The sequence below is a fragment of the Vulpes vulpes genome, chromosome 12 (genome assembly GCF_048418805.1).
Source record: "Vulpes vulpes isolate BD-2025 chromosome 12, VulVul3, whole genome shotgun sequence".
Classification (NCBI taxonomy): Eukaryota; Metazoa; Chordata; class Mammalia; order Carnivora; family Canidae; genus Vulpes; species Vulpes vulpes.
The window spans coordinates 28,830,068-28,891,859 of record NC_132791.1 but is presented as its reverse complement, the minus strand read 5'-3'; the positions used below and the strand labels follow the sequence as shown (position 1 = coordinate 28,891,859).

Below are 61,792 nucleotides of genomic sequence, written 5' to 3'. Positions count from 1 at the left end.
CCTTCTCAACTCTCCTTGAATATTTGTGGAAAGAAATGAAAGAAGTAAAGTGTTTTATTGTTTGACCAAAGGTGGCTTTTCATGAGCAAGGAGCCTAACCCTCCTGGCATAAAAATAAACAAGGTTCTTCTTTTCACATCGTAATTAAGGCAAAACACAAGAGTGAGGGGATCACTTGTCCTGACCTACTTTAACTTCCAGCTGTTTTACCTACTCAGGACCCCATTTCCTCAAGATTCCAATTAGATTTGATACACTGCTCAATATTAATTTCCTCCTAAGATGCTCCTTCACCACTTGGAAAGCCCCTTGGGTTGAATAATTATTGAATTTCTAAATGGCCTCTGGCCAGTTTCAAATATGATAGTATTTCGTGTCTAGTAATATGAAAGATTTGCCTTGGATATTGCACAGCCCTGATGATGCCTTTCTGAGGAAAAAGACTTCTCTGAAAGGTTTTTAGAAAAGTTTCAGTTATAATTTTTCCCCAGTCATATTGCCTAAGGCTCAGCAGAGTCCCTGGAGAGATGAATGGACAATTTCCTTCCTTCTTTTTATTTATTCTTTCTTTTTTTCCCTCTTTCTATCCCTTCTCTTCCTTCCCTCCTTTCTTTCTCGTCCCTTTTGTTACTTCGTATCAAAGAGAATTTCTGACAGCTTGGTAACTCATCAAGATTTCTACCCAATGTCCTAGAAAAACAATTCTCCTTTTCTATAAAATTCCATTATACTTTCATTCCTTTTTCTTGCCGTTTTGCTTTCCTGTGTTCTTTTCTGTTTATCTCAGCAGATGCTAAACCAGTTTCCCATTTGAAGTTGCTGCTCATTGCTGCTAAAATTGTAGGCAGCATCAAAGACCAAGAGGAAAGCACAAGTGAAGAGTTGAAAGGACCGTCAAGATCTTTTCCTCAGTAGCTTGTACAGCTCAACAGCATTTACTGGAGATGGAGGGCATGGAACTCATATTTATCAAGCACCTGTAATGTCCTGGGAAATATGTTGGGCATTTTCACGTGTTGGTTCAACAAATACTTGCAATGACCTTGGACAATAGGTATGACTGCCCCCATTTTAGACATTAGGAAACTTGCCCAGGACTCACACAGGCTGCCTGTAGTATTGTCAGTCCCAACTTGGTATCATCTTGCATCTATCAGCTCTGCAAGAACCGAGATTAATGTTTAGCGATGGAGTTTGGTATGGAAAATATCCCTGGTGCCCCTGGTTCCGTTGTCTTTATGGTGGCTGGTTTCCCAGAGCTAAAGCATACATCAGGAATAATTTTACTGTCTGTTTCAAGCTGCAGGAGCTTGCCCACCCCCAGAGTGAGCACAGTGGCTGTGCTTCAGGGAGGTTAGTTAAAGCCCCTGGGGTCAATCAACAGGGAATGAGAGCCAGTGAGTAAATGCTCCAGCCTCTTATCCTTGAGACTGACAATTACGGGAGGCATTCTTTACGGGACTTCGAGATCCACACCTGACGTCGTCGTAGGTTGACGAGTCATCCTTACATTGGCTTTTCCTCCTTCTTGTCCCAGTCATTATGCTCTCATTTTTGCTTCCTGGACTCACCTCCCAAATAAACTAACTGCACTCAAGTTCTTGTCTCAGGCTCTGATTTGGGGGGCCTCCGAAACAATATTTGGGTTCCTGGTAGGCTGGAAATGAAGAGCACCTTGTGTGCTAACCAATAAAGGAGAAGGTTATTGTCATGAGTCTTCTAGGAAAATAAGCCAGACTAAACCAGAGAGAGACCCTGGAGCAGAGAACACAATTCCAAGCCAGGAGCTCTAAAAAATTTTCCCTTAAGTAGGACTCTTTGAGAAAATATATGCAAAGTGTTCATTAAGCATGCCTGGAAGGAAATGTATCAAAAACATTAACTAAAAAAAAAAAAAAAAAAACATTAACTATTTTCCTCTTGTGCGTAAATCTTCAAGGGAAGTTCCCCTAATCTTCCTCAGTTCTCTTATTTATGTCTTGACTGCTCCCTGGGGAATCTCGATTTATGTCACTGGAGGTAATGACCATTTTTTCCCTGCTCCTCAAACTAGGTAGAATAATAATACACTTAGCCATCACTGGAAGGCAGCACAGCATATTCACTCAGAGTAAGCTGCAGGTAATAGAGGCAAGTTCCAGTCCGCGGCTGACTTAGTCCATCAGTCAGGTTTGGCTACAGAAACAATCCTGCAAGTTCAGTGGCTTAAAGCTGCAACGGTTAATGTCCTGCTCCTGCAACATGCTCATCTTGAGTTGACGGTGGTGGGAGAGGGGGCTCCTGTATCCCCCAGTGAAGGACCAAGGCTATGGAGCAGACATTTTCCAGAATGTTAATAGTCACTGTAGCAGAGTGAAAGAAGGCACAGATTGTACTGGCTCACCAAGCTTCTGTCTGGAAACAGCCCATGTTGCTTGCTCAAATTTCTTTGGCTAAAGAAAGTTGTGTGGTCATGCCGGGGTTCCACTGAAAAAGAAAGTAAACTTAATTTCCAAGTGAGAAAAGAGAGAGAAAAGCAGAATATTTGTGAAAAATGTCTATCACATTTGGATGATCACTTAACCGATGCTTCAGGGTTCTCCTGCGGGCAGGGACTTTCACCTCACAAGGTCGGTTTGAGGGTTAAATGCGAAACTGCTCACCTGGCACATAGCCATGACTCAATAAATGTTGCTGATTTGACCATGATCCTTTGTACACCTGAAATACGATGTTCAAGCTTATTCCAATATTTCCAACATCTCTGTGATTAGATAATAGCAAGTTCTTTTTAATGCTTTTCCGTAAGTTGTATTTTCTAGTCTTTAAAAAATGATCCCTGTGCCTTTTCTCTGAATTCCTCCAAGGTCTGTCCATTCTAAGATATAGATTCTAGCACAGTACTCCTCACATAGAAAGGACCAGACTACTACCATGCAATGAGAAAAAATTTTGTGTCAAAGGAGAGCTATACAAATATAAAATGAGAATCACTGTGTTTATTATTTATAACAAGTGTTATTCTTGTGCACATAAACTCAGCATATAAGTTCATTGGAACAGTATGGGTTTGCCTCATTAGAAATAACATATTATTATTATAATGCTCAAAAACCTATGGCTGGGCAGGCAATTATTATAGTAGTCTGGGCTCCTTTGGCCAAGCATGGTATTACAGTTTCAGTGGGTCCATTATCTTGTCAACAGAACCCATGGTAAAACTCGCAAGGGCTGCCTCTGATTTCATGAGAGTGAGTAGACTCTGGTTTTCCTTGGGGAATGCAGGAGCCTGGTCGGGTCCAAGCCAGGGCCTGAGGCATAAGCTGTAGCCCCCTGTCCCTCATCACTTTAGCTTTGGGCTTGGAAAGTCAGCATTTTGAGGATCTGGTCATAAGACTTTCTCTTTTCCTTGGCCTGGGTCACCTTACAGTCTCCTCTTCTTATTCTCACATGATGGTCATGGACTCCTAGTTTTATAAGGTGTTCTTTATTTTGACAGATTTGGGGCCAGAAACTTGCTGTTCAGTGAGTGGCCCAACTCATGTGGGACACTGTGGTTGTTTACGTTTTCAGGACCTGCTATTGAGAAACTCTAAAGAAGTTTATTTTACAGAGCTGGTTTCCTTTTGCCAGAATGAATTCATTTGCTCAAGTTATTTTTAAAATGTGATTTTTTTTCTTAGCTTCTTAGGGAAGCTTTAGTCTCTTGATTGTGCAGGCCTGGGTCAGAAAAAAACTGGCCACCTATTGATAGAAGCCTGAGAAAATGTCTAATCAAAGTGGATCAAAGAAGCTTTGAACAGGGCAGCCTCTCAACCCTGAATGCCAGGTTAAAATACTGTGTGGGGCTGGTCCCAGGTGCTGAAATGCTTGATGATTCTAGGACCAAGAAGGCCATGCAAATGAGTCTCAAACTGCTCCTACAGGTGTGTGTGGGAGGCAATACCACAAATGGATATTCATCAAGGAGAACACCCACTGCAGTCAACTGGAAACACCAACATAGTCCGGCAGCAGGAAGACTGCTGGAGGCAGTTTGTAGAGGCATAAACCCTCTACCTCATCGGAGTCAAATGGACTGACTCATCAAACTACCTTGCAAACTTTTTATTTCGCAGTTGGTTATTAAAAACAACTCTTTTTTTTTTAAATAAAGATTTTATTTACTTATTTAAGAGAGAGAGAGAGAGTGAGCGAGCATAAGCAGGGAGAGGGGCAGAGGGAGAGGGGGAATCTCAAGCCAACTCCACGATGACTGTGGAGCTCGAAGTGAGGCTCCATATCATGACCCTGAGATCATGACCGGAGCTGAAACCAAGAGTCCAACACTTAACCGGCTGAGTCACCGAGACGCCCCTAAAAACAATGCTTAGGGACATATATTCTTACCTTTCAGGGGAATTAAAAACCTCTTTGAAAATCTGATGCAGGCTATGGACTCACTACCCAGAAAAATGCACATACATGAACCTTTTGCTTAAAATGTCAACAGTATCATTGGGATAACATCCAAGAACGCCAAGGGGTTCCATACATCCCCTTGCTTCAGAATTTGAGTGAACTCTAAACCTGAGATTAGTGGTATGTGGATAGTGTTCATTCTTTTAGAACTTACTAAGTTCCTATTTCATGGTAGGTGTGTGGAAGCTGGGGATGCAAGGATGTATAAGACAAGGACCAGCCTTGTTAAAGCTCAGTCTAAAGGGAGACAAACAAATCCATGATAATGATGCATCATAATGAGTTAAGTGCTGTGTTAGAACTCCAAGTAGAGAAATCTACAAGAGTCTTGAATAGAAGATAATTAATTCAATGTAATATTTAATAAACATAATATGTGCCAGGCAATTGGGAATGAGCTAGTGCACAAACATGGTCTCAACCATAGGTGAATCCAGACTGGCAAGTCAAAGTTCATCCAGGGGAAGGGGTGTGTATGCCAGGCAGTGGGAGCAGTTGGGGAACTACACCTAGCTCATCTGGGGATGAAGAGAGGATGAATAGTGAGAGCAAAGGGTGAAGAGGTTCACTGGGTCAGATCCCAAAGGCTCTTGAGCTTCACCATGGAGTGTGGGCCTCATATTGTGTCCAAGGTTATCACTGAGGGTTTTTTTTTTTTTTTTTTAAAAGCAAGTGAGATCAAGGAAGAGATTCTATTTGAAAGATCACTCTGTCTTCTGTGGAGAAATGGATTGATTGGGGTGGGGATGTGGGAGGCGAAGGGTGGGGTCTGCGTGAAAAGACCACAAGGGAGGAACCTGGGGAGTTAATGTGAATGAGAAAGGAGAGGTCCTGGTAGTGGCAGTGGTGAAGAATGGACAGAGTGCAAAAAATGGGGTGAGGCTTCTGGATAGTACTTCACATGTACTCTTTCATGCCCTAGAATGACTTTCTCCTTAGGCAATGCTCTCTGTTCTGTGCAATGAGGTGGTGCTGGGTTTGTGCTAATAAAACAAACTTGCTACTGAAGTGGTATCTCCTGGAATCACGGCTGTGAGGTGTAGTTTAATAATCAGATATGGGAACTCTGCATTCAGTTGCTTAATGATGAGAATAATGATGATTACAATGACAACAGCCGCAACTCAATTTTATTGATCACTTACTCTGTGCCCGTTGTCCTTTCAAGCATTCTGCATATATTAACCCACTCCTTCAAACAACTGGGAGTGAATATCTGTTCCAGTTTGCATTTTAGGACCTCCCTAGTCCCAGCCTGGAAGTACTTCCTATATAATTCCATTCATGTGAAACTCTACAACAGACAAAACTAATCTATTGTGGCAGCATACAGTGATTACCCTGCACCTATTCTATTCTCATGCCTATTGAATGGATGACGATATTGAAGCAGGACAGAGGGGTTAAATACCTTGTCCAGAATCACATGGCCAAGAAGTGGGAAAATAGGGATTTGAGCCTTGGTAGTCTCAGCTCCAGAACCCACACTCTTCAACTCTACTCTCTGCCTACAATGACAGAAATCTGGTCTTTCTCCATAAAATACAGTATGAGCATTAAAACAGATTTTTTAAATTTGTCTTGAACCATTCTAAACAATCACAGTAGAAAGTTTTTCAAATCACTCTTGTCTCCTAGAAACATATTAGGAGACGTACATGAAGCAAAACCCTGGGTGTGAATGTTTTTGCAGATTCAGGCTCCAAAGAACAGAAAAGAAGAAAAAACAAACAATGGTGTTTTTAAACAATGAATGTTGTTTTCCTCTAACCATAAGGGAGTTTTAAAACTTGACAAATCCATTCAGCTTTCAAAGCATTCCACATTCCCCACCCACAAGCGAATGCCAGAAGGTGCCAATTTGAGCCAACTCTGAGCTCAGGAATGATTTTCTAAATAAGGGATCAGATTTCTAGAATGTCCACACTCCACAAATGGATACTTAGTATTGTCCTAATTGGTCTGATGAAAACTGCTTACCCATTTATCAAGCTATTAATTTAAAAAGAACATTTCAGCAAGAGATGAGATAGTGAGGCACAAATGCAGAAATAGCAAATGATAGGGTATTACTACTCTGAAAAGATTGAAAATCACTGCCTTAAGGTCTTTGAAATTTTAGAGCTACATTGTGCATAGGCTCCATTTTAATGAAGGATTTTCTGGGAAAAATGTTTCTGATTATATAAAGAAAGCAATTTCCTTAATTTGCAGGGACTGATTCTTTTTGGAGAGGACAAAGAAAATCATATTTCATATACTCATTATATTTAACTACATTTTTTTGGAAGCATGCCCTGTGCCTAATACCATGCTATGCATTGAGATACAAAAATGAAAAAGGTATTGATCTTGTAGCCTAACCATATAGCCTAGCCATAGAGACAGAGAAGCAAAGGAATAATGTAATAGATCCAACAGAAGACTGCACTAGCAAGTGATAAATGAGGTTAAAGTTTAACAGAAATTGCAAAGATTTTGAGTTTAATTTTGTAAATGATGTGGGGTTGTTAAACAGAAGTGATCATGAGATTGAACAAGGATCATATTGTTATCAGTGTGAAGAATGCTTTGTAGTGGCGAGACATCCAAGGCAGGTTGAATTCCACTTTTTTTTTAGCTTATTGGATTTTGATTGCACCTATTTAACCATAATCCCAATCAAGATACTGAACATTTTTATCACTCTCAAGAGTTCCCTTGAACCCTTTCCAGTAAAATATCATCCACTCTTGGTCCAAGGTAGCCACTGATAAGCTGTCACAATAGATTAGTTTTGCCTGTTATAGTTTCACATGAATGAAATGACACAGTAAGTACTTTCAGCCTGGGACTAGGAAGGTCCTAAGCTGCAAAATGCAAAATGGGAACAGACATTCACTCTCAGTTTCATGCTAGTGTTGATCCTATAATGCACCCTTTCCTATGTTCTTTCGCATGTTTCTTCTGCTCAGTGTACTGTTTTTGAGATTTTGTTATGTATTTCTGTAGTTCATTCCTTTTATTCCTGTGTATTTATTGTTATATATTATAATTTGCTTACTCATTCTTTCATGGATGGGACATTTGGGCTGTTTCCATTTTGGTACTTTTATGAATGAATATAGCTTCTATCAACAGTTGTGTGCACGTAGTTTTGTGGACATGTTTTCCTTTCTCCTGGGGAAATATTTAGGAGTAGAATTGCTGGATCATATGACAAATATGTACTGAATTTGACAAGACTGCCAAACTATTTTCAAAAGTGGTTGTAATACTTTATACTCTAACTAGCAGTATATGAGAATTCCAATTGCTCCACATCCTCACCAATACTTATTATCCACCTTTACCTATTCTAGTACCTGTGCAGTGATATCCATTGCAGTTCTAATTTTTATCTCCTGATGATTAATGTTGGGTATGATCTTACATGATGATCGGTCATTTAAATATTTGTGTGACATTTGTTAAAATCTTTTTCCCATTAAAAATATTGGGTTGTCTTTGAGTTCTTTTTATACTCTGGATACAAGACCTATGTCAGATACACGCATTGTATTTATCTTCTCCAACAGAGCTTGTCTGAGTTCCACTATTGATAAAAATCATTCCACAACATTCTGATACCTCCCTTTCTGCTTTCCAATCCACTTTCCCTTGTCCCCTAAACGCATACAATTTAGAAATCATCTAATCTTTTATAAGTGTTAGTTTCCAAGTAATAATTCCATTGTGATCAGAGAACATACTTGTATGACTTGAATCCTTTTGAGACTTGTTCAATGGCCCAGAATATGGTCTATCCTTGTACGTGTTCCCCTTGCTCGTGCAAATAATATGTAATCTACTGTTGAGTACTGCTGTATTCCATAAATGTCATACCAAATTGGTGAACAGTCTTGTTCAAGTCTTTTATATCCTGATTTGGATATAGATTTTTTCCTCTGAAGTCCTTCATTAAAATTGAGCCTATGTACAATGTAGCTCTAGTATTTGTCTTCTTGTTCCAACAAGCATGGAGAGAGGGATCTTCAAATCTCCAACTATAATTGTAGATTTGTCTACTTCTCCTTACAATTCTTGCTTTGCTTATTTTGAAATTGTTACTAGGTAAACAAACACTTAGGGTTTTTATGTCCTCTTGCTGAACTGACCCCTTTAGCATTACGAAATGATCTTTATTCCTGGTAATATTCTTTGCTCTGAAATCTGTTTTTTTTTTTTTTTGATATTAACATAGTCATTCCTGCTTTCATTTGATTAGTGTTGGTATTTTGTATCTTACTCCATCCTTTTAGTTATAATTGGTTTGTTCTTTTATTTTTAAGATGTGTCTTGTTGGTAGTATATAGTTTTTTTTATTTAATAGGATACTTTCTACCATTTAATTTAGAATATTTACATTTAAATCCATTTAAAAGATAATCAAGTAAAAATAATAACAGCAAAGTATGGAACTTATAGCATATATATTAGTAAAATGTGAGGCCACAACAGCACAAAGATGAGAAGGGAGAAATAGAAGTATACTATTGTAAAGTTTTTCAACTATATGCCAAGTAGTATATCACTTGAATGCAGATTGAGAAGCTAAAGATATATATATAGTATAGATCTTTATATACATCTCTGTATATGTGTATAGTTTAGTATACTACACTACAATCACTGAAAAGCAGAGTTACAATATGCCAACAATAGATAAAACGGAATCATAAAAAATACTCAACACAAAACAGAAGGAAAAAAAATCCAAAGAAAAATACAATAGAAAATAACTAGCAAGAGGATAGATTTAACCTAAACCATTTCAATAATCACATTAAATGTAAATGTTCTAAAATACTCAGGTTAAAATGTGGTGATTTTTAGATTGGATAAAAAAGCAGGTATAAAGCTCTGGTCTGATAGTGATGTAAATACCTTAGACAATCTCATTAAATCCTCTTTTAACAGACATGAAGTATCATCATGCCTTCACTTCAAATATTTAATACATAAGCCTCAGAGAGGTTAAGTAACTTCTCCAAGCAACCTAGCAGGGAATCACACTTGGGGACTGCAGAGGACTAGTAGTCCGATAGTACTTGCTTCCTTCCCTTCAACCCACCACCACCAAATACCTACTGCATGGAGAAACTGTATGAGGTGCTGTGCTGAATGGCAACTATTATACTTTCTGGGATAAAATCCAACTTAACTAGCTGAGTGATCATTGGCTGCATGTTATATTTTTGTAAGCTTTAGTTTTCTCATTTGTAAAGTGGAAATAATAATACTGGCCTTTTATGGTTGTGATGACAGACTGAGAAAGTCCATGGAGCAGGATGTATTAATTGGGAGTGATTTTAGTACTTTAAGCTATATCCTGCAGGTCACAGGAGAAAAATCAATTGCGCAGTTCCACTTCAAAATCAAAACAGTGTTACATAAAAGTAACAATCACTATACTCCTGTTTAACCTGCAGCATTACAGAAATAGACCACAGAAGTCACTGGCTCATTTTTACCTTAGAGCATTATATGAAATTTTGGTTTCATTGAGAATCTTAGCATGTGATGAATCAGTCTTCTTTTTTTTTTTTTTTTTTTTTTTTTTTTTGAATCAGTCTTCTTTTAAAGAAACCTTTCAGGGCAGCCCCGTTGGCCCAGCGGTTTAGCGCCACCTTCAGCCCGGGGTGTGATCCTGGAGACCCAGGATGGAGTCCCACGTCAGACTCCCTGCATGGAGCCTGCTTCTCCCTCTGCCTGTGTCTCTGCCTTTATCTCTCTCTGTGTGTCTGAAATGAATAAATAAATAAAAATCTTAAAAAAAAATAAAGAAACCTTTCATCTCAACTATTGTATTTATGAATTACATTTTTCTTTTCCTGGAGTAAAAATGTCAATCTTATTTGTTTTCCAGATTACAAGGTTTAGATTCCTTGCACTTTGATTTTGGACACCTGTACTAGATATCTGAAAGAAATATCTTCAGCTTATAGTAATATTTTATAACAGAAATTTTAAAAAAATTTACCCAAGCATTAGCTTGTACATTTGAAATATTAATACAGAAATTTAAAAATCAAATTGTAATCCTGTGAGTTAAATACTAAGTTAAAAAAATAAAAACCAGTATTATAAATAAAAGATTCCAGCATTATAAAGAACCTTCATTTTCTTTCAAAAAAGAAAACAAGAGTTTTGATACAACATAAACTGTCACGCTTTCATTATCATAACACTGCTTTTCTGAACAAATAATTGCTAAGAGACAATATTTTAAGGCTTTTTTATTCAAAATTCTCCATATAGGAGAAAAAATATACAACGATATTTACACATGCTTTAATAACTTATTTCACTGTACAACTTGCATTCTATATAACAATACAATAAACCAGCAAAAGAAAATAATCAGTCAGCACTCTTTAATAACCTCACATAGAAAGCACTGAATAAGGGGTACAAGAAGGTGGTATCTGTAAATTGTTTCATGACTGAGCCACAGAGCACCAGTCATCCGGTTTCATTTATGTCTATAAATCAAGATTCTATACCTTTCTGATCAGTGATGTGAAAGGCAATTAGGACCTTTCAGAAAAGAACATGTTTGTTTTGGTTTAATTTGGTGAGCAAGAGCAGAGTGGCTCTATCACCTTTATCCCTTTCTTATAAATATATTTCCCTTTTTTGTAACTTCCACAGTTTTAAATAAGAATATTTTTATGCTTGTGTATACTATTATGTCAAAACCATTCTAGCACAGACTTACATTTATCAGTCATCTTACAGCTAGCAAAATGGTCCAAACACATTAAGGAAACAAAAGAAATTGATCACTTAGTTCTGCCAAAGTAGCACCTAGTAAAATAGCACATCAGTCAAGTTTCTCCTGCTTTCCTCACAAGATTCAGGAAAGAGACCTGCCAATAACTTCAAAATTATGGGCAGAAACATAAGAAGGAAAAGGACTAGCTACTATTCTCTGTTCTTGAGAAAAGATCTTACTAGTTAGTATATTTTCTATTGCATTTCGTAATCTTGGAGTCACAATTGCCAAATCAGGGTGAGACTCTACAAGAGGAAAACAAGATAAAAATGACTGACTAGTGTAATCTGAACTTCTTCCAAGTCATTATATTTTTCAAGAAACAAAAAAAAAAAAAAGGCACAGGAGGTATACATTTCAATTTGGCTCAAAAATAATAAAAAGTAATTTAAATAGTTGGCAATAACTATTAAAACATAAAACCCAATTTCCTCTATTTTCTTTGACATAGTTCAACACACAAACACACACACAAACACACCCAACTGTGGTTTCGCCATAATCAGGACTACACATGCTGCGTGATGTTTTTACACAGATTAAACTCTAAGGACTATCAAATCTATAAAGTAGGATCTAATAATTAATTTGAATTATACATCTGCTTGATCAATATATTCTTTCTAAAATTTAACCTATGTTCAAGCCAACTTCCTTTTGTGGAACTGAAATGATTCAAATGCTCTAATTTTCAGGTGATTATATAAAAGTATTACAGTAATCTTACATACCAAGGAATATCAAGAGATGAAAAGTCAGCTAGTATTATACCAGTGAAAACTAACTCAGATTTCACTTTGATACATGTAAACCATGAATTGTAAGTTTCAAGAAACAGTAGTTGTGGTCAAGTTTATATTCCATTATTATATCTTTAAAAGATAGCAGTAACATTTACTATAATTGTAAACCTCAGTTTGTATCCCAAGACAGCATATCTAGGAAAAGATGCACCCATTGTAACGATGCACCTGACGTCCTCCTACAGACTGGTGACAACTGTAGTGTAACTAATTTTAACTGCATTGCCAAGCAGACTAGGACACAACCTGCAGGAATGATGTTTCCCACACTGCCAAGCTACTTTGGCAGCAATCATGATTGTGATGAAATATACTTGACAAGTTACACATTTAAAAAGTCATTAGAACATCTCGTTCCTGTACACTAGTATAGAAAGGTCTTCCGAAGATAAATGAGTGTAGGCCTGGTTTAATTTTCTCAGCTAGAGCCATTATTATGTTAAGGTCGCCCTCTGCTGTTAAATCAAGGTCTATCTTCAGGTTCCGTAGAGATTTAAAGGGCTTCTTCCCTTTTTGCCTATAAATAATGAAGAAAAAAAAAACTTTTATATACAAATACATATAAAAATATAGACAATGTCCCAAAGGAACAAAACAAAACATTAATAATGCACAAGGTTTTTTTATTTCATATGGTGTTACTTACGTATCATCTTCTATATATTTTATTAGGGTCAAGGCTTTTCTGTGAAGGACGAGTAGAAACTGTGCAAGGAAAGTACTCCTGAGAGATAAACCAGGTTTCAAATGAAAGACCTACAGGAAAATGAAGCATTTTAATAAATAATTTGCTCCAATTCTTCTTATACAGCATGTTTCTATCACTGTGTTGACAATGTCTGAAAGGTAACACACTTTAGAGCAGTTCTCCATAACCATTGCCACTGATGCACCTATCAGACCAGAAGTACTGAGTCTAGAGGCAATCATGCTTTTCTGAAGTCTTCTATTTTATCTTTGAAAATGAGCTCAACTTTTGCATTCTACCACAGAATACACCCCTATTTACTTTATTGTTAAGAATCATGATGTAGGGGCTCCTGGGTGGCTCAGTCAGTCAGGTAAGCAGTTGTCAGTTAGCTCAGGTCATGATCCCAGGGTCCCAGAATCCAGCTGCATGTCGGGCTCCCTGCTCAGGGGAGAGTCTGCTTTTCCCTTTGCCCGTCCTCTGGCTTATGTGTGTGCCCTCTCTCAAATGAATAAATAAAAATATTAAGAAGAAAAAAGGAATCATGATGTAATTTACTTCCACTTATATTACTTAACTTTTCCTGCCCACATCTCCAAACAAAATTGAAGCTCTCAGAAGTCGAGCCATGTTTACAGACTACAGAATTTAGTTACAGACTAAATTCTTCTCTCTCTACTGTTGAGGGGTGAGGATACATGGGTAGTGGTAGAATGATTTTATTCAGCTTGAGAAATATCGAATTAGTTGCATGATTATTAATTACCCTTGAACTATGCACTATGTCACAGACCACATAGACCTGTATCTAAAATTCTGAGTTAATCTAAGGACCTCATAATTTCAAAGCTATCCCTATGACACTGTTTCCTGGCCTGATTCCCAAAATGATATTATGACAAAGCTCTGTTATATTAAGAAACATGTCCCATATAATCTATAGTTTTCCTCAAATGTTAACTAATCAGGTATTTTTCAGAAGAATGAGACAATAAAGATGTTATTATTTTAGAAGTATACAAGTTTTAAAGACATTTTGGCTCAATTAAGGCAAATAAAAAAATATCCTCCCTTCCCCAAAAGACAACACCTTGAGTTATAGGTTTGTGGTTGGAATTAAAACATTTATTATTTGAACTGGGACATATTGCATCTTTCATTGTTAATATACAGGCTAACGCCCATTAACAATCAAAAGAAATACCGTGTAGACATTTTAGAAAGACCTGAAACACTACAAAAAGATAATGACTTAAAAAAAATAACGACTTAATTCTATGATATTACATATATAGCATAGGCAATGGAGTATACATTAAAAAAGACAACATACCATAACATTCATTTTGACAATCTTAGGCTTAACATTTACCTGATCCAGGAAGGCTTTTACTAGAGTGTCTCTGTGTAAGACATCTTGAAAAATATTCCTATGAAGAAAATAGTCCAAATGTTGAAATGGCTACCTTCCAAAATCTCTCACTCCAGCTGATAAATTAAATTCTTAGAAATGGAATATTATGTATAAACATATTTATAAAAATTATATATATATTTGGAGATAAAAAACTATATTCATTTTAAGTCAAAGATACATCTGTATATTAGTAGTTTGTCAAGCCACTATGTAATTATTTTTTTTCTTAAGGATGTAAGTAGTCCCAAGAAGGGCATTTAACTCCTTATCAATCTATTTTTGTACCCTCACCTTATAAAAAAAATGCTGAGAGCCTTAGGGAATTAATAAACATGATCATCAATTCCTGCCTTCTGCCTTCTCAAAAAAAATAAAACAGCAAGAAAAATAAACACATACTACAACCACAAAAACCTAAAACAAAATGAAAGGTTAACTTTATGTTATAGTAACTTGTAATAACCTGTCCAGAAAGAAAAAGGTGAAAGAGTAAATGCTATGAAACGTTCAAGTGGGATTAAAGAACACCTTGACCACCGAGCTGCATCAACAAACCTATCACTAAGCAAGTAACACGAACCTACTACTTAGAAAAGTGTTACCTACCTTGGCAATGATCAGACTAAGAAGACAGAATGTATACTCGAACTAATGTAACTCTAAGAAGCCATAAGGTAAGCAATTTTTCACTGAAAATAGTAGGGATCATCACTGAACTGACAAGAAAGACAAATAAAGAGGGGTGTGTGCAGAGAGAAACAGGGAAGTACCTAAAATTTCCTACTTTAGGAAACAGGTGCAGCAAATTACAAAAGAAAGAAACTTGGAAGGAAAAAAAAGTTATCACTGCATGATTACTGGCTGGCAGCACCCCTTTTCTGGCTGTGGAGAGAGAATAAGACTATTAAATCTAGTGTTGTGAAAAATATATGTTTCACTGAGTATCTCAATCATAGGTGAATCAGATGAAGCAGTGTTAAAAATAAGTATTATTTCCAGTGACTCATTTTCCACAAAGTGGCAGTGAGTGAAATTATTTTTAAAAGTTAAAAGTATCTTAAAAATAAATAATATTGCTTAAAGAAAACTAAAAAGTAAAATATATCTGTAATATATAAAAGTTAATACACACTCTAATGGTAGAAAATATTTCTTTTGGACAATTTCATGTTCAGAAAATTTACTTAAGAGTTGTGAACAAATTTTAAAAACTCATGATGTTATTTTTTTTAACACCAGTAAGATAAGACTTGTTACAGCTGATCAAAGTCTGTCAAACCAATGAAGCAATTAAACATAACTAGCTAAAATGAGCAAGAAATGTTAAAAGAATACACATACCTCCTCTCAAAAAATAAGAATAAAATTACTAGGCGGTATATTCATTCTAAAGTTCACTAAATTTCCCAAAAAAGAGCTCTGAAGTAACCAAAAATAGAAAGAAAATACTAAACACTTCAGGAAAGAGGAAAATGCTTGAAAGCACAGATTAATTTTGAGAATTCCTACATGTACCACAATTACCAATACTTGAAAACTTGGTCACTTGGAATTCTGATTTTGACCAATTCATTTTCTAAGCCAATTCCCTTTAAACTTTCTAAGGAATCCACAAAAACAGTGGATAGCTGGAAAAAGATGGGTCCCAGTGATGCCATCTTTCTGTACTAAGAGATACATGCAGCTAGGGATACCTTGGACATGCTGTTCTTTTTTTATTCAACATTTTCTGTGTGACTCTTAGTGCTCCACATGTCTGCTATCTCAGCTCAAAATGTTTCTTAGAAATACAGGGCAGGGTTGCTTGCTCCAATTTTACTGCTGCTTTATACACTCAAACACGGATTATCACAGTTAACATTTATTGAGCACATTATATGTGCCAGGCACTTTAAATTGATTAAAGAGAACCATAATAGTATATGGCATTTCTTCTCCTGATTTAGAACTTAAGTTTTCTTAGGGTTTTAAAATTCAGATTTATCATTTTTCCCCCTCTAATTGGGTCTACTTTCAACAATTTATCATATATTAAGAAAAAAAGACTTAGAATTACTTCTTTGGTTTAGCTAAGAAGTCTTTTAATGACTCTTATACACTACATTGTAAGCAATATAAGGGTTGGGTCTCTTTATAGAGAGCCCAACCTTAGCACCAATTACTGTGCCTAGGACCTCAATGTACATTTGTTAAATAAATACTTAAATATTTACTTTAAGTGACTAATCTAACCCATCTATGCAAAACATAGTTATATTAAGAAAAGTAGACATTGAAGGAAAAAAAGGGCATGATTAGCCAAATTGTTTCTTCAAGCACAATTCTCTTAGTAATATTTCCTTCCTTTCACAGACTTGTTTCGTTTTTACTCATAAAAGATACAACTTCATAATACTGTTTAACAACAATATCATTACATACAAATCTGGAGTGAAGCTTTCGTCTGTGCAGATGATAGTATCCTGAGCCATGTCTTCTTCTGAAGTGGCTCTCCAGAATGCTGTGAGCTCGGATCTCATGTATCTACGCTGATTATAAATATGTTCGTGACATGGTGGCATCTGCTTGACAGTATTGACGTCCACATCTATGTGTGTGGTGGGGTAGGGAGCATACATGACTTGCCGGAAGGGGAGCACAAAGCTTCCAGTTGAATCCTGTCAAAATGAAAAGAAAATTTGTTGTCTTATATGCCAAAAGATATGAAGGATTATTTTTTAATTAGAAAAACTGGCTTTCACAAATCCATCTCTATAAGTTTATCCTAAGAAATTAGTCATTATCGTGTGCAAAGTTTTAGTGATGAGTGCACTACTGCATTGGTTTTAATAGTAAAATGCTAGAAAATAAGTGAAGTATCCAAAAAGAGAAGTGATGAAATAAAGATGTTTTTTTATTTACCTACTAAAAATTAATTTGAAGTTTATGTGTTGATATAGAAAGATGTTCATAAGATATTGTGGAAAATGGAGGTTAAAATATACGCAGAGGGGACAGGGAACTATATAAAATATACACACAGAAGAATAAAAAGACAAGAAAGATATATGCCAAATATTAACAGGTTATTCATTGGATTATGAGATTATGGGGAACTTTTTATTTTCTTATTGATTATTCACATGTTCTTTTAAATCTCACTGAATATGTATTTTTATAAGTAAACAATGTACTTCTTTCCAGGTATTGTCAATTGGGTAGTTAAATACCATGTAAGAAGTATCTACTGTGTACGAAGCATTGTAGTATAGGTTACGAATATAATATCGAGGATATTTCCAATTTTTTACTCTTACAATGCTGTCATAAACACCTTTATAAGTAATCTCTTTCCTTATATAATTGTTTCCCTAGGATGGATTTCTAGAAGTAGAAAGAGTAGGTTAAGCCTTTGAACATTTTTAAGGCTCCTTATATGCAACGTCAAAGTATTTTCTGAAAGGCTTAACAATTTATATGTGTACAGAAAACTGTTAACAGATTTTTTTCATTAAATTATAGTTTCAAGCTTTCCTCTGTGCATCTGGTATAGGTCCCTTTCAGGGATAAAATTACATAATTAATTAAATGAGAGGGTGCTGAGGAAATAAAAGTACTAAGCACTTTATTATGTCTTTGATAAAAAAGAAATTCTAATTTTCAGATTTGTGCAATTCAAAATAGATATGTGTTTCCCTTAAGTAGTTTCTGTATTTAAATATCATTCTGAGCTCAGAGCATGCACACTATTGAAAATGCAAAAGCTGAACATAATTTTTTTTTAAAATATTTTATTTATTTCTTCATGAAAGACACAGAGAAAGAGAGAGAGGCAGAGACACAGGCAGAAGGAGAAGCAGGCTCCATGCAGGGAGCCCGATGTGGGACTTGATCCTGGATCTCCAGGATCAGGCCCTGGGCTGAAGGCAGCGCTAAACCACTGAGCCACTGGGGTTGCCCAGCTGAACATAATTTTTATTTACAACAATTTTTAGTATGTTTTCTTTCATTTTATTATATAAATCCCCAAGAAAGTATTCACTATGAATCACATAACCATTAGGAAATATACTTTCTCACACCTTGGACTATAATTGAAATATCAGCAACACATTCAGTAAAATAACTGTCTTCCCGTAATTATTGAAAATAATTGCTAACTTATATTTATCTGCTTTACTCCTTGAAAAGTGGACTCAATTAGTCAGAGAAAGACAAATATCATATTTCACCCATATGTGAAATTTAAGAAACAAAATAAATGCAAACCAAAATAATCCAGACAAACCTAAAAACAGCCTCTTAACTACAGAGAACAAATTGATGGTTATTTGTGGGGATGAGGATTAAAGAGCATATTAATTATGATGAGCCTTGAGTAATGTACAGAACTGCTGGAGCACTACATTGTATACTTGAAACTAATATAATAATGTTGCATGTTAACTACATTGGAATTAAAAAAAAAAAAAAAGAAAAAAAAAGAAAAAAGAGAACAGGCCCAAGTAAAGAAAAATGTAATTTAAAAATACATATATAAAAAGATAAAATAAAAATAAGAATACATATATGTGAATATATATATGAATCGTTCAAATTCTATATATACTTTCTGAAGACAGGAAGCAGTTTAATTTTTTTTTTAATAATGAGTACATTACATAAACAAAAAATGCTAACAAAAATTCAAATCCTTTTCAGTAAAAGAAAAAAAAGTACCCGTTTTAGATGTGCAAACTTGACTCAAGCACATATTAAAAAACAAATAATCCTGAGGCCAAGGAAGCTATAGGAAACCAAAGAGAAAAACACAGAAAGATATTCTGTGACGTTTCACTCATACTAACTATAAATCTGTAAGACATATTCTCCATGTTCAGACCTGTGTATAGGTCAGCTCCTTGGCATATAAACATGAGATGCACTACATGCTAATATTCAAAATGTATTTATAAAGAGTGCCAAAAATGATTTTTAAAAGTTGCTTTCACTTGTGACAAATGGAAACTATACCTTTAGTAGGCCTTGTACAAACAGCCCTGACTCATATTTAAATGATGATTCGGCTTCACATAATCTGGAACATTTTCTCTCTGCTGGAGTCAGAAAAAGGCATAATGTTCTCACTATCTGTAAAAGAAAATATTTTAGCATTAAAATAGGAAATTAAAAGGTCACTGGTTTGCTTATCAAAGAAATCTGAATAGAAACTTCAACCATTATTGTGAATAAAGTACATCCTGAAAAAAAGTATTCCTTAGTCACCTGCCAGGGGTCCATGGGACATAACAGTTGTTGCTTAAAATAGGAATTCTGTGATCAAGTAAGTTTGAGAAATGTACTGTATGATACCTCAACACCTTTAGCATTCGAATACATATTGTAACCTTCCAGGTGACTGATACAAAATGCATACTTTATCCAACATATTTGACCACAGAACTCGTATTTCAGCAAGAACTAATGACTTAATATAATTATTGATTGTATCCCCACCCAGCAGCAACTATTTTTCAAATAAGTAAAAACAGTTCTGGACAAGAAAACTAAATGTAGTTATATTAGGCAGAATTATGGTTTCTGTTGAATAGTTCTACATGTGAAATCCCATTATAATGAATGCTAGGAGTGTCCAAATCCTTCAATAGAATGAGAATTAATTCTATCAAATTTGATTTTAAATAAGCAAGCCACTGACTGGGGCTTAGAAATCTATGATTCTTTTTTTTTTTTGAAATCTATGATTCTAACAGGATTTGGTCTATAGCTCTGTTAGGAAAAGTAAAAAGCCATGTAAGGATGTTGGAATTCAGACAATATTCAGAGAGTTTTTACATTAAAGTAGTGGCTTTCAATACAGAGTAATGGCAACCTTTTTCATATTAAAAAAATAAAAGAGAACTGATTTTGCCAGAAGCGGATGTGGGATGAAAAAAGTGTTTTAAAAACACAGAGCCCTGACCACAGAGCCTTCTCCTTCCAAAAAGCTACTGGGCAGTCCTTCTGTGAAATCTGAAGGCTCTGGGTGACAGAGATGGAAACCTACCTTCTTGGGATAACAAATGTAATAATAAATTGCTAAACCAATATAGTAAGAAGTATACTAACCTCTCATAAATGGATGTACACAAAAAATATAATTTTGGTAAATTAAGGGTCATGCAAGCATACAGGGTAACTTATTAGACAAAAAAAAACTACAAATATATTTGTTAGGAAATAATCATTCCTAACATATTTTCTGTGTAAAACATAAAAAGAAAAATCAGGTTTGCTTAAATGGATAGATATGTGAAACATCTCCTTCTACATAACGGTAACAAAAAGTGCAAAATCCTTTAGTTTTTTGCCTGATGCTTGGAAAGAGAACTTTGCTAATTCTTTGTTAACTCATGTAGCACTGAAGGAAGTGGTCACAAATGTTACTAAATAAAACATAACATCCACAGACCACTCAAAAGCAAGAGGTCCCTAAAAAAGATTCAGGAGGGAAAGCAATATAAGAAATCAAGATGAATAATCAGATAACATTTCTTTGGAATCAGTATCAAAAGTACATGGTTATTATCTTCATGTTTACTAAAAGTGATGTCAGAGAATAGAAGATAAGTATTTTTGAAAAATATCTAATTATTTTATGAAATTCTCAAAAGCATTTATACAATATTGGTAACTGTGTAATACTTATGAGTTATCAAAATGAAATGGATAAATGATTTCCTATTTAAGCAGTCTACTTCAACTTATTTTTGTTCCAGGGTGTCATAGTAATTTGGCCAGATTATATTACCTCCTTATACTATTAGATCATCTTGACTGCAACCTAACTTTTAAATTACAGCCCATGATATATTAGAGTGTTAAGAAGTCAGATTAGACTGGATTAGAATAAATTACCTTATTTACTTTCTCTGCACTGCTGCCTACTACGACAGAACAGCCACAAGTTTGCAAGTGTGAGCTGATGGCACTGCAAGGTGAACAAAAAAGATGAAAAACATTGCCTGTAAAATAATGTCACAGACTAAAACAAAAAAAGGGTAAGTGAACTTCAAACAACTTAGACTAATTTTACATGATGAGTGCCAAAGCTATAAGAACAATGCCTTGCCATCTCTTATCTCTCCTAGTACTTTACATTCGCCTCAGGCCTTTCACAGAGATTCTCCCATTTGAACTTAAAACCCAGTTAGTAAAATATTACTATTTTATAATGAAAGAAACTGAGGTGTGGAGAGGTTAAGTGATTTATTGAAAGTCAAATGGGATTCAAAGTAATGATGAATGGCTGACAGTGAGCAGAATCAGCACTAAAGTGCTTCTGAGTCAAGCTATGTAAGGCTTCTCAGTTAAAAACACCCCCACCTCTAATATTCTCTGAGGAAAAGACTGGACATAAAAAGCAAATACCTTATCCTTTCACTTCTCATTGAAAAAAAAAAAAAAAGAAATTTCATGATAATCTGCAATTGTAAAGAAACACTAAGGTAGAAAATGAGATGATACATGCAGAGAGAGCACTTAGTATAGGGACTAACTTGCAGGCACCTGATAAATATCGGTTGTTTTTACTGTTATTTACATTTTCCTTCGAAGAAATAGAAATAGAAAATGTCAGCTATTATGTGCTATATGTACCAGGCACTGTTTTAGGTGCTTAATATGACTTCTCTTACTCAATTCTTATAACAAATCATATGAAGTAGGTACTATTTTTATTCCTATTTTACAGATGAGGAAATAGGGGCACAGGGACTTTAGGTATCTTGCTCAGGTTCAAATAGCAATAACCCAGTAAGTCTGGTTTTAGAGCCCACACTCTTAAATACTAAAATTTGCTGTAAGATGGAAAGGATCAGTAAAAATACAAATTATTTTCTTTTCTAGGCCTAAATGACTTAAGTCCCTCCACAATGTAAGTTAATTTGTAAAGGTTCTGTGATATTGTGATTTTAAGAAATATATATTTGGTCTTCATCCATAGTTCTTGGCTAACAGTTTCCAAAACCCTTGGAATTTTCTAAGTGTAGGAAATGAGATGCTTTTTAGGTTAGGTTAATGAGGTGACTTCTGGAAAGCATCTAAGGATAGGGGCTGACTGCCAATGAAGCCAACCACATGGTAAGGGTAAGAACTTTCAGTTCCTCCCCCCTGACCTCTGGGGAGGGGTGAGGGGCTGGAGGCTATCACCAGTGGCCAATGATTTAATCAATCAATCAATCAATCAATCAATCATGTCTATGGAATGAAGCCTCCATGAAAACCCAAAAGGAAAGGATTTGGAGAGCTTCCAGGTTAGTGAACACCTGGAGATCTGGGGAAAGTAGTATCCTTCGAGACAGTATGGAAGCTCTTCACCTTTCCCCCCGACTTTGTCTTATGCATCTATTCCATCTAGATGTTCATCAGTATCTTAGAGCCTATCCTTTATATTAACTGGTAATCACGTAAATAAAATGTTTGGAGTTCCGTGAGTTGCTCTAGCATATTAATGGAATCCAAGGAGGGGGTCATAGGAACCTAATTTATAGCCAATTGGTAAGAAGTCCAGGTAACAACCTGGACTTGTTACTGGTGTCTGACGTCCAAGGAGTGGGTGGGTGGAACCTCCAATCTGTTACAAGTCAGTCAGACTGGTGTCTGGGGGCAGGGACGGATGCAGTCTTGTGGGACTAAACCCTTAACCTATGGAATCTGACACTCTCTAGGCAGAGTGTGTCAGAACTGAATTAAATTGTAGGACACCCACTTGGTATCTAGAGGATTGTTGGCGTGAAGGCCCCAACACTGGAAATGGGTTTAAGAACCCCTTTCAGTTCTTAGTTTCAACTTTGATGAGAAGTAAAATAAGAAACCAGAACCAAACAAGAGACCAAGATTTCTTGTCTGGGCACTATGGAAACCCAGCTTCTTTACTTATTAAAAAGAGTAACATCAAATGGATCAGAGACATGTAATAAATGAAAAAATAACACAAAGCTAAGTAATAGTTTAAATACTTAACATTGTTCCTAGAATAATTTGGATAGCTAGTCTCATTAATTTTTGTCCTTCCAAATTGTGTCATAGTGAGCATAAGATTTCTATCTGGTTTATCCATCCCTTACAAAAAGAAATGAAATTCTTACTTGAGAAGAAAGCCTTCATGACAGCTGTCACCAATATCATCATCATTGAGAACTGTATCTGCTATCTAAAATGCATCACAAAAAAAAAATTATCCTGGCTATAATATAAGCATTGAAATAACACTCTTAAATACACAAGTTTTCTGAATTTTAGGTTCAATATGACACATTGCCTTAATTTCTAAGCATCAAGAATCCCAATAAAACAGTCTCTAGCACTTCCATAAAATTTCAGAACAAATGTGAAAACTGGTCAGGCAGGTTAAGCAATGATTTTTACAAGAACAACTTCCTCTTCTGGGCTGTCAGTCAGAAGACAAATCTTAATGACAAAGTCAGAAAGAAACAATAGTTTCCTGAAGATTTCTCTACACATGGAGAGGGTGTGATTCAAAATGCCAACAATGATTAAGCAAACTAGATTAGTGAATGTAAGTAAACTTGTGTTAACCACCGCTGATTGGTATACTGCTTTGTTACAAAAAGTACTGCATTAAATACTGATTGTTTTTATAAGGTGTAGAATTCTCCTAAGAAATACAAAAGTGGTGAAATAAACTAAATAAAATGTAGTTCTGTCACAACTATCATTGACCGAATTAAAAAAAAGCCTTTGTTTGGTTCTAAAACTCAGGATTTTCTGTGTTTGCTCAAGTGGCTAATACTTCATTAGTATGAAATAGAGAATAGTATGCACGACAAAAAAATGAATACTACTAAAATTAGAATGCTACTAATATACATAATAGTCACATAATTCAAGGGAATTCCTATTTAATAATACAAGTAATAACTTACATCTATTTCTTCAGGAACGCTGTGTGATTTCATAGATGAAAGGAGTTCCATTACAGGAATTACTTCACCAGTAAGCATTGGAATAATACTCTGACCCTGTACAAAAAAGCAAAATGAAGTGAAGAAAATCTGACAATGAAGGTAACGCCCTGCTCTTTTTGAAAGTTCAAGTTACACCATTTTGCTTTATGAAAGACCTACATTGATTAGTATCTGTTTCCAGCAAGCAAAAGAAATCTGAAGAGAATTTCTGCTTTTACAAAAAAAAAAAAAAAAGGTGAAATGCTAAAACAGCATTGAGCATTTGTTTTGAATGAGCCATTGTAGGAGGTGGCACATACTCTGAGCACCAGACTAGCCCAGCCAAGCTCCTGCCCCTTGAGCCCCCCGGAACTCCACTCAGCATCTTAGCATCAAGCCACCTTAGCTTTGGACTGTGTCTATGAGCATCTGTGCTTTATCTTGATTTATTTTGTGCACCCCTTAGTAGACTGTGTTTTCAGATATCAGACAGAGATGCTTAAGAGAGGTTATTTTTTGGGTCTGGGAACACTCAAAAACTTTTCCATACAAATTAATTATAATTGCTTCTATACTTCATGGCCATTTCAGTGTATGAAAGATTTTAGAGGAATACTCTACTTTTGGTTAGCAGGGAAATCCTGTATAGGATAAACGGGGCAATAAAAAACTAAGAACTGAAAGCAAGGAATGCCATCCTTTGAAAGAAATACTCAATAACTTGTTAAAACACAGCCCCAAACATGTCTACTCCTCCAGAATGTTTCTAAAGGATGTACATATTATTTAAAACTCATTTTCATTCTTCCAGGAATGATTTTCTTTAGTCAGAGTGGAATCATTGGCTTATCATCTACTGTTACATGCAATAATTAAATTACCATGCCAAATTTAGAAAGGATTTCCTTTGATATTTATTTGAGATATGAAAAACTTGTTAATTAAAGGCCATTGATGCATTTTATATTTAAAATGAGGAAAATCAGCCATAAGACTTGAGAAATAGTCAGCAAACAACTTAGTAGTCAAGTTTGACTCAAAACCCACCTTGTAGATTCACAGTAAGGTTTAGTACCCAAATGAAAATCAAAATACCACATATGTTTTAAGAAGTCAATAAAACAGACATCAAAAACGTAATTTTGAAATTTGTAGTTTCTAGAATGAAACTGAAAACTGAGTATAGTACATCACAAACGTAGAGTATCTCAAAGATGGATGACCATGCCTATACCCTAAGAATATTCAAAGCAGTAGGACCATCACCCTGTCCCCCAATTTTTGAACCATCTTGAGTATGTAAACTTTTAGAGATAAAATTGTCACATATGTATGTTAATTTTTAGCTAAACATGTTTTAAAAATTACATATTAAAAACATTCTAACAAGCTTTTTTCCTCACTCATCTCTCATAAACTATTTTATTCAAATTTTTCACATGTCTTTAAATCTCAGAGTCATTTTCTGAGTGATCATATCCAGTTTTTTTGAAACTTGGGAATTTAAATGTGATGCTGTCTATGGAAATCTTATGCTAAGTCATAAGCCTCCTTGTATCATATAGAAGGTTTTATTATTTAAAAAAATTCATCCTGTAGTAACCTCCAAACATAACCACTCACTGTTTTAAAATGCTTGTTTACAGTTTCATCAACACTTGCAATTCAACAAGAATAATGACTAGCTATAAAGTGATTTCCTTGTAAAGTGATTTTATCAGATGATAGCTATAAGCATCCAAAACTCGCACTGAATGAAGTCAGTGATTAATTCCAGACTAATGTGAAATCCCCAAATAGTGTTTATTTGTTCAAAATAAAGTCATTTTAAGCACATGATGTGAGATTTGTAAAGATTCAATTATCAGGCAGCTTCTATGCAGAAAGGATAACTGCAGAAAAATAACTTCCCTTAGATGTAGGCATATATATAGTGCCATAAACTGTATCTCAGATATTTATCACAATTTATCATTATCTCCTCAAAGCTTAACGACAACAAAAAATCCTACAAGACTGAACAGAAGAAACTCAAAAGAAAATCCCTCAAGTTTCTTTTCCTCTTGTGACTTCTGTAACTTGAACTTCTTAGCAAGAGAATGTTTCCCCTTTAAAAACCTCCAGTTGGTCTAAATATACAGAAGAGGTTAACATTTTCAAGAAGAGCCCTTAAAACAGAAATAAAACTTAAAAGTGAATAGCGGTAAACATTTTAAGCACAGGTTTCTGGTTTGAAAAAAATTCCCAGGAAATGCAGAATGTTATTGGGTCTTAAATTTCTTTATCTTGAGGTAACTCTACTAACTACTCCATAACTAGCAAGTACATCTAGAGGTTGGTTAAAGTCCCCCCAATGCTTGGCACTCTGCTCATTGACCAACAAGTAAAAACCAGGCTTTGCTAGGTAAAGGGAAACATTTTCTTTTAAGTGTTAGACCTTTTCCCAGGATTGCCTCCTCTTGCCTGGAAAGTTATTTACAAAAATACAGGTATAATAACAATTTGTAAAGGAAGTTACTTTATAGAGTTTTGTATTTTCCTGGTTCAAGTCCCTATGTATTCACAAATTTTTAGAACAGTTATTATTTACAGATTTAAAAATTTTTTTAATTTTTAATTTAAATTTATTTTTAAAATTTATCTGACAGAGAGCACAAGTGGGGGTAGTGGGGGGTGGGGGCAGGCAGAGGGAGAAGTAGCCAATGGTGGGTGATCTCAGGACCCTGAGATCATGACCTGAGCCCAAGGCAGACACTTAACCAACTGAGCCACTCAGGCGCCCAAAAAATTATTTTGTCTCAGGCATGCTAAAGGAGAACCAGAGTAAGAACAACTCAGTCATCCTTAGACTAGAACTCAACAGAAGGAACACTGAGAGTGGCCAGAGGCAATGAGAGGAAAGGCAAAAAATCCCTTCTCCTCTTCAGAACATCTCTGCCCTGCACTGAAATGGTTTGCATTTAACTTCCGTAAGGGAAGCCATATCCTTGCAATTATGCATCTCAAATGCTGGTGACTCTACCCTAAGAATATTCAAAGCAGTAGGATAACCATGGCATATTTCCCTAGATACTTCATATTACCAGAAGGTGAGGGATATCACTGGCAAATTCTAACACTAAATAGATACAAAATAGGATATAAATTGCATGAGTTTTAAAAATACAACATGAGACTTCAAATAAATATTATGCTTACAACTGTGCCTGTATCCCCAGATATCCCTAGGACTATACTCACTTCCCTATGTTATAACTACTTCTGGGGAAATATTTGAGAAGTAATACCTTAAAGACAATCTCATATAAAACTTAAAATTTTTACTATAAACAAGTTATTCAAAACTTATTCTGTGCAAACAGAAAAAAAAAGGTACCAAAATTGCTATTATTCTTCACTTATTTAACTCTTCAGGTCTAATATGGAAATTTTCATCCAGTTTATTCCATATATTTCCATAAAGACTCTGTTCATTTTCATACCCACCCTTTCAAAACAGTATGGCTTCAAGGACTTAAGAAAAATAGCCCACAGCCTTATACAGCTGCATGCCCTGAGCTTGGTGGTGTTTGATAGTATGCATTCTGTATCTTACCTGATCTTCCATTCTTTCTGTGCCTTCTAAGACTATTTTCTGCACATTTTCTTGCCTTTCCTGAGCAAGAGAAAATTCATTAAAATTAAAAGAAAATTGATATTTGTTTATTTTTCATGGTATAGTTAATTGGCTGACATATTGTGTAATTCAGTTCATGGGAAAAATACTTTCCACGTTAGGGCAGAAAAAAAAGGGAGAGTATAGGAAATTAACCCAACAAATCCATTCTCTTACATACAAACAATACAAAATAAGATAAAAACATCCTTTTCTCTGTAGTTAAAAAAAGGTAATTTATCAGAGAACAGTCAATGTAACATCTGCATAGTTTCACAAAGGAAACTAATGGTTTGTACTTTTCAAATTAAGTAAGATTAAGTTATATATATCTGGGGCTTCCTGACTGTAAGTGATTTTCATAAACATTTAAAATAAAACATAATATGTAAACATAATAAAACACTCTTTTCAAAGATACCATTTCTCTTTACTATCTGGTAAAAACTTATAAAATTAATAACACTTTAACAGACTTCCATACTAGTATCAAAACTGCAAAGCAGAAAGGAGAGTTAAATTTGTTCTTCAGGTCTGTCAAAAGTATCTGAAAATATAAAAACCACTAAATATTAAACTATAGGAGTTAGAGGATGACAGCAATTTCCTCTGGCTCAATCTGTAAAACTAAAAGGAACACCTCCTGGAACCCATTTGGTCCAACCTCCTCATTTTACAAATTTCAGAACTTGGCAAAGGAGTTAAGGAGACCAAAGGCTACATGGCCAACTGCTTATGAAACATTTGTTTTGAACTGCTTGTACCTACACACAGTATTAAGTGAAAAACAGGGTCATGCAATGCAAAAAGAGAGAAAGTTTTATAAAGGTTCCCAAGACAAACCTAGACTTTAAAAGCTTATTACAATATTTTTAATTTCTCTTAACCTTTAGCTTTTACTTGTAACATAGAGCTACCATTTCCTACCTTTAGGGGTTCTGATGAAGATCACTGACATTAGACTACTAGAACTATCTAACAGGGCAGATGCAAATAATAGCTACTGTTTGAAATTACTTCTATATAATTTCTAAAAATTAGATATAACAGAAGATAATCTTTTAATGGTTAGGTTAGCATGATTAATAAGTACCAAAACCACTCACCTTGTGCATCCATATCCTTCCTTTCCTGATAATATGTGTTAATCTATCAACACACACTCTGTGAAGAGGAAGGTAGAAGCTAAGTTCTGACTGTGGAAGTATAATTGATAAACCATACGTGCTCCTATCTCCATTCCAGTTTCCATCAAAGATTAATGAAACAATAATTACTCCTTTTTCAGACAAGACAAAAAACTTCACATCAATAGCCCCACTCTCTGCATTTCGGAGGATTTCTCCATTTAAGGTGTGGTTGGCAAGAAAAGTTATTTCTCCATCGCTGAGAAGTAGCTGTTCTGTCTTTGGAGCCCAAATGTGTCTTACTCTTGGACCAAGAATATTGTCCCAGTAAGCAAAGGTAGCTGCTAATAAAGGTGATTCACCACTTAGAGCAATCTCTGTCTTGGCAACAGCTGGAGATGGTGGTGGACAGAGATTCGACATCACTGCATCCCAACTACCACACTATCCAAATGGTCCCAGGATATCTAAACAATAACATACAAAACCAATGATTAGGTTCAGCAATTTTCAAGCAATACACCAGAAATTCAAATGACTTTAGAACTGTGTGGTTTTCTCTTCTTCAGGCAAAAAAAAAGATTTGGAAGCACATCCCCTAGGACAGACATTCGACTAGCATGGCAGGTGTACATTAAATGCTTGCTAATGATGAGAACCTTAGAGTACATGGTAACTTGTCACCTATATTCAGGGAATACACTTAAAAATCCAAAATAATAATCTTCCAAAAAAGGGGTCTTTGAACATTAATATAAAATATCATATGCTAAAGCTCATACAATAGACCCTCACTGTTCCCAGGAATTCAGTCTATGTGCAATTCTAATGATTGGATATTTGGCTCCTAAACCACAACAAAAGAGGAGCAAAATGGGAAAGGGAGGGCTCAGACAGTCATTGTGGGTTGAACTGTGTCTTTCACCTCCCCAAATACAGGTTCAAGTCCTAACCTCCTGTATTTGTGAATGTGACCTTATTTGAAAGTAGGTGTAATCAAATTAAGATGGGGTCATGCTGGATTAGGGTGGATCCTAATCCAATGATTGGTGTCTTTATGAGAAAGATTTAGAGACACATGTACAAAGAGAAACAGGGCTATGTAAACATAGAGGTAGGAACTGGAGTGATATGACTCCAAACCAAGGAAAGCCAAAGATTGCTGGAAACTACTATGAGTTGAGAGGCAAGGAAGATTCTTCCTATATAGCCCTCAGAGGAGCATGTCCCTACAGACATCTAATTTTGGACTTCTAGCTTCCAAAAATATGAAAGAATAAATTTTTGTTGTTTTGTTCACCCAATTTGTGGTACTTTGTTATGGCAGTCCTAGGAAACTAGTAAAGACACCTGTTAGTAGAAACACTTTAAAGCTGTTAAAAGGGGGGAATAAGTTGGGCACTCGGGTGGCTCAGTGGTCGAGCATCTGCCTGTGGCTCAGGTCATGGGATCCAGTCCTGTATCGGGCTCCCTGCAGAGAGTCTGCTTCTCTCTCTACCTATGTCTCTGTCTCTCTCTCATGAAAAAATAAATAAAATCTTAAAAAAAAAAATGGGGTGGGAGATAAAAGAAAAAGAGAAAGAGAAAGAAAGAGACAAAAGACTGCAAAAACAATCAGCTGGAACCATAACAAAAAATGAGCAAACAGTTCTGTAATTCTCAACAAGCTCTCTGGGTATCAGGGTATTAAAGCCCAATACCGGTGTTTAAAATAATACTGAAACATCAAGATAACTATAAATATATTTAATATGCTACTTAAATTTACGGAAGCCGTGTAGCAGTACACTGAGTTCCTTACAGAGAGTCTGTATACTATACTGAATGGCTCAACTAAAAAGCTTCGTTTATTTACAACATTTAAAGAATAAAGTGACTGGATGGATACTGGTCAAGCCTTTCAATGTACTGAGAAAACAGACCCAGAGAAAAGCCCAAAGTCACAGAGTCAGGTAAGAATCAAAGTCTCTTACATATCTTAACCCACTGAAATGTAACACCCTAAAGGTATAATACTCTGTGATATCAGTGTAAAATGAATAATTCTTGCCTAATATTAAAATTGAGAGCTGGCTGGCTCAGTCAGTGGAGCATGTGACTCTTCATCTTGTGGGTTTGAGCCCCACGTTGGGTGTAGATTACTTAAAAATAAAATCTTTAAAAAAAATGAATATGTGTATTGGAAGACCTAGAGTGAAAAGAACCATAACAATTACATTGAAGCAAGTCTAAAATTGTGGAATCTATTCATCATAAGGATTGCTTTGGGAGGTAACATTTTATCTATAACTACAATTCATTTACTTAAATGTACTCTCTTGTCAAGAGAGTTCAAAAGCTGCTGAAAAGTAGTGGCTTCTATTTTTAGAGTATTAGATGAGCACTTTTATCATGAATGTCAAGAATAGGTATACAGAACTTGGCAAAATACTTTAGAGTATGCATGTGTGGAAATGACTTAACATAAAGGCAGTTTACATATGTATTTTTTAGTTTAGTAGTTCATTTAGGGAATATTTACTTTTTAATGTGTTCTATCAACTTAAGTCTTAAAATACTACACTGGACATAAACTGTCTAGCTAACTTAAAATATCCACTGTTTCAGATACAATTTAAACAGTTTACAGTGATAGAATACAGGAATGTAATTTGAATTCAAACTGTAATGATGCTCTTGTCATCATTAAATAAATAACAGCAAATTGGGGGCCAAGGAGATGAGTTAACACATAGCCACAAAATTATATTGTAACATTTTCCTTTTGTTCCTCCTTTTTGGATAAAAAGGTGAATAACCATAACAACAATATTTGAACTCAAACATTTCATCATTACACTGAAAATAAAAGCATTTCCTAAAGCCGAACAGAGCCCCAGAGCAAAATCTGGTTGTATTACAGGAAAATTTTTACCTGATTGTGAAAACTAAACTACTACAGACAATTAATTACATATAGCCTCATCGCTATTCTCATTAGAAAGGAAAACAAAGGACAAGAATCATGTTGAATTGTTTAGCTTAAAATCCTGCCAAAATTAATAATTTTGAGAAATGAAATGCTACAGATAAGTATCATTAGGAGAGCTGTAAAAATAGTTTTACTAACACGTAAAGTCATCATCTTTGGTGAGGAAAATCCATATACGTAAATGTGGCTGAAAAAAAATTGGGTGAAAACCAACAGTCTTTTATCTATACATCTACATGTAGTTGGCTACTCCAGAAGATTATCAAACATTAGCCATAAGAGTCTTTTGAGGGAAGCCAGGATCCAAATTGGGTGACACGGTGGCTTTCCACTCCTGTAAACAAAGAATAGGGCTCATGAGGATGTACCGATAAACTTTCTGAAAATAATCCAACATATGCAGACATAAGATTGTATTAATTACCATCTGTTAAAACTGTTAGCAGAGTAGTAGGTTGGAAGCTTTGCTTTTTCTTAAACCTTTGCTAAAAATCAGCCATCTCTTCTCCCAGTGGTATTTAGAAAGTTGATTGGTCCACTGCTGTGGTATGTAACTCAGAATTGTACCATCATAAGGCTCACACTTGTAACCATGCTTTGTTTTCTCCAAGCCCTAAAAGCAGCAGGGTCCTAAGCCAGCCCGCTTTCCAAAAACAGATGATGCCCAGGCCAAGTTTAATGACAGTGAACTATCAACACTGGACTGTTTGCAACACTTTCTAAATTTTCATCAGGCGAGATTCGGAGATGAAGTTTACATCAAGGTCTGGCTGTATCTCTCACAGATCCAAGTTTCTCACATAATAGGCTGTTCTCCTTAGAACTACTTAATTAACATAGAGCCCAAGGGCAGGCTTGCAAGACAGGAGTCCTCATTGTTTTTTGTTTTCACTTTTTTCTCCGAAAGCAAATTTTGGACTGCTAACAGAGCCAAATAGAGACTATTTTATCAACTTTATAAAGAGGGGGGGGAAATATCTTTAGCACCTAATGTAACTTTCCTGGAGCAGGTCAGTGCTGCTCTGTGCACAATCAGCACGCAATATGGTCTAGAATTTCTCTGGTTTTTGTTTTGGATGTATAAAGAGTAGTCGTCATGGGGCGTTTTCCAACTGATTTAGGATTTTCCCAGAGCAGTAGGGTTTGGATGAGGTGCTGGCCAAAGGTATCTGTCACACAACACCATCTATATTCCAAGTATCCTGACTCCATGTGATTAATCTTCCATTTTCTCGCATCTGTAAGGTTCCCATGACGTTAAAAGTTTTCTAAAGTCGAGAAAGATGGTACCAAACAGTATTTTTCGAATTAAAAGTACAGATTGAACGTAAAGCCAGTTGTGCTGCTTTTCATCACAGGTGAAGGATGGGAACGGTTGGAATCGGAATTTACCCACTGGCCACAACCACTGTGGCTTCTCTAGGGCCAGGCAATCTCTTTGTCTCCGCAGGGGCCACCTCTCTCGGGCAAGTGCATGACCTCCCTGCCAGTCTCCTGGATACAGCAGCCTGGTGGAGGAGGGGGTGACTCAGATCCCGTGTGGGCATAGCAGACACGTAATCAGTGCACTTCTTTCTGCAGCAGATACCATCAGCCGAGCGATGCTCAGGTCACAGTGGTCACACTTCCTCTGGGCAAGCCTGTGCAACCTCGGCGCTGTGAAGCAAGCACGCCGGGATCCACAGTGGGAGCACACAACTCCGTCCAGAGCGGCTCCTCGAATGTACAGGGAATCGCCAATCTTCGGAAACTTGCACTGAAACTGTGTACACTTGCGCGTCCTCTCCCTCCCCCAGGCCACCCCGCCCCGCTGCACCGCCTCCCCCGCCCGGACTTGGCCTTCCCCACGGCCAGGCCTCTCAGCGCCCGAGGCGCTTTCCCTCGAACCCGCGGCGCCGAGGGCCCGACCGGTCCCTCGGGGTCGCACACCGGGTCCCCGGGGAGCGGCCGGCGCGCGGCCTGCGGGCGGGAAGGAGGCCCGAGGCCCGGCCCCCCGCCCCGCCGCCGCCGCCGCCGCCGGGGAGCCGGGGCCCGGATGGAGGCGCCTCCACGAGCCACCGGCTGGAAAACCCGACGCCGGGTTTGGGTCTGGGAGGACGAGCCGCGCCCCGGGGAGAGCCGCCGCCGCCGCCCCCGCGCGGCCCCTGACCCGGACCCCGGGCAGTCGCCCGCCCGCCGGCTCCTCACTCACCCACTCGCCACCTCCTGCGACTCAGCCGCCGCGGGCGCAGGGACCGCAACCGCAGCCCGGCCGCCGCCCCGCCCCGGCCCCGCCCCCGGCCAGGCCCCGCCCCCAGGGCAGGCCCCGCCCCCAGGCCCGGCCCCCCGCGCGCCTCCCGACCCCCGCTGCGCTTCACGCCCCAGTGTTTTACCCACTCTGTCGCCCATCACCTTCGGCGAATACCGTGAGAGCACGGGCAGGGGAGGAAGGGTGAAGAAAACAAAAGCACACACCTCCTAAGCGCACGCCTCCTGCTCTCTCTGGACCCCGCCCCCGAAAGGGAAGGAACCGGGCAGCAGGGAGGGGGGTGACGCCTCAAGCGCCATCTTTTACGTGGGCGGAAGAAGTTGCTGCTTAATTTTTCGTGTCCTCGTGGGACGCCGTAGGTACGTCTTGGAGTTTTCGATTTGCGATTACGTGAACGCGCGAGCTCGGTGAGCGGGGGCGGCCGGCACTGCTCCGCGGGTGCGTCGTGAGGATGTGGAGTGTTAGCAGGTGTCTTTAGTGCGGGAGGCTGCCGGGCTCCAGGAAGCCCAGTGGGCAGCTGGGAGTGGTGGTCAGGTAACGGGAGCCCAGCAAGTGCGTGCTGCATTAATGCATTTATTTTTTCTTGTGGCACAATTAAGTGCGCTGTGACTACACCCCGAGCCCGGTTAGGTAACTTCCTTTGTACACAATACGTAGGCACCGCAAGTTTGTCTTCTTCACGTGTAAGCATTTTCTTAAGCTCGATGTTCACACTCTTAAACGTCATTTTTTTTTTTTTTTTTTTTTTTTGCTGGTTGCACGGTGTGGACGAGTTGGGGTTTTTTAGCCTCTGGTAACGTATTTTGCCATTCCATTTGATGTGCTGTAGGATTTATTTTTAAACCTTGAGTTAATTAGGCTTTGGGGCTGCAATTGTATATATTCGTGCTACGGATAAATGGCAGTTAACATTTTTCATCTTTAAAGATCCTACAGCACATCTTTATCATGCAGTGAGGAAGAAAAGGAATACAAATGAGTCCTGCAAGCCTGTACCCTCTGCAGAATCCGACCTCTTGCCCAGTCACTGCTCTATGCTCATAGCACCAAAATAACTACCATTTATCTAGTTCCTGTTGTGTGTCTGGTGCTGTGCTCCTTAGTCTAGATAAAAAATTGTGTTTAGGGCAGCCCGGGTGGCCCAGCGGTTCAGCGCCGCCTGCAGCCCGGGGCGTGATCCTGGGGACCCGGGGTCGAGTCCCACGACGGGCTCCCTGTGTGCAGCCTGCTTCTCCCTCTGCCTGTGTGTGTGTGCGTGTGTCTCTCTGTCTCTCATGAATAAATAAATAAAATCTTTTAAAAAAAGAATTGTGTTTAATTCTCACATCTTTAGGGTATAGGTGTCGTCATCCAGCTTTGTGCAGTTTCAGAGCTCACTGAGACCTGGTACACACACCAGGCTGGTGGTACTAGTTGATGACAGCTCTTCTCAGGTAACACCTATAGGGGACAATACTAACGAATGCAGTTTAGAGTAAAACTGACATTCAGATTAAGTGCTTGGGAAAGGAATATAGTACCAAATCAGTTTTTCGTACTTCAAAATATTGCCTAAACGCAAAATAATTTCCCTTGTCTCCAACAGGTTTTGGATTTTGTGCAATATCAACTTTAGGACAACTGTGCTTTCTAAATTCTGCATGACCATGAGAAATTATATATATATATATATATATATATATATATATATATATATATATATATAATTTTAAAGATTTTATTAGTGAGAGAGAGAGAGAGAGGCAGAGACACAAGCAGAGGGAGAAGCAGGCTCCATGCAGGGAGCCGGATGCAGAATTCGATCCCGGGTCTCCAGGATCAGGCCCTGAGCTGAAGACGGTGCTAAACCGCTGAGCCACCCGGGCTGCCCAAGATATATAATTAAAATGGCTCTGTACATGGGATGCTTTGTGGCTAGTAAATGTGAATTTTCCCCCTCACATCTAATCAAACAATTATTTAGGCATTGTGTAACAGTAGCTTCTATGTCTTTTAGTGGATTGAAGCAAAAAAAATTGATAGGGAAAAAGTAATTATGGCTTAGTACTGTGATCCATAGTATTTGTAGGTTATAAAATTTTACATTTGAAGGTGTAAAATAGGACAGATATCCTTTCTTCGGGGAACCAAGGAGAAAATGATACTAAGTACATAGTAATGTGATCCACACTGGCAGCACCAAAGTATGATTTGGGAGGGTTTTAATCCTTATCTCTTCCAAACTGTCAATCAGCCCAAGTAAACCACTTCAAATAACTCTGCCATCTAGTGAAAATAGGTTTTGCTATTGAAATATTTCTTCAAGCAAGAGTTTTAGTCCTCCATAACCAACCAGAATATCCCAAGACTCTAGAAATTTTTGAACTATCCACCAGTCCATATGTGATTAATGAACGATCACATAAAAAGTCTCTACAACAGGGAGAAGCAAAGCAGGTAGTTGGACTCTGGAATCAGAACTAGTATAAGTATTGTCTTTGCCTTTGATTATTTGTGGGACTTCAGGCAGCATGTGACTTCTCTTGCCTCAGTTTCCTTAGCTACAAAGTGGCAAGTAGAATAATTTCTCATGGGGTTGTTATGAACCTGAGCTGAGATTAAGTAAGCTAAGGATTTAGTACAGCACTCTCAAGAAATGGTGGCTCTTATTTCAATTTTAGTAACCATGCAAGGATAACAGAAGAAATAACAAACATCAGATAAATCTCTTTTAAACTGTGTACATATTTATAATTCTAATAAATAGAATACCAGAACCGAAGGAAGATTATTGGTACATAACAAATGTCAGTTATTGTCAGGAAGCCTTCTCCCCATCCTCTCTTTATTAATGTATTTCAGAAATGTCTTCTGTGTTACTTCGGAGCTGGAGTGGAGGACTTGTTGATTACCTCCGATTTATCAGGGTTACAGCAAATTAGATTTAACTGTGACTGGCATGTGAACTATCTGATGTTTGGACATGGATGAGGAATATTGCTATGGACACCACGGTGAGTTTCATTTCTTTTAAGTAATGAGATTTTATGTGTTTGCCTTAATCATTGCAGACTTATCAATATGCACTTTATGGTATATTAGCTTTTGGTTGAAATATGAATGAGCCAACAACCAACTGAGGTACTTGCAGTTGGAACCTTGGTTACTGGATATATTAAGTTAGTGCTGTGAAACAGTGTGATATAAATGGTTTGGAAAGCTCTGGTAGGTCCACGTCTGTTCTAATGATGAGCAAGGTGGGCAACACCCCTGTGAGCGAACATTAGGGTCTCATGTATATTTTCAGGTCCTTCTAAGACTCACCATTCTATAAACAATAAGCTTCTCAATGAGAGGAATCACATCCTCCACCAGGTATTCACCTCTGTTCCTTCCTCCATGCTGGTGCTCTGTACCTCACAAACCACAGCTGTGAATGATCTAAGGCCCCAAATAAAGAGCCCTGAGGGAGAAGAAATCCCTAGTTAATTGCAGCATCATAAGATGCACAGCAAGAAAGGGAACAAGTAGCAAGACTAGCCTACCAATTTCTTAAACCTTAGACGAGATCATTAGCCATCCTGATAAGGTTGCCATAATCCGATGGAATTCAGATGCGGTGGGTAGTGCGGACTGATAGTTTTGCTGTTGTCCTGCTATAATCCCTGAGTGACAGTGGACCAGTGGCAAATGAGTGGCAGCTTTCAAGCATTCTGACTCCTTCTATAGCCATACACTGCCCAGGCCCATTTCGGAATGTGGCCCAGAGCCCAACTGCCTTTGGTTACCCTGACTTGCAGCTCTCAGCATTTTCTTGTTTATACTTGTACTTTACCACACTTACTAGTATGTTGCTTTTAAAAGTAGTTTCTTTATTTATTTCATGTGTGACTTCTGCCTCTCAACTTTGTCACAGGCTGTTTGAAACCCAGGACAGTGTGCTTACAATTTTATCTTCTAACTCCTTTGTTTTGGGCACATATCAGATGATTAGTACATGCCAGCTGGCTGATGGAAACTTCATTTCAACTACTTAGAACTGTTACCCTTAGGCCAGGCTCCTGTCATTTGAAAATAGCTTTGACTTTATGAGTCAGAGTCACTGTGTTGAAGGTTCAGGGTCACTGTGATTTAAAGTGGGTGAGGAGCTCATGTCTTTTTTGTCACCAGTGTCATCTTTCCTACCTCTTCACCACACTGTTTCTTTAACATAAAAAAGAAATAGAAAACCTTAACTATCCTTGGGGCAATCTCAGGTCACTCAGTTTTAAAATGTTTGACATCTGGGTTTTTTTTTTTTTATTGAAATATGGTTGACATACAATGTTAAATTAGTTTTAGGAGTACAATATAGTAATTAGACATTCCGTGTAGTATTTGTTGCTGATCGTGATAAGTGTAGTCATCATACATGGTTATTACAGTGTTAATGACTATATTCCGTATGCTGTACTTTTCGTCTCTGTGACTTGTTTTATAACTGGAAACTTGTACCCTTTAATCTGACATCTGTGGGGTTTTGACATCTCTGTGCTCTGATTGCTTCAAAATTACCTTAACAAAATTGACCCTTTCTTTTCCATGTGAGTATAAGGACCAACTGGCCCCTATCACATTGAACTGGCCCCTATCACATTTATGGTCTTTCTGCTATAAGGATGGCATATCTCTCTACTTACAACTTCTCATATATTCTTTAATTAGGTTTTATAATTTTTGTGGAAAAGATACTTCACATATTTTTTGAGATTTGTCCCAAGTTATATTTTAATTGTTGCTAATAAAAAAAATGCTTCTGAAAATGACATTTTAAATAATTTGTTGCTAGTATGTAGTATCACTAGTTTTGTATGTTCATCTTTTGTTTGGCAGCCTTGCTAACTGTTCTTATTGGTCGTAAATAATTAAAAACAACAATACAAAGAAAGAAGCCCCAAACAAAAAAGTACTAATCATTTCATTCTCATGTACAACTTTTAGTACCTGCCTATTTCCCATGTTTCTAGGGTCCTTAGCCTGACTAAACGTTTGCCACAATCTGGCTCTAGCTGCATTTTCAAGGCCGCATTCTTTTTTTTTTATTTTTTATTTTTTTAGATTTTTATTCATCCACTAATGAGAGACAGAGAGAGAGAGAGGCAGAGACACAGGCAGAGGGCGAAGCAGGCTCCATGCAGGGAGCCCACCGTGGGATGGATCCTGGGTCTCCAGGATCAGGCCCTGGGCCGCAGGTGGCGCCAAACCGCTGAGCCACCTGGGCTGCCCTCAAGGCCCCATTCTTAATGCCCTTTCCACTAATTTCTTGCAGTCCATGAGTGTTTACTGATTTGTTACCACTCACCTAGTTCTCTCGGCCTGGAATACCCTTACCCCTCCAATTCTGTGTGAGGAAATCTCATTAACTGCAGCCACATGCTGTCTCCTCCAGGAAGTGTCCATGGATTTCCATGGTTGGAATCAGTTGACATTCTTTGCGTACCCTTCACCTCCACCCCTCTGCTATTAATATAAAAGTCAAATTCTTTGTATTTACATTTTACAATTTTAGGGTAATATTCATCAAATAATATTGAAATTAGAATCTGCACACTTATCATGATGAACACTGAGTAATGTATAGAATTGTTGAATTACTGTATTGTACACCTGAAACACTATGTGGTAACTACACTGGATTTAAGATAAAAACTTAACGGGACACTTGGGTGGCTCAGTGGTTGAATGTCTGCCTTCAGCTTGTGGCATGATCCCGGGGTCCAGGGAACGAGTCCCACATCGGGCTTCCTGCAGGGAACCTGCTTCTCACTCTGCCTATGTCTCTGCCTCAATCTTTCTGTCTCTCATAAATGAATGAATGAATAAATAAATAAATAAATCTTAAAATAATTTAACAATAAAGAAATAAACTACTAGAGATGGTGGCAATAATACGATGCACTGTTAAGGGCATCAGCTTTGGAGTCTGGCTAACCTTAGGTTTGAATCCTGGCTTAGCTACTTGGTATCCTTAGGCAGGTTAACATCTTTGAGCTTCAATCTCCTCCTCTTGAAAATGGGATTGCTTTGAGGATTAAATGATAATTCACATAAAATATTTACCCTGGTACCTGCTTCATGGTAATTGCTCATTAGAGTCAACCACTGTTATCACTTGGTAGATGCTCAGTTGGTGTTTGCTGAATAAAGCTAATCCTAATCCTTAGTTTACAGATGAAGGAGAGCTTGAGAAAGCAAGATCAGGAAGCTTTCTCAAGGTCATACCTTTAGTTTGGGGCAGATCTATAACACCTTTGTATGCTAGCAACCAGATGAGAATTCTTTCCTCTTTATCAACATAAAATAAATATAATATACGTCCTCACTAGATTAAAAGTTTCCTAAGAGCTTTGTCTTACTCACCTGTGTGCCCCTTACCTCTAGGCATAGTACCATATGTGATATTTGCAGTAAACTTTGAGTGCTATTTAAGAAAGTTCTCATCAGAATCAAGAATAAATTAAGAAAATTCTTTTAGTCCATACAGAGATTTGACTTTGCAGAATTTTGCTAAGCTCCAGGTGTGGCGCATCATCAAGAGTGATCCTGATAAGGAAAAGCTTAGTTTGAATGTTACTGTGTTTGTAGGTGACAAAAAGTAACAGGCCACGTAAGCGTCAAAATTTTTAGATATAGTAAGCATTTCATATACTTTCAAAGGAAGAGGACAAGAAACCCAGACACGTTATTTTTAATCTGTAATTTTACCCATTGCATTAACTATGAGTTTAAATTTGATTATGAAAAATAAAAAAGTATTGCCTTTATAGAAGTAGTGGAACTTGATGAGTTATTAATCATGAAGGTTCATTAGTTCTCTTTGTGAGAAGAAGCAACTGAATCACAAATAGTAAGTCTGTTTTCAAAAATATAAGAGGGATGGATTATCTGTCATTGTTTTCCATCTGAAAATATGTAGAGAGGTATTCATCTTTTTAGTAGCTTGCCTGAGAAATTGCAGAATGTCTTCTTTCCATAATTAAGATTTTGCACTTTTTCATATAAGTTATAAACCTATAGACATGCATAGATAATTCAGTATGGAACAATAAACTAGATGGATAGATGAGAGATAAGTTATTACTATCAAATAGTAATACTAGCTCTCTCAAAATTTATTTTCCTCTTCAGAAATAACTCATTATTTGCTTGCCCGTATTCCATGGGTAGGGATATAAAAGAGAAATAGTGCTGGAAAATGGCTGATCACATCTCAAGACTATCACTTGCTTTAACCAAATAGTGCTTTAAGAAAGAATGAAAATACTGCATGGGAAATGACATAAAGATCTAATTCTCAAGCACTTTTTCCACTAATGAACTATACATTGCTAGTCAGGAGATGTGCACATTTCTTTTCCAAACACAGGGGTAAGAAGAAAAGAAAAACAAACGGTCCCTTTGATGAATAGCAAATACCTAATACCCTTCTGGTGTTGCTACACCAAGATCCAATTATCTCCCACATTTCTTAACGGTGTTTACAAACTGCCTCTGTATTGAAGTTGAATTAAAAGAAAGAAAAATCCAAATGAAGAAAAAAAAAAAGAACAAAGTTGAAGTCCCGATCATTTTCATGCCTAAATAAAAGAATTGTGTGTGTGTGTGGGGGAAACGTAAAAAGTATAGTTCAAATTCATACTTGCTCTAGGGCAGCTTGTGTACTGTCCAGCTCAGTCTGTCAAGTGCTTGTTAAAATTAATTATCATTCAGCAGCTTTCTGTCTCTAAGTAGAACTCCCAGAAAATATGCTTAGAGTGGAGAAATGCAAATTGGTTTATGAGGTAATTTTATACTCTAGGGACAGATTTTTTTCATTTCACATTACTTCTTGTTGGAAAGGGTTCATTATTATTTATATAGCAGAACAAGCCCCAAAGCCAATCCATTTCCAACCTCATTGTCACTTACTGCATTCCAAACACCACTAAATTCCCAAATGAGTAGGCTAATTCTTTCCTTAGAGAGCCATAAAACTTGCTTGGGGTGTTACTAACTTAGGTGATAGCACTTTATTCAAAATGAGTCTTATTCTCCAGGAATGTGTTCAAAGACCTCATTTCTTTGTGGCCATAATTCTGGTGGGAGAGAAGTAGGCTTGTCTCTTGAATATCACTTCTGAATTGTTTCTTTGAGCACGTTGGACCTACAAAAACAGGAGCTACATTCTGAAATTCTTCAGAGTAAGTGCTTCGAAGACAATTATTCTACTTATTTTGCATTTAAGATGCACTTCTGAAAATGTTATTTTTCAAATGAATTTGATCAACTAGATGACTAGTATATTCAACATAATATGTTGTAATATTTCTATTTTGCAACTAATCAAAACATTGTTACCTAATTAATTTCAGTGCAAACCCAATAAGGGCTTGTTTAGAACCAAATAGCAGTGGGCACCTTGGTAGCTCAGTTAGTTAAGCCTGTGTCTTCAGCTCAGGTCATGATGATCTCAGGATCCTGGAATTTGAGCTCCAGATCTAGCCATCCTCTCACGGGTGAGTCTGCTTCTTCTTCTCCTTCTCTCTCTGTGATCTTTCTGGCTCTCACTCTCTCTCAAATAAATAAATAAAATCTTAAAAAAAAGCACCAAATAACAACAAAATATTATTTACTCCCCTTCCTTATCCCACCCCCATACCCTGACTCCAAACTAATGCAAGGAGGGTGATTCTTCTGGAGTGACTAGTTTAATTTCTATGAGATGAGTTTGCCTTGTCTGTAGAGTTCTGAGGCTAGCAGTAAACCCAGTGGGTTGAAAATAGATTTTCCACCTCAACATAAGAACTTCTGAAAGAGTTGTATCAAGATGACAATCCCCTTCTGGGAAGCAAGCATTCAGGGCTGCGCTAAGCTGTGCCAAAGGAGCCATTCAGGTAATAGATGGACAGTACGATCCTGAGAGTCTTGACAAATGACTCCTTCAAGGTTGTGTTCCCTCCTTTAATTGCTGCAACTGGAAGAACATTTACAAAGTGAAACCCCTTTGTAGTGTAGGACAGGAACAGAAACTTATAATTCCTCTCTTGATTCTGGCCAACCTGTGCAGTGAAAATGTGGAAGAGAAAAGCTTCCTGAGATGATGTAAAATTTTATTTTATTTTATTATTATTTTAAAATTTTTATTTAAATTCAGTTTGCCAACATATAGTATAATACCCAGTGCTCATCTCATCAGGTGCCCTCCTTAATGTCTGTCACCCAGTCACCCCATCCCCCCACCCACGTCCCCTTCTGCAACTCTTTGTTTCCTAGAGTTAGGAGTCTCTCATGGTTTGTCTTCCTTTCTAATTTTTCTCCACTCAGTTTCCCCCCTTCCTTTATGGTCCCTTTCACTATTTCTTATATTCCACATATGAATAAACCAGATGATAATTGTCTTTCTCTGATTGACTTATTTCACTCAGCATAATACCCTCCAGTTCCATCCATGTCAGCGTAAATGGTAGGCATTCATCCTTCCTGATGGCTGAGTAATATTCCATTGTGTATATATACTGATGCAAAATTTTAATTCAGAAAGGGATGAAATGAAGAACTGAGACTTTTTAAATTTTAAGTTTCAATCCAACTCTTATTTCTGTGTACTGATTTTGAGGAAGGACTAGAATGACCAGGAAGAAGTAATTTTGCAGTGTTCTTCCCTTTTTGATGATTGAGTGGAAATGATGGGGCATGTCCTTCTTACCACTTCATCCCTCCCACCCCCACTTCAGAAAAATCAGTATATTCAGAATGGTTCTGAAAAAAAGCTTTTCCTACAGAAGAACTTTTGTGAAAAATATTTAATTTACATGATCCCAGAGACCCATTTCAAGTTTTACTTCCTTTGAAGCTTTCTGGACCAATTTGGTCAATAGAACTTTTCCCTGGTCCAATCTAGAATGTTTTTCCTTTGGTATTTATTTAGCATTGTTTTGCAGTATTGATAGTTATCTTTTTTTTTTTTTTTAAGATTTTATTTATTTATTCATGAGAGACAGAGAGAGAGAGAGGCAGAGACACAGGCAGAGGGAGAAGCAGGCTCCATGCAGGGAGCCTGACATGGGACTTGATCCAGGGTCTCCAGGATCACGCCCTGAACTGAAGGCGGCGCCAAACCACTGAGCCACCCAGGCTGCCCGATAGTTATCTTTTTATCCGTATGTGTTTTGTCTCACCTAAGCTTGTTTTCATGGTAGGCCCTGAGGCAAAGCAGTACAAAGTCAGAGGTGGGACCTTTACTCCAGTGTAGCTTACAAACCATGAGTTCTCTTCTTCCCTCACCTCCCACCAGTGAGTGGAACACATCATGTGTAGCTATAGATGCTTATAAATATTCATTATAGCTGGCTTGAAAGTGTTACTATAGTGCTTAATGCCAGGCTTTCTACATAGCAGGTAATCAATAAATAAATCAAAGTTAATTTTATGAATAGGTAACACATTCACTTGTTAAAAAATCCAAGTGATACTACAATTAAAACACTGGCAAGTCTAGATCCACCCTAGTCCTCATCCACTATATTATTCCTGCCCTTTGTAGGAAACCACTTTCTTCTGTTTATTTTTTGTGTCTATCTGGTATCTCTTTAGGAAAATGCAAGAAAATGTAAATATGTGTCCATATCCCCTTCCTTTCTTAGGTAGAATTTTTATATTCTGTAGCCAGTTTTGTACTTTTTTCACTCATCCATCTGTTTTCCTTCCATGTCAATGTGTAGAGGTCTTACTTGTTCTCCTAAGAGTTGCAGAATATTCCATTCTTTGGCTGAACTATAGTTATATAACAAGTCACCTTTAGTCGGACATGTGAATTGCTTCCAGGTTGATGCTATTAGAAACAATTTTGTAATGAGTAGCATATGTGATTTTGTCAGTACTCAGGTATATCCTTAAGATAAATCCCCAGAAGTAGGATTGCTAGGATAAATCCAATTAGAATTTTTAAATATATTTTCAAATTTCCCTCTGTAGATACTGTTTTATTTCACTCCCCTGGTAGTAAATGAAGAGTCTATATTTCCCACAAATTTTCCAACCAGATGTTTAATCAAACTTGGATGTTTGAGGATGTGATAGGTGAAATATTGTAATTTAGTGTGGTGTATTGTTGTGTTGCTTTTATTGTGATCACAATTAAAATCTTTTCATATGTTTCAGGATCATTTGTATTTCTTTTCCCCCCATTATATATATATGTATTTAAAGATTTTATTTATTTATTCATGATAGACATAGAGAAAGAGAGGCAGAGACACAGGCAGAGGGAGAAGTAGGCTCCACGCTGGGAGCCCGAGCCGGACACAGGACTCAATCCCAGGACCCCAGGATCACGACCCGGGCCAAAGGCAGGTGCTGAACCTCCGAGCCACTCAGGAATCACCCCCCCACCATTTTATATTTTGCCCAGTTTTTTTTTTTTTTTATTTTTGGTCTGTGTTTTTTTTTTTTTTCCCAGCAAATCACTGCATACTGTAGAGATTAGCTATTTATCTATAGAATGAGTTGCAGTTAATTTCCTAGTATTTTATTTGTTTTTTGTTTCTGTCACAAAGGTTTTTTTTTTTTAAAGATTTAATTTATTCATTTTGGGGGGGGGAGCACAAGCAGGCGGAGAGGCAGAGAGAGAGGGAGAAGCAGACTCCCCAATGACCTGGGAGCCCCATGTGGGACTTGATCTCTGAACCTGGAGATCATGACCTGAGCCAAAGGCACTCAACCATCTGAGCCACCCAGGTGCCCCACCACATAGATTTTTTTTTTTTTTTTTAGTATTCTTTTTATGTAGCTGTATTAGTTGATATATTTTTTTACAACACCTAAATTATGAGTCATTGTTGGAAAGGCCTTCCCTCCTCTAAGGTTACAAAAAAATCTCCATATTTTTTTATAGTTCTTTCATGTTTTGTTTTAAATATTTCATCCATGTGGGGTTTATCCTGGTGTATAGTATGAACTGGGGATCCAATTCCATCCTTTTTATTTTTTTTACCTAGCAAGTCACCTAGTATTATTCATTGAAGGGGAGCTGGTTTTGCTACCCCAAAATATGCCACTTTGACATATGGATTATCTTGAGCTGAAGTCAGTCAAGACTCAGCAGACTTAAGAAAACGTTTGACCTCCCCCTCAGCTATCTAAAGAATTTAGATAGGGGATCTGACCCAGAAAGAGAGCTATCACCAAAGGTAGATTTTTATTTGAATAACCTTTCTGTTATGTTAGGCAGAGTAAACATCTAATTACCAGACAACTGCTCTTCTTATTGTTCTGTGAATTACCCGTCTCCCATTTGAAGTCCCAGACCCCTATCTGATTTCTGAGATCAGGATGGCATATAAGCCTCAACTGCCCAATTTGCCCTTGAGTCTCATATCTTAGTGGCTCCTCCTGTACATACAAAATTAAATTTGTTTTTTTTCCTGTTAATCTGTCTTATGTGAATTTAATTATTAGAACCTAGAGGGAAGGAGGAAAATTTTTCCAACCCTATACCATAAATATGGATTGATTTTAAATGGCTGTGACCACGTTAATAGCCAAACCAGTAGATTGAGTTGGTTAATCCAGAGAAACAATTGATCAAATCAACAACAGGAACAAACCAATGAACATAAAAACAACAAAAACCAAATTAACATAATCTTTGACTTTAACCTTTACTTGATCTTGATGAAATGTTTTAAAATGAGTTCTGTTAAACCTTGGTCATAACTATCATATGCCTAGCACTGTCCTAAGTGCTTCACATATGTTACCTCTGATCTGGTCAGTCCCAGTCAAGTGGGTTTTTATTAACCTCATTAAACCCTCCAGAAATTGAGCTTCAGAGAAGTGAAGCAATTTTCCCAAGGCCCATTACCAAAGAGTGTTGGAGTAGAATTTTGATCCAGATATAAGGTTATAAAGTCAAAGTTCTTCTTATTTTCAAAAGACAATGGACTCCATTGTCTGAGATATATATGTAAGGGAAATAAGAACACCTGAGAAGAAAATGATGTATTTGTTAGACACATGCAAAGCCACAGTCAGCTTTGAGTTTGCTTACCAATGCTGATACAGCATTCATGTAGTTCAATTGCAAAACCAAAAAAGGCCTATATATGGAGTGCACTATAGTCTCTTGTCAGAATTACTTTCCTTTTTTTTTTTTTTAAAGATTTTATTTATTTATTCATGAGAGACAGAGACAGACAGAGAGAGAGAGAGGGGGGCACAGGCAGAAGGAGAAGCAGGCTCCATGCAGGGAGCCTGACATGGGACCCAATCCTGGGTCTCCAGGATCATACCCTGGACTGAAGGAGACACTAAACCGCTGAGCCACCTGGGCTGCCCCAGTATTAACTTTCCTAATGCAGGAAAGTAAAGAGCAAAAGCATTTAACTTTGTCACATATCTTTTTTTGCTTTTTGCTGATTTTTAGGTAAGATTACTTGACTCTGAAGCCTTTTTTTTTTTTTTTTTTTTTAAGATTTTATTCATCTATTCATGAGAGACAGAGAGAGGCAGGGAGAGAATCAGGCTCCACATAGGAAGCCCAGTGTGGGACTCAATCTCAGGACTCCAGGATCACTCCCTGGGCCAAAGGCAGGCACTCAGCTGCTGAGCCACCCAGGTATCCCGACTATGAAGCCTTCATTAAAAACTGAGATCAAGTCTATACAAAAGTGAAATAATTTTGCCATCAACAGGAATAGTGGGTAATCCAAGTCACACTTGGATTGACTGAAGAATGAACACATTGACTGACTAAAGAATGAACATAAAAAGTAAAATAATGTTTATGACTGGATAACTTGCTGGTTTCTTGACATAAAAAGGGCCCAAATACTCAGCTTTATGTCTCAGTTTTAGTATTTTGCTAGATTCTTTCTTTGATGGTTGAACTGTTCATATATTTTCATAATGCATAAAGCTATGTTTTAACAAAGCTAAAATAAAAATGCATATTTTCAAAGTTATCTGTTAATCCCTGAAGTCTCTGGGGCCTGTCCGTGAGGCTGGGGTAGGCCAGGTATTGGGGCACTGTGGCAGTGAACACACAGGCAGAAGAATCCCGGGGCTAGGATCCCGGGGCCAAGCTGTCCATGACTGTGTTGCCCAGGCCAGGAAGTGAAGCTACCACTGTGAAGACTGAGGTCTTAGCCAGGCAGAATGGGAGGCTCATCCAGTGAACAATCTGACCAAGTAACCAAGGGAACAAAAATAGGACCACGAGTATGATGTAGACACTGCTTACCAAGAAGCAGGCAGATTATTTCAAATATTTTAGGAAGTTAAATCTGAGAACAGTTCACTTTAGTGGAGTCTAGTCTATAGATGTGAATACAACCACTTCTCAAAGTTTCCTTTTATGTTTGTGTGCCTTTAAAATTTACATTCACAGTGTTTTGCAACTTGCTATTTTCCATGCAACATTGTGTTTTGTGTTTTTGAGATATACGAGGTTAATACTACATATTGTTTGGGGTAGATAGAAAGAAAGTGAAAAGGGATGCCTGGGTGGCTCAGTGGTTGAGTATCTGCCTTGCCCCAGGGTGTGATCCCAGGGTTCTGAGATCGAGTCCCACATCTGGCTTCCCCGCAGGGAGCCTGTTTCTCACTCTGCCTATGTCTCTGTCTCTCATGAATAAATAAATAAAATCTTAAGAAAAAAAGAAAGTGCAAGTAGAAAAATAATGCATGGCCCAGGTGCACATCAACTTTGGGAGGCAAAGGGTTTAGATACAGAGAGCAGGAGAAGAACTTTAAGTCTGGATAGGTGGTTGTATTATTCTCTGTATTTGAAATATTTTATATCTTTCTTATTTTTTATTTTTAATTGTGGTAAAATATCCATAACAACATTTACCATTGTATGTGTATAGTACAGTATTATTAAGTATATTGACATTGTTGTGCAGCCAATCTCTAGAATCTTTTCACCTTGCAAAACGGCAACTCTGTACCCATTAAACCACAACTTCCCCATTTCTTGCTGTTTCCAGCCCTGGCAACCACCATTCTGCTTGCTGTTTCTAATAATTTCATTTGCTTACAGTAAATGAATACTTACAGTATTTGCCTTTTTATGACTGGCTTATTTCACTTAGCCTGATACCTTCAAGGTTCATTATGTTGTAGAATGTAGAATCTCTTTCCTTTAGGAGACTGAATAGTACTCATTGTATATCCAAACCACATTTTATTTATCCATTCATCCATGGATGTACACTTGTGTTGCTCTACCTTTGAGTTGTGAATAATGCTGCTATTAGCATGACTGTACTAGTATCTCTTTGAGACTCTGCTTTCAATTCTCCTGCATATATACCAGAAGAATTGCTGAATCATATGATAATTCTATTTTCAATTTTTTTTTGAAGAACTGCACAACTGCTTTCTACCATGAGTGCTTCATGTACGCTCCCACCAATAATGTACAAGGGTTACAGTTTCTCTGTGTTTTTGCCAAATGCTTGTTATTTTCTTTTTTGTTTTTTGTTTTCTGTTTGGTGTTTTGTTTTGTTTTGTTTTTTTGAATAGTAGCTATCCTGTTGGATATGAAGTGATGTCTTATTGTTTGCACTTGCATTTCCCTGTTGATTATGTATCTTTTTGAAAAAATTCTATGTTGTGAACATGGGTAAGGGAAGGTAAGGGAGATGAGTGGGATTGGGAGAATCCTTTCTTGCCTCTTTGAGCTTTGCGTGGTTGTTGTCATTCCTTGGCTTCCTTGGCTCCTGGCCACATCACTCCAACCTCTACCCCTCCAATATCACATTGCCTTATCTTTTCTGTTTTTAGGACATTTGTCATTGAATTTAGGGTCCACTTGCATAATATGGAATAACCTTATATTGAAATCCTTAATTACATCCACAAAGATCCTTTTTTTCAAATACAGTGATTCATAGCTTCTAGAGATGTGGACATGGATTACCATTTGCTGGAGACATTATTTAACAGGAGTGCAAATTCTTCATGAGGAACACCAGCCCTACCCTCTGACCTGAATCTACCCTGGGAGTGGGAAAAGACACTGGGGCCTCCATGCCTTTGTTTGCTCTTTAACAGGCACCGCCTAGAGTTAGTGACAGAGCAAGCAATGTTGGCATGCGAGTCAATTTAATGTCCCACACATAGTGTTGGTTGTTAGAATTTCAGACAAATGTTTTTAGCCCTCCCATTTTTAACTGGTTTCCAGAGACATAGGTCGTCGTTTGATTCATCCTTTTCTCATCACCTTTGTCCAGGACTGTCCCCATTTATGGAATCCTTCCCATTTGGTGCTGGGGGCAGAAGAGAGTAGTTCTTACTGAGTCTCTCATCCTCAGTAACCTGGATAACCCAAGATAGAGGAATACAACATCCATAGCCTAAAACTATCCTGTTGGAACCTGCTTACTGAAAGAGGTCATTTTCACTTGTGGATATTTCCTGAACCAGTTATGTGTGTTAGGACAGCAAGTCTACAATTTTGCAGAAACTATTTCACTTCAATAGGAATATCTTTATATCAACACAAGATCAGTATTTCTGATTTTCATGTTTAGTGTTATTCTTTGAGATTGATCAGAAAGTGTTATGTATATACAGGTATATTCTATTCTGAATATGCTAGAGAACAGATGACTTGGGAGAACATAAGATTGATGTTCTAATGGTCAACATTTACCATGTGGTCAATGTAATATTAAAGCCCTTAGTGCAGTTTACCTGAGGGCAGAATAGACCCCACCTTCTTTTTTTTTTTTTTTGGTCAACAAATAATGTATTACAGGAAATCCTGTATCCGTTGCATTTATTTTGTAAACTTTTTTATTTGAGGAACATTGCACGTATCCTGAAGAATGCACAGTTCATAGGTGTACAGCTCAGTGAATGATCACAAAGTAAACACACCTGTGTAATCACCATACAGGGCAGGGAAAAGTACATTGTCAGTCTCCCTGCTCCAGAAGGGACCTTCAGGCCCCTTCTCCATCACTACCCCCTTCTTTTCTTTTCTTTTTTTTACCCCCTTCTTTCTCACCAAAAGTAGCCACTGTTTGTTAACAAGATGAGTTTTGCCTGCATTGGAATTTTAGGTTGCAATTGTTCTTTTTTTTTTTTTTTTTGCAATTGTTCTTTAAGCTTTTTTTTAAAAAATCAAAGCATCTGGGAACCATTCCTTTCATGACATCCCATCTCAGAGGCAAAATAATTGTTTCTTTGTAGGTAACTCTTTGTCAGGAAGATGAATAGCTAACCCCATAAATCATTATCATAAAACTTATTAGTGGTTTACATGAGAATCCAGCATGAAGAGTAACATCATGACCTTGTGATCTAACACATACACACAAATGGAATTATTAAAAATAAAGAGAAATGAGAACTGGAATTTTCAATTTATGAATTATCTGGTTTTTCTTGCTCTAGACTTTCTCTCTTGATAGTAAGGTGACTCTAACCTTCGAAACACAGTAGCATTCTTTTTATGATTTATCTTTTTTTTTTCTTTCTACCATTTGGTCTCTTGCTCGAATGCATTTTCCCCAGCAACATATTTCAGTGTTTAATGGTTTAAAAAAGAAATGACTTCAAAGCCAATAATATGAAGAGAGGCTTATATATGGTGACATACTTCTAAAATTATGACTGATCCTAATTCCTACTAAAACATGTGAGCATTATATTTACCCAATTCCAAAATCAGGTGGAAAATGCAATGAAGAAGGAAAAAGAAAGACCACACTGAATGTATAGTTAGATACAAGGTATGATCTAACTCCAGAAATTTTGACATGTGGGAGGAAAAGTTAGTCCTTAATTCTAATTAAGGAACCATATTAATGCCATTTACTAATGATGTCAGTAGATGATATTGGCTAGGGGTGGGTTGATGTTAGAATTTTCTCTAAAAATAAAAAAGTGGGAAAAAATCAGGAAATCACTCTGGAAACTTATATTGCTATCCATCAACTGTTATTGGAAGTAGGAATGGGTTACCCTTTAGAGATAATGGAGACATCTGTGTAGTGTGTCATTTCAGGAGTGCTACAGAAACTCTAACTTGTCCTCAAAGCATTTGTCCCAGTCCACCTTCAAAAACCACCTTTTGGGTCAGTCGTTGAGTACTGTTTATATAAGATATCTGGAAAAGGAAACCAGCTCCTAGGTTTCTCCCCTTGCTTTCCCTTAGTTCATTTGCATTGCTTGATTGTATATGTTAGCTAATTGTCACTATTTCAAGCGCGGATCCTGATCTCACAGGAATAAAGTGCAAAACAGACACCTCTATATTTCCTGACTGCAAGTTCAGTTTACTGAGAATGGAAAACTCCTTTGCAAGCCTGTGAGCACTTCATTAACATAGAGGGAGTTTCCCAAGCATATAGAAGAGGAAACCCAAAAGGCCAGTAAACTCTTTCTTTGCCCTGTATGGCCATGTTTGAGTACTGCTGCTTTTGTGTGAGCTTTAAGGAGTGATGAGTAAAAGTCACTATTTCAAGTTGTTTCACTTTGACTTACTAGTAAATGGATGTATTTAACCACAGTGCCGTTTGCCATGTTCTTGTAAATATGTGATTACTTTCTTATAGATTTCTTTAAATCAATGTTAGTTTTTGTTTTTGTTTTTTTAATGTTAGTTTTTGAAATGTAATTTATTTTAAAGGAAGAGTTTATATCCTTCTGTAATTAGAAAACCACTGTCACTTCCCATAAATAAAAGATAAATGTTAAATAGGTACATACCTTTATTTTTTATTTATTTTTAATTTTTTTATTTTTAAAAGAGAAAGAGTGAGCATGTGAGGTGGGAGTGGGGTAGGGACAGAGGGAGAGGGAGGGAGAGAGGGAATCCCCAGCAGGCCCAATGCCCAGTGTGTATGTGGCCCAATGCAGGACTTCATCCCACAACCCCAAGACCATAACGCAAGTAGGTATCAAGAGTTGGATGCCCAACCCACTGAGCCACCAGGTGCCCCAAATAGGTGCATACCTTTAAAACCAAATTCCACTTTGGAGAATGGCTTAGAAGAGTAAAATTGGGACTGGGAACCAGAAGATCAGCGTTCTCTGCTCTGCTACTTATGAGTTCTCTGGTGTGGGGGAAGTCACTTCTTTGCATTCCAGTTTCCTCCGTGGAAAGAAGGAATGGGAGGAGAATGATAATAATGCCCACTGCAAAGGGTTATCATAGAGATTAGAAATGACACTTAAAATGTCGGGCAAATTCTAAGTATAGGGACTCAGAAGCTGACAATTATTTTTATGATTATATCCTTAGTATTAGTATGTCAAGTTGTTTATCTTTGCCCTCCTCTGAAGTTTTACCTGCCTGTTTTCTTTCCTTTCTCCCAAGTGACATTGGATAAATCAAGTTGCCAAGGAAAATGGTGGTTCCTTTCACTTTTAAGCCTAAAGTCAAGCAAGTATGGCAAATGGAGTTCACCTTAAGTGCAAATGCCCATTTATCAGTTTTTGGTGTCTGGATCCCTTTATCGACAAGGATTGTGATAGCAGTGCTGTGATTGAGTAATGCTGGCTCTCAGCCTGGAGCATGGGAGGGCAGCAGGCTGGTACTGCTTATTTAACATTAACTCCTGCCCCCTTTGTATCCAGCCCTTTTAGCTTACTAGAATCTGCATCTTGCAAGGTTCCTCCAGTTCAGGATGGACTTCTTCCTGAAAAGACCCCCTCAGAGTCACTTCAAGTAAATTATGCATTAAGTCAGCTTTCCACCCTAAAATAGTCTCCTTAATGTGAAGGCCCTCTCAGGCTCTTCTATCACTTCTTTCTCACTCCTGCAGAATAACTTACCTTCCAGTCCAGCTAATTCTTGTGAGAGAGAAAAAGAGCTGTCAATGTAATTGGGGCTTTTCTATCACTTTCCTTGCTCTGTATACCATAAAGGTTTAGCGGGTACAACCCCAAGGAGGCTGGGTGAAGGTGAAATGTGTGAGGTCTGTGATCTGGTTGGTGCTGAAGTCCCTACAGCAGCTTGCTGGATGCTCACTTACTCAGCTCTGCAAATAGTTTTGGCAATGGGAAGTGCTACCAATAGTGACATCGTGGAAAATCATGGTACATAAAAGACTTTATGACACTTCTCTTTTTTTTCCAGCTCGCACTCTGGAGTGAACCAGTAAAAAATCATTAAAACAGGAGCAAAATTATTCTTCAGGGGTTTAAGGCTCTGTCCTACTAGGAAGAGAATACTATGGAAGGAAATTTGATGAAAAATACTTAGTAGAACTTAACTTTTAAATGATGTTTTGATGCCAGTGGACTCTAAAAGCCTGACATCAACATTTCTAATATTTATCCTTTGCTGTTTAATACAGTAGGTTAAGTGTTGCTTCAGGGAGCTCAGAATTGTTCACTTCCAAGGAGTGAGTAGGATGCTCATTATTTCTCTTATTATTTCTCCTTAGAATTTGTATTGCTTTTATCATCTGCAGACTGCTCCTTGGTAATTTTTATTACTAACAAACCCATAACCTGATGGGCTTCTCTGGAAATAGAGGGTATTGTGAAGTCACTCAGGATATAGATATGGTTCTGATGGGATCAATTAAAATGAATCGTAGCCCAGGGAAAGGTGCTTTGTAGAGCATCACGATGTGACAAAGATGAGTTTAAAAATAATTGCTTATTTTATGACCACATTTCACAATCTTGTTCACCCCGATATTTGTGACAGTCACATTCTGGGCCAATATAAAGAGTGAGATAGAGGAAGACAGACTGGCAAACATGATTTAAAAGGAATTGATGTTTATTGATGAACACTTTGTCATTTCTAAGGGCTTTCAAGAAAAGAGAGCTTTTGTAGATAATGAACAGGGACTGTTAATTCAGATGGCATCATCTGTGTTTCTAAGCCTCCTACCTTACTTTACCTTCCATTGTCTTCTTCCCCTTCCTGTTAGAAATCACAGCACCTCTGTGTGATAGCACTTGAAAATCACACACACATACACATAAACACAAAAACAAAAAACAAACTTTGATTATCGGGTAAGGTTATTTGAATATGTGAGAATGTGCTGTTATTTCACGTTGAATTGGGTGGCTATTGTAGTGTTAGTTTGTGATATTATTTGGGAATCTGAATTTAATGATGATGTAAGAACATTCTAAAATGGTGAGAGGTTTAAAATACTTCTAGAGTTTCCTTCCTTAATTTCAGCTTTTATCCAAAATTTCCCTTACTCAAACCCTTTCAAGAGTTGTCTTACTTCTGAGGTACTCCAAACCTCTACCTGGCTTTAAAGACTCAATCTCTTTGTACTCCCTCTGTCTTCCTCCTCCTCCATCCTCATCAGGTGGTTCTTTGTAATTCTCCCAAACTGTATCTTCTCCTTCCTCTGTTCCCTTTCTTACCTTCTCTCCCCACTTTAATCCCATCAACTCATTTCCCAGATTTGATATGCCTTTTATTCTCTCTGCCTCTGCAAGTTCAGCAAGGCCTATTCAGGGTCCATTTCTTCCAGGGGACCCAGATACCCCATTCTCTACTAAGCTCCCATTCCTCTGAAAAACAGTTTTTATTTTATTTATTTGTTAGAGAGAGAGAGAGAGAGAGAGAGAGAGAGAGAGAATGAGAGGAGGAGGGGCAAAGGGAGAGGGAGAAACAGACCTCCCACTGAGGAAAGAGTCCAACATGGGCTTGATCCCAGGATGCTGAGATCATGACCTGAGCCAAAAGCAGATGCTTAACTGACTGAGCCACCCATGTGCCCCTGGAATACAAATTTTAAAGCCGTGTTCTCTAACAAATAAAATACAAAACATATATATACAATTTTATATTTTCTAGAAATAGGTAAAATGAGTTTTAATATTTTATGTCATCTGTTATTTCCAAAATATTTTCATTTCTACATATAATCAGTTTAAAATTATGCATAAGGGGCACCTTGGGTGGCTCAGTGGTTGAGCATCTGCCTTTGGCTCAGGACATGATTCCGAGGTCCTGGGATTGAGCCCCACATCAGGCTCCCTGCAGGGAGTCTGCTTCTCCCTCTGCCTATGTCTCTGCCTTCTTTCTCTGTATCTCTCATGAATAAATATATAAAAATATTAAAAAATATTCATGAGATATTTTTGTTTTGTTCTAGGCCTTAGATATCTAGTTTGTATTTTATACTTATAAACAGTCCCAATTTAGGCTAGCCACATTTCAAGTGCTCGATGTGACAAGTGACTACTCATATTAAACAGTAAGGGTTTAGAGTCTGTACCACATTCTCCAGCTCTCAAACATGTACTTTTGTATTTCTTATCTTTTCACCTGGACCAAATTGTAAACAACTCCACAAAGTTGGAGGCCATGTTTCTACTTCCTCTGTCTTCATACCTCATTCCTGAATGCATAATAGGCAGTTAGTAATTGTCTATTGATGGATTGGTAATATTCTTATCTGTGACCTCTGGTTAAATAACTATAATAATATTTAGTTAAGCATACTTACCTCCCACTACAACTTCCTCATGATTGGAATTTCCCATCTTTAACCCATACTTACATTATGATCCAGTTACCACTACCTCTGTTTTGTTAGATTTGAACCTATTGGGATATGTTGGGTGGGATTGTAAGAAATAGACTTACATTATTTGCAGTTCTGTTGCACTAGAGAGCAGCATTTTCACAGAATACTCGTTATTCATACAACTTTGATAAAATAGGATTTGTAGTTGAAATCAGTGGGATAATTGCTTCCATTTCCCTTTTTTACATTCCTAACAGAGATTGGATAAAGACCCACAAGAGTCTCCTGATCCCAGGACCCAACTGTGAAGCAGAGGCTCTCTGATTTGATTGCATAATGGCAAAGATACAGTTTTACAAGCTGAAACCAATCACTGGGATAGAGCTAGCTTGCAAAATTGCAGGGAGGGAAAGTTGTGCGGAAGGGAAGGAAACCCTGTAGAGAATGGGAACAGATGGGGGAGCTGAGGTAGAGGACAAGATGGGGGGGGTGTTCAAAGAATGGCAGTGGTGCCCAAATGGGGGGAAGCAGGAGGACAATATAAATCCCAACTATTGTACAGTTTTATGAGAAGTGTACTGATGTGTACTGTTTCTAGTCCTCTAATCAACTTAATTCAAGTCAAAGGTCTCAAAGACAGAATGTTGGAATTATAATTCTAGCACTGTGTCCAATAGACAATAAGTCAAAATTCATGGTTTTTCTCATCACATAAAATTGTCATATTAAAGTTACAAATGTTATCTCTATAAAGTCTAATGTTTAATGCATCTTATGGTCTTTATTAAGAATCTGTCAATGGGTCCCTAAATGACTCATTTACTTAATTTTAAATTATTGTTTCTGTTTCTTATTGGTAATATCATTTTTAGTTCCCTGTTAGCTTTCTCCCCATTTGATAGCAAATATGTCTGCTGATCAGAATTGCTTTACTTGGCTTAATTTTATATTTAAAACATTTCCACATTTTAAATCTTTAGTGCTTTTGCATATTATTTGAATTTTGACAACAGCCAGTTCAACTAAAGCAAAGGTACAAGTCGAGGACCACATTGCTTCAAATGATGGGCTTGGGAGTTCACCATAACCAAAGTGTGAAAATTCTCTTCAACCTTTGCTGCTAACTTTTTTTCTTCAGGATCTGTCCCTGCTTGGCCAACTCACTAATTCTGAGCACAGGCTTGGCAAGTGTTCCTGCCAACTTCTGAAGGGCCTGGGAAACACCCCTGTCTTAATATCACTGGCTAGCCAATGGCTAGCATTCTAAAAACAAAGGCAGCATACATATTTTGTCAGTGGAAATAGAAATATCCACAGGCAGAAGATTTTGCTTTTTAATAATTTGTACCAGTGTTTGTAAAAGTATAGTCTGCAGACTGGGCTAGTCCGTGATGCTGATATTTTTTCCTATGTATATTTGCTTTGATTTTATTTCTTTGAAATGTAATTTTAAGTCTCTTAAAGCCAATAACAAAAATAATTAAGACTCATATTTTGTATACCTTTGATTTTTAAATTTCACTTTCTCATAATTTCTTTTTATTGCATTTTACCAAAGTATTGGCTTCCATGGACCTTTGTCATAGATAGTTTGAGAGACTAATATTATTATTTAGTGGAAAGTAGGAAAGGGATGTTTTTCACCCTGAGAGTAGATTTTGATAGGAGAAAGGAAACACAGAGCTCTAGACAACTGATAGAATAAAGGAGAAAAAAAAATTGTTTTAGTGTAGAGCATGGTTGCCCTCATTATTTGGCCCTAGTCAGCCCCTGCGATTTGTTAACAAATTTACTACAAACTTTCATTGAATGTAGAATGTATTTGGTGCTAAAGGTGTTGTCCTTGGTGCTGAAAGGGATGAGAGTAGTCCTTTTCCTCTTGTTAAAACTCTAGCCCAGGCTTCCCAAACGTGGCTGCTATACATCAGAATCACATGGAAAGCTTTATAAAAGGTATTGATTCTTGGGCCCCATCTGAAAACCTACCCATTTAGCATGTCTGTGGAAGGTATCTCTGAACCTGTATTTTTAGAAAGATTGGGGTGATTTTGATGTTTGGTTTGTGTTGGGTGGAACTTAGGCTTTGGTCACCCCTTGAAATGAATTAAAGTGGAATTAGCAAGCATTGGAATATGAAAAATGTAATAAACTCAATAAGCATTTATTTAGTACTCTACTCTTCCACATGGTGGATACTAGCAAGTTATTCTAGCTAGGATAATTACTGCTAGACACTATAACCAGAACATTCACATTTCAGTGGCTCGGTATAATAGAACTTTATTTTTTGCTCTCATAGAATCTGATGAAATGTTCTTGGTCAGCCTGTTCTCCTGGTGAGCTCTTCTCAAAACAGTGAATCAGAAATCCAGCCTCTTTTAACTTGATATCCAATCATCCTTACTACATTTCTTCTAGATACTAACTGTCTAGAAGTACTCACAGCACTTTAATAGGATGAAAGGAGGCAAGTAAATTAGATCTTCCTGAGGACCCAGGAAGGAAATGAAATGTTTTGGTGAGAACATAGTATTATCTGCCACAGAAATATATAGTCTCTGTTAATGTTTTAAACAGTTTGTTTCTTCAAAGGTAGTAGGAAATAAGGCCACTGAAGAGACATAGTTTAAGCAAATTCAAGCTTATCTCAGTAGATTCTGTGAAAGGCTGTATAAAGGGTATTCTCTTAATTTGCCATTCCAAGGAGTAATGGTAATAGAGGCCATTTGATTTTGTATCACAAATTACATCATTAGTACCTCTAAAAATAGATACATATTGGTTGTTTCGTATGGGGTCTCCAAATGCTGCTGTGGCCATTATACATTCTAGATATTTTGAGGTCAAGTTCTCTTTTGATCTACCTTATATTGTTTTTGATAGAGAAAATTTCTTAATATACAAAAAGCAAGCAGTATTGTTAGAGAAATCAGGGAGTCTAACTCTCTAAAATCTGATTAAAGCTTTGTAAAAAATAAAATCTCCAAACTTGAACTCATGAATTTTGCAGTATCTTTGTGAGATAACTCATCCCTCATTCTTGAAATATTAAGAGTATAGTATTGTATATGATTAAAATACTAATATAAAAGGTGAAATAGCTTAGGATCCAGGATAGAATAGAAAAGACAGAGATCTGTCTGGCTTAAAGAATCTTGAAATATTTTATTGATTTTATGATGCGTTGTGACAATGCAGAAACAAGCTAAACCTTAAATCTGAACAAAAGTAACTTGTGCAAAGCTATTGCAGGTGACATCACATGTTATGCTCCCTATTCTTCTCAAAGATCCATCCTTTTTCATTACCATTACATTTCATCTCCTATAACAGCATCTTCAAGCATGTTTGGCTGGGGGATGGTAGGAATGTTTGTCTTTATATTTTATTCCATGATACATAGTCTTGCCAGTGTATTCATTTGTATTTGAATATCTGAAACTATTCTAGTCTTCCACGTGGCCCATATTTTAAAACCGACATTGAATCTTGAGGCCCAACAATCAAAAAATAGGAAGAAGGGAGAAGACAGGACCAGAGTGTTTTGCTTTATAGTGTTAAGCCCTTAGATTGGCTATAAATGTTAGTTTTTTGTAAAGCTTATTTAATATTAATTTTCCTCAAATCTATATAATATTAATTCTCACAAATGTGCTTTCATTTTTATCCTTAATTATTCCTGTGAATTGTTATTTACTTTTGGACCAAAAGTCTGGATCTTAGCTACATGCTCCTGAAGGCTTCTTGTGAGTCCATTTGCTTCCAGCCATCAAGAGGTCTAGTAGGTCTGGCCCTTCCAAGGCCATCTTTTACAGATCTCCCAAGGCCATCATTGTTGTACAGATCTTGACTTCCAATTGTTTGAACAGACACCAGGTAATTGGATGTTTCAATAAGGTTCTTTTAGTGAACTTTTTCCCATTGATACTCTTATCCAGCACCAGATGATCCTGACCTTTTAGTGGCAGTTCCAGCATGTGTTGTACTTCTTTCATCAGTTGATGAAGGTTAGCCTCTGGTCACTGCATTTCTGAGGACACTTGAAGGAAGATTGATCTTCTAGACATAATAACAGGCCTTGCATGAATTCACTTTTGTAGTGTAGTGATTGGTATCTAAGTCTAGAGAGCTGGAACACACAATCCAGTTTTATCCAACCCAAAGGAATGTGAAGCTCAGTGAAATTAGATGATTTCAGTAGTCATTTAGCTAGTTAAACACAGGACCCCTAAAAGTTAGGTAAAGATAAAAGCACCAAATGGCCTTTCAATACAAATTTTTTATTGGATTAACTTAAAATTGTTTCTCCTTATTAGGATTATGAGCTGAGTAATTTCCCTTCTGAATAATTACCTTTTTAAAGTAATTACATTCCTGAGATGTATCCCTAGGAAATAGCAGAGAAAAAAATGATGTGTACAGAGTTTTCCACTGAGCCATTACTCAAAGTGGCAACAAGTTTTAAGTGACCCAATAAGAAGCGAATGGTTAAATAATTGAAGATACACCCAAAGGACAGATTGTAATGCAGTTCTGGAAAATGATAATTGATGACTTTGTAGTAACTGGAAATAAAGTCTATGATATAATATGAAACTAAAAGACCAGGATATATCTTTATAAAGATATAAAGATATAAAGATGTTTTCCCATCAGTAAAACAGATTCACTAGGAAAAGAAGGAACTGAGGAGAGCAATCAGAGGATGATGAGGTAAAGCATAAAATCTGTCATTTCCATGAAACTTGCAGTATGGACAGATGAAAGGCAAGAGAGGCAGGAAAAGCTGCATGATGACCTAATCATCAACTTTCATGCCCTAGCATTGTTGTAGACCCCATGAAGAAATAAAAAAGGAGATGGTTTTGAAATTGTTCCTCCATCGACACTTGTCTATACAAGGTTGCAATTTCATTGAGAGCTCTTTGTAAACTTGGGAGCATTTATGCTATAAATATATTCAGATGATATTTGAAATTCCTCAGCAAGGTACAATTTATCTTTTAAAATAATAGCCCTTTCTCAAATGCATGTGCTGCGATACAGTTACCAAGTATTTGAATTTTAACAGTTTTTAGGACTGCTTTCTGCCCTAGAATTGAGTTTTGGTTAAAGCAGTCTGAATTTGACTCCTCTAATTGCAAAGGAGAGGATGAGCATCTGCCAAGGATTCATTATTTTGCCCTAAACAAGTTGTAAAGATATTTATTAAGCTGTTGAGAACACGTGTTAAGAACAAAACAAGTTGCTCAAAGATG

At 37.2% G+C, this 61,792-nt stretch overlaps 1 protein-coding gene across 3 annotated transcripts; it reads right to left on the bottom strand.

Annotated features, from left to right (window-relative positions):
- Positions 1 to 10,681: 10,681 nt before the first annotated feature.
- On the bottom strand, positions 10,682 to 34,101 carry C9orf72 (C9orf72-SMCR8 complex subunit). Of its 3 annotated transcripts, none has more exons than XM_072728128.1 (12): positions 34,015 to 34,101; positions 31,962 to 32,157; positions 28,832 to 29,319; positions 27,666 to 27,725; positions 24,050 to 24,145; positions 23,252 to 23,316; positions 21,021 to 21,093; positions 19,137 to 19,253; positions 16,566 to 16,801; positions 14,100 to 14,157; positions 12,686 to 12,795; positions 10,682 to 12,556 (listed from the first exon to the last, which is right to left on the bottom strand). In XM_072728128.1, the coding sequence occupies exons 3-12, from the start codon at positions 29,273 to 29,275 to the stop codon at positions 12,370 to 12,372; spliced, it is 1,446 nt and encodes a 481-aa protein (XP_072584229.1). In that variant the 5' UTR covers positions 29,276 to 29,319; positions 31,962 to 32,157; positions 34,015 to 34,101; the 3' UTR covers positions 10,682 to 12,369. The 3 variants fall into 3 exon arrangements, with proteins under 3 accessions (XP_072584229.1, XP_025864784.1, XP_072584230.1); XM_026008999.2 differs by lacking the exon at positions 34,015 to 34,101 and adding an exon at positions 32,248 to 33,607; XM_072728129.1 differs by lacking the exon at positions 31,962 to 32,157.
- Positions 34,102 to 61,792: the final 27,691 nt, after the last annotated feature.

Bases quoted from the DNA above. Each gene is read 5' to 3' on its own strand.
- C9orf72 (XM_072728128.1), bottom strand. From the start codon at position 29,275: ATGTCGAATCTCTGTCCACCACCATCTCCAGCTGTTGCCAAGACAGAG. The intron at 27,726-28,831 runs GTGAGTGGTTTT...TCTCTTGCTCAG, and splicing joins GAAGGATATGGATGCACAAG to GAAAGGCAAGAAAATGTGCA. The intron at 12,796-14,099 runs GTAAATGTTAAG...ATTTTCCTGTAG, and splicing joins TAAAAGCCTTCCTGGATCAG to GTCTTTCATTTGAAACCTGG.